This window comes from Triticum urartu, chromosome 5A, assembly GCF_056163025.1.
Source record: "Triticum urartu cultivar PI428250 chromosome 5A, HENAU_Tu73, whole genome shotgun sequence".
NCBI lineage: Eukaryota > Viridiplantae > Streptophyta > Magnoliopsida > Poales > Poaceae > Triticum > Triticum urartu.
Genome location: NC_141877.1, coordinates 307853174 through 307925262, shown reverse-complemented (window position 1 = coordinate 307925262; position 72089 = coordinate 307853174). Strand labels below are relative to the sequence as shown.

At 44.4% G+C, this 72089-nt stretch overlaps 1 protein-coding gene across 1 annotated transcript; it reads right to left on the bottom strand.

The window, feature by feature from the left end:
• Positions 1-64284: 64284 nt before the first annotated feature.
• On the bottom strand, positions 64285-67463 carry LOC125508663 (scarecrow-like protein 9). The gene is made up of 3 exons (XM_048673427.2): positions 67079-67463; positions 64625-66885; positions 64285-64447 (listed from the first exon to the last, which is right to left on the bottom strand). Exons 1-2 carry the CDS (start codon positions 67215-67217, stop codon positions 64694-64696), a joined length of 2331 nt encoding a protein of 776 aa, XP_048529384.1. The 5' UTR covers positions 67218-67463; the 3' UTR covers positions 64285-64447; positions 64625-64693.
• Positions 67464-72089: the final 4626 nt, after the last annotated feature.

Here is a 72089-nt window from a genome sequence, read left to right as displayed (position 1 = left end):
GCCGAACAAACGACGAAAAACAAACGGCGGAAGAAAACAACTCGGTTCTAGCAAGTTGAAACTAGGTCAAATTTTACTGTAGCAAAAGCTTGTTCAAGTTGATTAGACGGAACGGCGGTTTCGAGATGAAACTCCAGGCGCTTGAATCACCTGATTCCGATAAACGAGCGAGAAGATAAACTAGAACGAAGATCGGATCTGAGATCGCGATCGCGGAATAAATCCGACGAGAAGAAAAAGAAGAACGGTTATACGAACGGACGTCGTTAACTGGGAATAATCGGTGATCACGTTCGTTGAGACGAACAGTCCGAAAGAAGAACGAAAACCGATCTAGAAAACCGGAACGGTTTGGCGAAGAATCGGAGAGAAAACGAATCGGTGGAGAAGAAAAGAATCGGAACGGTTTATAAGAAAAACCGAACCGAGGGAAAGAAGAGACGCGGCGCGGTACCTCCGGCGAACGGCGGCGACGGCGGCGTTGACGCAGGGCGGCGGCGGTGCACAAGGCGGCGGCGGCGGTGACGCAGGGCGGCGGCGGCGCGGCAAGGTGCGGCGGTGGCGGTGACGCAGGGCGGCGGCGGCGCGGCAAGGTGGGGCGGTGGCGGTGACGCAGGGCGGCGGTGGCGCGGCAAGGTGCGGCGGCGGCGGTGACGCAGGACGGCGGAGGCTTGGGGCTTTTGGGTTTGATGATTTAGAGGGGGGTGTGGGAGTATTTATATTGGAGAGGGGTGAGGAGACTTGGGGTTGGGGACAAGAAATAAGAATAAGAGTAGGAAAGATCTAGAAAAATAAACGGAAGTAGGACAAAAGTCCTACTAGGATTTCCTAAAAGAAAGAGGCGGCGGCTCCCTGGCGCCTGGCGCTTGCGCACGAGGAGGCTGGGGCGCTAGCGATGGCCTTGGCCTCGGCCGGCTGGTGGCTTGGGCCTTTGGCCCAAAGCGCTGCAGTTTTTTTTTAAACGGTTCCGCGCTCGGAGAAATACAGAAAAACAAAATCTACCGAACTCCAAAACTAATAAAGTAAATTTTTCCCCACTTCTAAAAATGAGCCGAACAAAATGAACTTTTCTCCGGACTTAAAATAAAATTTTTCAAAAACGCGCATTTTTCCCTATCCAAATAAAATGCAAATAAACTCCGGAAAAACAAAATTGATCTATTTATTAAATCTTCATTTTTCCTATATTTTGGGAAAGTCATATTATTCCCTCTCTTATATTTTTTTACGTCGGAAAAATAATTGAAGATGAAATAAATAAATCAAATGACCCTCTTTTCAAATTCGAGAAAACTCTCAAATATGAAAATAACGAAATCTCCAACTCTCTCCGAAGGTCCTTGAGTTGCGTGAAATTTCTAGGATCGCCCAAAAGCAAGAAAATAAGATATGCATGATGATCTAATATTCCAAATTGAAAATAAAATAAATTCAAAGAACTTTGAATTTAATTCTTTGAAACTCCCAACTCATATTTCATATAATTTGAAGAAGTCATTTTATCTTCTCTCGTGAAAATCATTGAGTCGCATAAAGTTTCAGAATTGGAATATTTTCAAATGAAATTCAAATATTTTCAACACCCCTTGTCATTTAAATAAATGGAAGAAGTCATGTCATCTTCTCTCCGGGGTTTTGTGTTGAAAAGAATTTGAATTTACGAAGATCAGAAAACCAATATGAAAGTTTGGGAAAGTCCTTTTATTCCCTCTCATTTAACTTTCAAAAAGAATTCGAATTTCACTCAATTCACGCAATCAATCAAACAATCAATCAATCTATCTATGTGTTCATAACATTCCAAAATTTAGAATTTTGGGATGTTACAAACCTACCACCCTTAAAAGGAATCTCGTCCTCGAGATTCGGAGAGGCTAGCAAGAAAAGGTTAGGGTTTGGGGGTCTCCTCAAATCCATCGATCATCACACGGGGTCTGGGGTGCTACCACCCTTAGAAGCATGGTTACGGTTCCATCAAAACTCATATACTTCATCCATATTCTTGACAGCGTCGGTCTTCTTAGATCTTTAGGATAATTCCTTATCTGGGCTCTTCCGGTAGTGGCATAACCTTACCACAAGTCTTTTGTCCTTTCCTCTTGGTCAGGTTATTTCGAGATTAGGTCTTCTTAGCTGACGGGTCTAGCGCCAAAACTACACATCTATCGATATCTCATGGTGGTCAACAATTTATGGTTTCTCCTGCAGGAAATGGGTCTGGGTTGATCCTCACCGTATAACCTACGGTTGGCAAAAAGCTGCCGTGTACAAGGGAAAAATTCTTATACCATTCTAAGGTTTAACAAGGTTTAATATCGTCGTATCTCTACTATAGGCAAGTCACTCAGATTTACCATCCCATATAGCAAGGCGAATAATAAGAGTAAGTCGGTATGGTGATCAATCCATCCCGCACCCAAATCATTACCATGTATACAGTTTAGCGAATCTCGCATTCTAACACTCGGTCATCCTCACAAGCATTGCATAATTTCTCTTGTCGACGAACTAAGTTCGGATAATCCATGGATTCTGCAAGCCAGACAAACATCTATCGTTCCTTCACAACTCTCAGGTTTGCGTTACTCCTATAAAATCGTCTATCGACAAAGGTATGGGTCCTTCCTTCAGCAAGAATGTGCTTGCTTCTTGGCAGGTCCTGGGGCCTGTGGGTTATGGCCCATCTCATCACTTGTAGTCCTTGAACTTATCATCGGGCAACTATTCATTATTCCAACTTCCAACTTCCTAGTATTCTTAAATCCATCCAATTGTACTGTCTTCCTTCCTTCTATTGGCACCAAACTAGGACATGTTTACTCAGACTCATCATGGAGTTTTCCATTGATCCATATTTCCAACATCATACCTCCTTTATATCCATTAGTAATTTATTTCTTCATCCTCATGGAATATCCCTCATACCGAGATAAAAACTTATACTTATGAAGTCCATACTCTACTTCATGGAACATCATTATCCTTTCTGCGGTCAAGCGTCCTTACAAGGGAATATTGGCCATCTCTGCATGGCAATTCTTCAACTGGGAACCGTGAAACACATCTTGAACTCCTGACAGTCCTTCGGGTAACTCAACTTGTAGGCCACTTCTCTCATACGCTCCAAAACTCGGTATGGTCCTACAAATCTCGGGGCTAACTGTCCCTTAACTCCCATCCGTTTAACTCCTCGCAGAGGGGTCACACGAAGACATGCTCTATCTCCAATTTCATAGACTACCTCCTTGAGTTTGTGAGTCTACATAACTCTTCTACCTGGACTGAGCTACCTTCAGTCGATTTCGAATAAACTTAACATTCTCTTTTGACTCCTTGATCACAGTTGGTCCAAACAACTGACGGTCTCCAACTTCATCCCACATACTCTTGGGGCATCACACATATCGAGACAAAACTCATATTCATTTTGTCCGAAATCCACTCGGTGGAGTATCCTTATCTTTTCCAGGGGTCAAGGGTTCTTACAGGGTACTACCACCCTTAAAATGCACAAATCTTCCATAGACCATATTTCTCTTATCCTCAAAAATGGTCAAAATCCTCCTTCATAGAGTAGCAACTCATAAAATCCATATCAGTACCAACGATGCTACTTTACTCCTTCTCAAATGATTACAATCTCTCGTTTCTCCATTACATGTCTCAACTCAATACCTCAATATAAAAGAAAAAATGTTCTCACTTCTACTACTCCATTTCTTTTGTTGCAAACTCAACTATCTAGCACAAGTTTCCTTCTCCTTGGGGCATTCTCTAGCAAAGTGCCCTGCTCCTTTACAACTAAAACATATTACTTCTGACAAGTTTCGAGGTTTCCTTGACTGCGTAGCCTACGTGGGTCCTTGGCTTCCTTTTTGGGCAATTGCTGAGGTAGTGCCCTGACTCCTTGTACTTATAACAAGTGACATGACTCAGATCCTTCCTGGAATCCAATCTACTTCTTTTTCTGGACTTTTCCATTCCCATCAGAGCTTCTATTTCCTGTGGGTCATATTCTACTTCCTCTGTCGGGAATTCTACTAGATCCCCATTCATACAATTTTGGGAGATGTGTCCTTCTTCTCCACATGAATAGCAAGACTTGGTGCAGGGTTTACTTCGGCCCTCCTTAGGTGTGTTCTCCATCACAGCTTCTTCTAAAATTTCCATGAGGGCTCCTTTCATTTCTTCTTTCTTCTGCTGGATGGTTCTTTGTACCAAGGGGTAAATGTGACACTGAGCAGGGTAGTGGGTAGTCCCTTCACACAAGAAACAAGTGATCTGCCTAGCTGGGCATTCTTCAACTGGGTGACTTCCTCCACAATTAGGGCATTCATCCTTGTGTTCTTTATGGGTGTGTCCTATTTCTCCACAAATCTTGCATGCACAAGGTTTCTTCATGTCCTTTCCATAAGGCTTCAACTTCTGGGACACAAACTGAGACTTTAGCAAAGTCAACTTAAATTCTTTCCAAGTGGTTACTCCTTGCCATCCATTCGTGGTTTGGTACATCCTCCACCAAGTAGCGGCACCTCTTTCAAAGCACTGAAGAGCATGCTGGGTCATATCCTTTCCAACTATAGGGTTGTTCTCCATATGATCCTCCATGTTCTGAATCCATCGGTCTGTCTCCAATTGACTCATCGGTCCAGAAAATACAAACTCATCTCCATTTATCATCTATTGGGTCCATGGGTTTGGGGTGAGATAAGAGAGATCAAGAGAGAGGGATACACACAATACAAACAAAAGTTTTGAAAAGACAGATTTTATTTGTGGCCGTCGGGAAAAACATCAAACAAATGACAGCTCACAAACGTCGCATCTAACGTAGGTATATAACAGGGGTTTGGTCTTCTAAAGGTCAACGTCGCCAAACTCTTCAAGTCTTTTTCATGCCTCCAATGGCTTCTTCCGATCATGCTTGTCTTTCTCAAGTTCTTTTGCCAGATCATCTCTGTTGACGCGAAGTCTCTCGTGACATCCTTGAATATTCTGGAATTGCATTCCAAACTTCTAGGTTTCAACATCCTTCACATGAACCATGGTATATTGTTCTTCAGTTCTTGACAATTCTCCGGTATCTCGAGGTTGTAGCTCTTCCAGCTTGGCTACTCTCATCTTCAGGATCCTGAGTTCCTCACGAAATGCTCCTTGTCAAAATACGGCTTCTTGTCGCTCCACCTTAAACTTCTTGATGTACTACTCCAGATCTTGGTGTTACACCAGCTAAGGTTAAAACTTCATCTTATGATAGGTGCTCCGTCAGCCTTCTTCCATCAAATCCATTCTGAAGACTTGCATCCTTAACTCAGCAAGGTGACAATAGCATTAGCGGGTGATGACATCACGGATAACCGTGTTTCTGCCCTTGTCATTGCCATGAGCTATCTTCCATAGTTGATATCCCCTGCCTTAGGATTTTCTTTGACAAAACTTCGAGTTCTCATACTCCTTGTTTCAGTCTTTCTCCGATACACCTTGATCTCGGGTATTGACAACTTCCATAATCTGCCAAGTTCCATAAGGATAGCCTTCCTAGGTCATACAAATCTGGGAATTCTTCAGAGCCTTCAAATTCTACTTGTCTTCGGTCTTCAACCATTGTAGTTTCCATTATCATAATGCATGGTAAAATCTCCTTCATTCCATAGTGGTCTCAGTTGTCCGATATCTTGTACTTCTTGGAGTGGTCTCATCCGTCGAATCTTCGAATGGTCAAAAGGGGAAAGGGGTATGGTCTCACTAAAGAGAATTTTTTGAATAAGCTCAGAAGAGAAGAGAGGTAAAAGATCTTTTTGAAAGGGAAAGTTGTAGAGAAAAATCTTTGCTATGGGCTTGCCAGTTTCTAGGGTCACGTCCTACAGTCAACATGTGCTCTGATACCATCTTGTAGCGACCCGACCCGAATGGATCAAGTCTCTGTGCTTATGTGTCATCCCTGGATCAGTATGCTGACACACACAGTACTCGAAGGATTTATAACAGAGGTAAATCACATGTATAAAGTAACGTAAATACTATTACCTTAATCCAAATTCGCGGAAGCAACAAGGTTGTGGTTACCCATCAACACCAACGGCAAAGTTGAGTGTAGAAATCGTAACCCTAACGTATCACTTACTCGTCGTAAGATAATCCTGCAACATGAGACGTTGCAGCCCGAAACGGGTCAGTACATTGAATGTACTGGCAAATTCACACCATAGAGAATGATGAACAATGACTATCACTACATGCATATTTGGCTGGTGGAAAAGCTCTATGGTTATAAGGTTTTTGCGTAAAGCCAATTTTTCCCTACTACAAAGGAATAAATTTATTTAACTATCATGGTGGTTGTGAAACATTGAGAATGGTTGACAGCATTCTCAATCCCAATTAAAAGTAATTAAAACCCAACAACATTAATTAGAAGTAACATGTTGAGATTCACTCAATATTCAAGTACTAGATACTCAAGTTGTCCATAACCGGGGACACGGCTAATCATGATTAGTTTGTTACTCTGCAGAGGTTTGCGCACTTTTCCCCACATGACTCGATCGCCTCCGTTTGGTTTCTCGCACTACAGGGTGTTTGAGAAGACGGATGACCGAGACATAGTCTTTCAGAAGCACTAGCACCTTACATGTGGGGTAGACCGGTACACCTACATCCCCTACATCTGCTAGTCCACCCCGTAAGAGTTCGCACAACTTAGTCAACTATGCCAGAGCCCATAGTAGCATGTGGCTGCACACGGAAGTATTTAGCATGAATTATCTTATGATCCCTTTGAGCCTGGGTGGCGGTCCGAAAAAAAACAGGCAAGTCCTGATAGACATCAGGTGCCTCAATCCACCCAGATGTGTGTTTAAGTTGCCACCTTAGATAAACCATTAAAAATTATCAATCTCACATCTGTCATGGATATCACTCACCCAATCCACGTCTACTAGCATAGCATGGCATAATAAGCAAACGTAGAAGTAACTTCCAAGGTTTCATAGTAATACAGGTATTAGGTACTACCTCATCTACTTCCCATCCCACAATTTAATTAGATCCTAATCATGCAATGTGTGAGGATTGATCTAATGCAATAAAACTGGGTTGTAGAAAAGGTATGATCAAAGTGTGAACTTGCCTGCAATGTAGATGAAGATGATTCGCACTTAAAACTCTTGATAGATCTACTCGTCACACTCCGGTCAATCTATCGTAAGCAAACAATAGTAACCACACAATAAGTACTCATCTAATGCACAAGTAAAACTCGAACGAGAGAACGAACCAGAAAGTTCAACTTAAGAACTCCGGTTGCAAAGAAAGAACGAGCCGAACAAACGACGAAAAACAAACGGCGGAAGAAAACAACTCGGTTCTAGCAAGTTGAAACTAGGTCAAATTTTACTGTAGCAAAAGCTTGTTCAAGTTGATTAGACGGAACGGCGGTTTCGAGATGAAACTCCAGGCGCTTGAATCACCTGATTCCGATAAACGAGCGAGAAGATAAACTAGAACGAAGATCGGATCTGAGATCGCGATCGCGGAATAAATCCGACGAGAAGAAAAAGAAGAACGGTTATACGAACGGACTTCGTTAACCGGGAATAATCGGTGATCACGTTCGTTGAGACGAACAGTCCGAAAGAAGAACGAAAACCGATCTAGAAAACCGGAACGGTTTGGCGAAGAATCGGAGAGAAAACGAATCGGTGGAGAAGAAAAGAATCGGAACGGTTTATAAGAAAAACCGAACCGAGGGAAAGAAGAGACGCGGCGCGGTACCTCCGGCGAACGGCGGCGACGGCGGCGTTGACGCAGGGCGGCGGCGGTGCACAAGGCGGCGGCGGCGGTGACGCAGGGCGGCGGCGGCGCGGCAAGGTGCGGCGGTGGCGGTGACGCAGGGCGGCGGCGGCGCGGCAAGGTGGGGCGGTGGCGGTGACGCAGGGCGGCGGCGGCGCGGCAAGGTGCGGCGGTGGCGGTGACGCAGGGCGGCGGCGGCGCGGCAAGGTGGGGCGGTGGCGGTGACGCAGGGCGGCGGTGGCGCGGCAAGGTGCGGCGGCGGCGGTGACGCAGGACGGCGGAGGCTTGGGGCTTTTGGGTTTGATGATTTAGAGGGGGGTGTGGGAGTATTTATATTGGGGAGGGGTGAGGAGACTTGGGGTTGGGGACAAGAAATAAGAATAAGAGTAGGAAAGATCTAGAAAAATAAACGGAAGTAGGACAAAAGTCCTACTAGGATTTCCTAAAAGAAAGAGGCGGCGGCTCCCTGGCGCCTGGCGATGGCCTTGGCCTCGGCCGGCTGGTGGCTTGGGCCTTTGGCCCAAGGCGCTGCAGTTTTTTTTTAAACGGTTCCGCGCTCGGAGAAATACAGAAAAAAAAAATCTACCGAACTCCAAAACTAATAAAGTAAATTTTCCCCGACTCCTAAAAATGAGCCGAACAAAATGATCTTTTCTCCGGACTTAAAATAAAAATTTTCAAAAACGCGCATTTTTCCCTATCCAAATAAAATGCAAATAAACTCCGGAAAAACAAAATTGATCTATTTATTAAATCTTCATTTTTCCTATATTTTGGGAAAGTCATATTATTCCCTCTCTTATATTTTTTTACGTCGGAAAAATAATTGAAGATGAAATAAATAAATCAAATGACCCTCTTTTCAAATTCGAGAAAACTCTCAAATATGAAAATAACGAAATCTCCAACTCTCTCCGAAGGTCCTTGAGTTGCGTGAAATTTCTAGGATCGCCCAAAAGCAAGAAAATAAGATATGCATGATGATCTAATATTCCAAATTGAAAATAAAATAAATTCAAAGAACTTTGAATTTAATTCTTTGAAACTCCCAACTCATATTTCATATAATTTGAAGAAGTCATTTTATCTTCTCTCGTGAAAATCATTGAGTCGCATAAAGTTTCAGAATCAGAATATTTTCAAATGAAATTCAAATATTTTCAACACCCCTTGTCATTTAAATAAATGGAAGAAGTCATGTCATCTTCTCTCCGGGGTTTTGTGTTGAAAAGAATTTGAATTTACGAAGATCAGAAAACCAATATGAAAGTTTGGGAAAGTCCTTTTATTCCCTCTCATTTAACTTTCAAAAAGAATTCGAATTTCACTCAATTCACGCAATCAATCAAACAATCAATCAATCTATCTATGTGTTCATAACATTCCAAAATTTAGAATTTTGGGATGTTACACCTTCACATGTAAGCATTTCTTGCAGGAAACAACAAGAGCTCGCAACTATTCACTAGACTAGGAAGAAATGCATACATAAAAAGGAAGCTATTGCAAGTGCACAGATGAGGATGAGACAGAGAAGTAGCCAAGCATGAGACAGATCGTCATCATACTTTATCTTCTTGTATTTCAGGTGGCACTTAGGTGTGGGGGAATGGACATGGTGATTGCTAGGAAGGGAGTTGAGTGGGAGCAAGACATAGAACTTTGTGAACGAATTTAAATTCTGAAGGGAAAGGCATTTTGCAATACAGGGCCGGAAAACTTCACTCTAGGTTGTATATAAACAATCTAGCAACTAATATGCACTTAGTTTATTTTTTACATGTCTCTTTATGGTTCAAATTATGTTTAGTGGGCAAGCATATATCGACCAAATTATGTTCAGTTCTTATATTATTATCAGATTTTAGAACGACTTTGTCCATCTTTTAGTTTTCATCTTCCCAACTCAGTATTCTTTTGCTTCACTCCCTTTGATGAGTGAGTTACCACAATAAATTCAGGTTTGGAAAATACATGAACCTCTCGTTTGAATGGTCTGGTTAATCAAAAATATGAACTTTCATAGAAACATACACCAAGACATGAGCATTAGCTATCCGTACAAAAAGCAAATGACACACATCGGACACGCTAACATATCATGCCATATTGGAGTTTTCTGGAGTGAAGTAGAGTGACGACACTGAAGCTAGAGCAAAGGATTGGTTTGAGATAAAACAGGTTGAAGAAGGAGCAACATTTGTCTTGTTGATAGGGTATGGTGTCCCGTGGCAACGCACGGGCAGTCAGCTAGTTGACTATAAAAAGGCTCAGTTCAAGAAGCACATGGCCCAACTCAGTGTGACAGACATCCAAAACTTCAAGCAAATGATGCATGAGCTCAAGGAGGCGTTTCACAAGAAACATGACGAAGCTAAAGGTTCTCGAGAGCACATGAAACACCTGACTGGAAAATGTGTTCAAGCCTACAATGAAGCTGAAAAGCGCAAGGCTATGGGGCGTCGTGGCATTGACCCCAGAATGGCTGCAAAGAAGAAGAAGAAGCCTGTTGTGGCCCAAGCTGAAGCATCAAGGCAGGAAGAACCTCACATTGTCTTCCCTGCCAGTATGACAGGCTCGATGCCTAAGGTCCCCACAGCAGCTTCAGAACAGAAGAAGACAAGGGTAGCTGAAGCTGAAGCCCGAAAACGCAAGACCAAGGCCACCACTGATGATGCTCCACCAACCAAGAAGAGAAAAACCAAGAAGAAAGACCGGGCTGCTCCCACAGAGCCCCTTGTCGTCGAGCCAATCTCAGTGGCTCGTTCTACGTCTGAACACCGTGAGCGCCAGTTGATAGTTCATGAGCCTGCTACCACAGAGGCTCCTGAAGCTGAAGAAGATCCAGTTGTTGACCCCACCGCAGCTGAAGACATTGGTCCCCAAGACAGTGTTGAAGATGATGATGTCCTTCCTCAGATCGAGCACAACATGGTATCATCGCCTGTTCTGACGAACAACGAACTCATCAGCATTGGTCGTCCTTTGACGCCAATTGCTCAGGATGATTCATGGGCTGATCACCCTCAAGACTCTCCCCATCAAGAATCACCAAGTACTCCCCACCTCAAGCCACCACTCCGGTGCTTGAAGATGACAACTTTGTGGCCCAGCCGACTCCCTCTCCAAAGGCGTCGCCAGCGTTTCGCAGGCTTTGCAAAGGTCCAAGGCCACAAGTCACTCTTTCGAGTGTTCCAGAAGGAGAAGAGCACCACCACTCAGTATCATGCCAAGTGTTTCCTAAAGCCACTCCGACTGCTAACATCTCAGAGTCTGAAGCCAAAGCTGCTGAAGACATCCCGGCTGCATCAGCCAATGAACAAGAAGAACCAAGTCCAGAAGAAGAACGTGTTGCTACACCCCCGTCCAACCAAGAAGTTGTTCTCGAGGAGAACGTGTCCGACCCTCCAGCTACTCAAGTGGAGGTTGAAAATACTGAGGCGGCCACAAACACCAATACTGAAGCCAATGACGTTGTCATGGCCGAAGCAAATGTGGCGCCTGAAGCTAATGTGGCGCCAGAAGTGAATGCACCTGAAGCCAATGCTGCACCTGAAGCAAATCCACAGCTCGAAGACAATGCCTCTGCTCCTGTACCACCTCCCAGGCCACACACCATTGAGCAAGCATTCTATCAAGGTCAACTTACCACCGTCCGGTGGCCCATTCTGGTTCCTCCACCTGCTGCCGGTCCGCAATTTGACTACCATGTGGAGCGCAGGCCTCAGGTCCAGAAGCCAAAGCCAAGGCTGCCAAGGTTTCCAAGTACTGCAACTTCACCAGGATCGTTTAATGTGAATGGCTTCATAGCACACAACACCTTCTTTGATAGTGCCAAGAACCCATATTCCAAGCCAAGAATATCATCTGATAGGTTCTGGAGTTATCAGCAGCGTAGTTACTATTCATGCATCTTATACAATCAGGGGCGCATTTTCCCTCATATGCGTCTAGACTGCGAAGCCATGGCTGGCCTGGCTTGCCTAGAAGAAGCCCTTGACTGCTTCAGAGATGCTGGCCTTTTACAGTTTGTGACTGCCAAAGAACATTGGAATGAAGAGCTTCTGCTACAATTTTATGCTACCCTCCACATTCGCGGCTACAACAGGGATCCGAAGACTTGGATCCTTGAGTGGATGACAGGCGATGTACACCATGAAGCTAAAACCCAAGACATCATTGAGCTTACTGCCCTGCCCACTCCTGGCGAACATTATGAACCAGGTTGTCAGCAACACCAGAATGCTTTGGAGAGCATCTTCTAGAAGCCAGAGCCTAACATGAGCCAAATGCTGAGCATGATGAAGCCACAACTCCATGACGCTGACTATCCCAAGGAGTTCTTTGTTCAAGACCTAGAGTATCTGCCCCGCACTATTTACCATATCATCAGGCGAACTCTATGGCCTATCAAAGGACATTCTCATGCAGCGAAACTTGAAGGAGCAATGAAGACATTGGTTTTCTATATCTACAATGGCATCAGCTTCAATGCTCAAGACTTCTTCATCAGACAATTGGCTACATCTGGCTCCGATATCTTTGGTCTGAAGTTCTATTCTCTATGGGTAATGCGCCTTGAAAGTGCTAGTGATCGACTAGAGGGGGGTGAATAGGCGATTTTTATGAAAGTCTTCAAAACATGGAAGTTCCGAAGACAAACGATAGAAATAAACCTATTACCATGCAGCAGAAGGTAGACTACACTAGGCAAACCATAGTCAAGTATTCAATGGAGTGAAAGCACAATGACTAATAGCAGCTAGGCAGTAAAGATCAGGTAGGAAGATATTGTGAAGCCAATCAGAACAAGCAGTCACTCGGTGAAGACAAAGGATAAAGCAATCATACAATGACTTCACAAGGACCAACAGTAAGTAAAGGGGGGGAAGGATGAAACCAGTGACTCGTTGAAGACAATGATTTGTTGGACCAGTTCCAGTTGCTGTGACAACTGTATGTCTGGTTAGGGAGGCTGAGATTCAACTCAGAAGACCTCGTCTTCACCTTATTCCCCTTGAGCTAAGGACACCCAGTCCTCGCCCAATCACTCTGGTAAGTCTTCAAGGTAGACTTCCAAACCTTCACAGACTTCGTTCACCGGCGATCCACAATGACTCTTGGATGCTCAGAACGCGACGCCTAACCGGCTGGAGGATTCACAGTCCTCAAGTGTAATAAGTCTTCAGATCACACAGACGGGAAGACTTAAGTGATGCCTAACACTCTTTGGCTCTGGGTGTTTAGGGCTTTATCCTCGCAAGGAATTCTCTCTCAAAGGCTTCGAGGTGGGTTTCTCTCAAACGACAAAAGCCGTGCACTAACTCTGAGCAGCCAACCGTTTATGGTTGTAGGGGGTGGGCTATTTATAGCCACTAGGCAACCCGACCTAATTTGTCCGAAATGACCCTTGGTCACTAAGGAACTGACACGTGTTCCAACGGTCAGATTTCAAACACACACGGCAACTTTACTTGAGCTACAAGCAAAGCTGACTTATCCAACTCTGGACAAGATTTGCTCTCATAGTCTTCACTCGAAGACATAGGATTTTGGTTAAGCATCACTTCAGTCATTCTGACTGGTTCACTTGGACCCCACTTAACAGTACGATGGTTCCTATGACTCAACAAAGAAGAAAAAGAACGACGAAAGAACTAAGTCTTCGCGCTCCATAGTCTTCATGCGATGTCTTCTCTTGTCGTAGTCTTCAATGTGAATGTCTTCACATACCACCTTTGACTTCAATGTCTTCTTACATTTTTAGGAGTCATCTCTGATAGGAAAACAAAATCAATGAGGGACTTCTACCTGTGTTATCCTGCAATTCTCACAAACACATTAGTCCCTCAACTAGGTTTGTCGTCAATACTCCAAAACCAACTAGGGGTGGCACTAGATGCACTTACAATCTCCCCCTTTTTGGTGATTGATGACAAACTAGTTGAAGTTTTCAACGGGGAATAAAATATGTGAAATTGTAAAGGATAGGGTATTGTCATCATAAGTGGCAAAGGCTCCCCCTGAAGATGTGCATATAAGTAATTTGCTTTTGGTATGCAAATGCACGTGGCAAGTTGTACTTGTGGAGATCCTCTTCAACTTATGATGAAAATTCATCATGCAAGAAAAGTATGTGAAGATAATGACATGCATAATGAAAAATGGACGCCTGCAAAATGATCTAAGTGCAGAATTTATCGTCGCACATGCGGAATTTATCATCGCATCACAGAATAGCAAATAAGTAGCAGACGACCATCGAGTTTAAGTGTTACAACTCAAAGAACCAAATGTATCGAAAACGAGAGTTGTAAGCACTTGGCAAAAGTAGCAAAAAGTAAAGCAACCACCCATATGGACCCGCTTGAAGACTATCAACTCGTATGCTTCTCCCCCTTTTGTCAGTGAGGACCAAAAAGGTTTGAAGACATAGAGCGCCTACTCGTTCCCATGAGGTGCAGGCGAGGCAGCAGGGTCATCGGTGAGATCCGGTGGTGCAGAGGAACTTGGTGCAGTGTCGTCACGCACTGAAGTTGGAGGAGGTGAAGTTGCATCATCTTGGTCATCGATGATTCTGGCATTTACGGTCGCAGCTGAGGACGAGTATTCAGAGTCTTCAAGTGAGGGAGTCCGATGCAAGTGAGCATTTCTGGGAGGAGTTGAGTCAAACTTGAAGCGTTCGGTGAAGCCATCGTCGTGTAGATCAGCTTCAGCACTCAGTAGGGTCAAGCTCTTCCACGACCTCCGACAGGTTTCATGAGTGACAAAGGCATTCTTGGTGGCAAGATTGCGAATGTTGTTGACATCCACAAAGAGGCTTTGCATCTGACGCTTAAGCCAATCGTGATGTTTGTCCTATTTCTGATGCAGCACGACGAGAAGCTCTCGGTCATTGAGGACACGAGATCGTCTTTGAGGCCTTTGCGCAATGGTGCTACCAGTGGCATCAGTTTGAGCACGAGGGGCACGTGTGTTTCCAGCAAGGGGATAAACACGAGACACTGCTGGAATTCCTTCAATGGGCTGGGTGAAGCTTTGGTGATCAGCATTGTGAAGATAAATGGGATCCTTAGCAGGCTCTGGGTAAATGGCTTCAACTGACAGATCAACCTCGGGCAAGAATATAAGATGATTGCGCGCAGACGGCTGATAGTTGTAGGCTGAGTGATGCTTGATCAGACGCATTACTCATGGAGCATAGAATTTCAACCCAAAGATGTCGGAGCCAGACGCAGCCAACTGCCTGATGAAGAAGTCTTGAGCATTGAAGCTGATGCCATTGAAGATATAGAAAACCAAAGTCTTCATTGCTCCTTCAAGCTTCGCTGCAGATGAGTGTCCTTTGACAGGCCATAGAGTCTTCCTGATGATGTGGTAAATGGTGCGAGGCAGGTACTCTAGGTCTTCAACAAAGAACTCAGATGGGTATTCAGCATCGTGAGGCAGAGGCTTCATCATGCTTAGCATTTGACTCATGTTGGGTTCTGGCTTCTGAAAGATGCTTTCCAAGGCATTTTGATGTTGTTGACAACCTGGTTCATAGTATTCACCATGAGTGTGCAGGCCTGTGAGCTCAATGATATCAAGAGCTTTAGCTTCATGATGGACATTGCATGTCATCCACTCAAGGACCCAAGTCTTCGGATCCCTGTTGTAGCCTCGAATATGAAGAGTGGCATAGAATTGAAGCAGCAATTCTTCATTCCAGTGCTCCTTGTCAGTGATGAACTGCAACAGACTAGCATCTCTGAAACAGTCCAATGCCTCTTCGAGGCAGGGCAGACCAGCTATAGCTTCAGAGTCGAGGCGCATATGTGGAAATATGCTCCCTTGATTGTATAGGACACAGGAATAGTAGCTGCGCTGCTGATAGCTCCAGAACCGATCTGAGGAAATGCGTGGTCTGGTATAAGGGTTCTTGGAGCTGTTGAAGAAGGTATTATGTGCCACGAAGCCATTCGCATTGAAGACCCCAGGTGAAGTGGCAGTGCCTGGGAAACGTGGAAGTCTTGGCTTGGGCTTTTGGACTTGAGGCCTGTGCTCGACGTGGTACTCAAATTGTGGACCAGCAGCAGGCGGAGGAGTCAGAATGGGCCATCGAACCATAACTGGCTGACCACGATCAAATGCCAGCTCCATTGTGTGAGGTCTTGGAGGGGGAACGGGGGCATTGGCATTGTCTTCATGGGCTTCAGGGGCCACATGTGCTTCAGGTACTTGGACCTCAGGTGCTGCAGCATTGACTTCAGGTGTTGCAGCATTGACTTCTGGTGCCTCATTGGCTTCCGGCGCCATATTGGCGTCAACCATGACAACGTCATTGGCGTCAGCAGTGATGTTGGTGGTTACTTCAGGGTTGTTAACCTCCACTTCAGAAGCTGGAGGGTTGGTCACGTTCTCCTCGAGAACATCTTGGTGAGACGGGGGTGTAGCAACTCTTGTGTCTCTTGGGGCTTCTTCTTCATCTTCTTCTTCATCGGCTGATGCAGCCGGAATGTCTTCAACCATTTTGGCTTCGGGTTCAGACACATGCATTGTGGGAGTGACTTGGGGCCTTGGTCCTTTGCGAAGCCTGCGTGATGCGGGCGACGCTTGTGGATATGGAGCGTGCGGGGCCTCAAAGTCATTATCATCTTGCACTGTTGGGGTAGCTTACGGTTGGGGAGAGCTTGGAGTGTCTTGTCTCTGTGGGTGATCAGCCCACGATGCATCCTGAGTAGTTGGCGTCAGAGGACGACCAATGCTGATGAGTTCGCTGTGCGTAAGCACAGGCGATGATACCAATTGGTGCTCGATCTGAGGAAGGACTTCATCATCTTCAACATTGTCATGGTGACCAATGTCTTCAGCAGCGGTGGGGTCAACTGCTGGAATGTCTTCAGCTTCAGGAGCCTCTGTGGAAGCAGGCTCATGAATTACCATCCGTCGTTCTTGATGCGCAGAGGCAGGACGAGCAACCGAGATGGGCTCAACAATAAGGGGCTCTGTGGGAGCAGCCTGGTCTTTCTTGGTTTTGCGCTTCTTCTTGGAGGGAGCGACATCAGAAGCTTCGGGATGTTTCCTCTTTCTGGCTTCAGCCTCGGCAGCCCTTGTCTTCTTTAATTCTGAAGCCACTGTGGGGACCTTAGGCTTCGAGCCTGTCATACTGGCTGGGAAGACAATGGGATGTGCTTGCTGCCTTGTTGCTTCGGGTTCGGCCACAGCTGGCTTCTTCTTCTTTGCAGCCATCCTGGGATCGATGCCAGGACGCCCAAGAGCCTTGCACTTTTCAGCTTCATTGTAGGCTTGCACGCACTTGTCAGCCAGACTCTTCATGCTCTCATGAGAACCTTTAGCTTCTTCGCGTTTCTTGAGAAAGGCCTCCTTGAGCTCGTGCAGCATAGTCTTGAAGTTCTTAACATCTTGCACGCTGAGCTTTGCCATGTGCTGCTTGAACTGAGCTTTCTCATAGTGGATCTTTTGCTTCAGTTCAACGATGCGCTGAGCTAGAGCTAGCTCAGAAGCAATGGCACCAGTGAAAGCGACGCTGAGGCCAATTGGAAGTTGCAGATCATCAAAGCTGAGATTGGGGGTTTCAAACCACTCATCAATGAAGTTGTGGATGATTGCCACGTCAAAGAAAGGCAAATCATTGAAGATTTCTGCTTCTTCCTTGCTCTTAATCAGCTGCTCAAGAGCGTCATCTGCAAGATCTTCATCGTTGGACAGATCAATGGCGTCATTGCACAGAATAGCAGCAGCAGTCAGTGCCTGATCAGTATTCTTTCTCATCTCAGTCTTCTTGGAGATACGTGATAGATCTTCAGACTGCACACTGTTCTCAGGAGGTGCAGTAGCCAGTGGCTTCGCCCGTAAGATTTTTGGTGCTGAGGCAGACTTTGAAGCTTTAGGCTTCTTCAACTTCGTTGGCTTCGGTGGTGCAGGTGCTTCGTCAGATTCAGCATCATCTGCAGGTTGATCCACGACTGCCCCTTGAACCATAATATGAGTGATGAGGCCTTCTAGATTGTAGAAGGGCCCAACCAGATTGGGTTCAGCTTCTCGTGTGCCATCAACACGTGGCGTAGAGGGGCCTGGGTTGAAGTCTAATCCCAATGACTTCTTGTTTTCCTTGGCAGAGTTCTATGCAAACTGATAGTTGCGCTTGAAGAGATTGTCTTCGTGACACCATAACGGAGAGGATGGGTCGGCATTAGCAGGCTGAGGTCCACGAAGCATGCAGGGGTAAAAGCCTTGAGCAATAGCTTCAGACTGTGATTTGGGCTGAAGACCTTTGTATATGATATCTCCCCATGGGCCCTTGATGGCACTCTTCTCAGCATATTCGTCGGTGATGAATCTGTACTTGAACCATTCCTCTGCCCAATGTCTTCGAATCCATTGGATTCGGTTCTTGCGTTCTCCATAGGTTTCTTCTGGATCTGACTTGTATAGCTCATAGAGATCCGGTGGCAGGTCCTTAGCAGTGTTTCCACGGCGATGTCTGCCTCCCTTCCTTGTAGATTTCTCTGTAGCCATGAACTTCAAACTGAATGGCTTCAACACGTTCAAAGGTTTCAAAGGCTTCCGCCTGCGGGTCAAACAGGAACTGGCTTCGGGAGAATTTATATGATGCTGTAAGAATTCTGCAAATGAATGCAGACTATGAGAACCAAGGGATTCTCCCATGGAGATGTACCTATGACAGCATTAAGGTGCGAGGGAATGGGAAGAGGTCATATGCATTCTCAGAAGATTTTGAAGATAAATCAGTTTAGAAGACATTGACCTCATAGTGCGAAGACATTCACTCATAGATAGAGAGTTGGTTCCAGATTTGTACGAATCCACAGATCAGTACAAGTGAGGAATCTAACTACTTTGTGAAGCATAAGTGAACGTACTAGGCATATTATGAGATGCAGTATGAAATAGATCCAACTTGTGTGAATAGAAACTTTTTGTGGTAGAAAGTGATGAATCTATAGGATCAAAGGGGCCGTAAAAAAGGAAGCTTTATTTACCACACGAAGAACTGCTAGATGTAGTGGGAGAGGAGGCCGAGCAGTTCGATCGTCCGTGCCCTAACTTGGCGACGGAGGACACCTACGGCAACGGCGGAGAAGACGATGTCCGCGGCCGGCGTGAAGACGGCGTCGGTGAGGTCGCGACAGCTAAGCGCTTCGTCGTCGGCGTCGTCGAGGGCTAGCGGTGGCTCTAGGGTTTGTGCGAGAGTGGAATAAAGGATAATGACTGTGGTGAGGCGTGTATTTATAGGGACAGGGACGGCACAGTGTTATTACACAGGTGCCCCTGGCGATTCACATCTGAAGGACACGTGGCCATCATGCAACATATCGGAGGTTGTTCCACGTTCCCACGCACGCCTGGATTGTCGGGTGGTCGTTCCCACTTCTCCAGGTTTCAGGTGAAGGAATTAGCATTGAAAACGGACTTAATGTTTGTCTCTGTATCTTCTGCTGACTAGGACGCAGAGAAGACATTCGACAGTTTCAATAGAATGCATATAATTTGGACAGATAGAGTTTGAGATAGAAAGCATAGAGAGATTAGGGTCCGATCACATTCACTTAGTTCAAAAGATTCAACAAGGAAGACGTAGCTATAAGTGAATGTTGTAGAGGACAGAACACTAGTATGTATATATCAGAAGACAATCAAGTCAACATAGTGAAGATAATCATGAAGACAAACAAAATGTGAAGACATAGCACATGTAATGCCATGGGTAAAACACTTCAAACATAAGAATTTGGTGGTGGCATTACCCACCGTATAGGAAGTATTAGACCCAGACACGGCGCACAATTATCGTGGCGCTCCGAAGTCAAATTCCATGTTAATGTATTGAACTCAGAGTGTCAGTCTTCATTGATTGAAGATATACTTTACTTCGTGTGTTGCACATCTAAGTCATCAACATGCATAAGTGTTAGGATGTGTGCCTGATCACAGGACATTTGAGGATTCCAAGATATTTAGCTCACACCGTAACTTGCAAAACCTCTTCTCATCCAAGGGCTTGGTGAAGATATCTGCCAATTGCTCTTCAGTGTTGAAGTGTATGATATCAATATCTTCCTTCACAACATGATCTCTGAGAAAGTGATGACGAATTTCAATGTGCTTTGTCTTCGAGTGTTGAACTGGGTTGTTGGCAATCTTGATGGCGCTTTCGTTGTCGCAGTAGAGTGGTACTTGCTTAAGGTGAATGCCATAGTCTTTGAGTGTTTGCTTCATCCATAGAAGCTGAGCGCAGCAAGATCCAGTAGCAATGTATTCAGATTCAGTAGTGGAGAGAGATACACAGTTCTGCTTCTTTGAAGACCAACATACAAGTGATCGTCCCAGAAAATGACATGTGCCTGATGTAGACTTGCGATCCACCTTGTCACCAGCATAATCAGCATCCGAGAATCCAACTAGATCAAACTCTGAGCCCTTTGGATACCATAATCCTAGTGTTGGGGTGTGAGCCAAATATCTGAGAATTCGCTTCACAGCTAAGTGATGCGATTCCTTTGGTGCCACTTGGAACCGGGCACACATGCAAACACTAAGCATGATACCTGGCCTAGATGCACATAAATAAAGTAAGGAACCAATCATGGAGCGGTATACCTTTTGATCGAAGTCTTTACCATTGTCGTCGGGACCCAGATGATGTTTGGCTGGCATTGGCGTCGTGTAGCCTTTGCAATCTTGCATTCCAAATTTCTTCAGGCAATCTTTGAGGTATTTCTCTTGAGATATAAAGATGCCGTTGCGTTGCTGACGTATTTGAAGACCAAGGAAGAACTTTAGCTCACCCATCATGGACATCTGATATTGCTCTTGCATCATATATCCAAACTCGTCAGTGTATTTCTGATTGGTGCAGCCGAAGATAATGTCATCCACATATATTTGGCACACAAACAGTTCACCATCATATGTCTTCGTGAAGAGAGTGGGGTCGAGGGAACCAGGTTTGAAGCCTTTGCTCTTCAGGAAGTCTTTGAGTGTGTCATACCAAGCCCTAGGGGCTTGTTTGAGGCCATACAGTGCCTTGTTGAGCTTGTACACCATATCAGGATGTTTTGGATCTTCAAAGCCAGGCGGTTGTGCAACATACACTTCTTCGTCAATCTTGCCATTGAGAAAAGCGCTCTTCACATCCATTTGATGCAGAAGAATGTTATGATGATTTGCATAGGCCAGCAGTATGCGTATGGCTTCAAGTCTAGCCACATGAGCAAATGTCTCGTCGAAGTCAATCCCTTCAACTTGAGTATATCCTTGAGCAACAAGACAAGCTTTGTTTCTGACAAATTGACCATGCTCATCTTGCTTGTTGCGATATATCCATTTGGTGCCTATTATATTGTGCTTGCGAGGATCAGGACGCTTAACCAGTTCCCATACATTATTCAGCTCAAACTGTTGAAGCTCTTCTTGCATAGCTTGAATCCATTCAGGTTCCATGAAGGCTTCATCAAGTTTCTTGGGTTTAGATATTGAGACAAATGCGAAGTGCCCATAGAAATTTGCTAGCTGTGTTGCCCTTGAACGAGTGAGTGGACCTGGTGCATTGATGCTATCAATTATTCTCTCAATCTGTACTTCATTTGCAACACGAGGATGTACAGGACGAAGATTTCGCTCTTGCTGATCATTGTCATCGTTAGAAGGATTGTCTTCAGGCTGAGCATTGTCTTCAGGTTGATCAGGTGCAGAGATGATAAGTTCCTCTTCAGGCTGAGCTTCAGAAGGTATGATTTCTCCAGTTCCCATAAGTTTGATTGATTCACTGGATGGAACTTCATCTAGCACATTTGGCAGGTGCTCTCTTTGCGAGCCGTTGGTCTCATCGAACCGCACATCCACAGTTTCAACCACTTTATAATGAAAGAGGTTGAAGACTCTGTAGGAGTGTGAATCCTTTCCATATCCAAGCAGAAAACCTTCATGTGCTTTTGGTGCAAATTTTGAAGTGTGATGTGGATCCTTGATCCAGCACCTGGCACCAAATACTCTGAAGTAACTGACATTTGGCTTCTTGCCAGTAAGGAGCTCATAGGATGTCTTGTTCAGAAGCTTGTGAAGATAAAAACGATTGATGATATGGCATGCAGTATCAATGGCTTCAGGCCAGAATTTTCTTGGAGTCTTGTATTCATCAAGCATCATCCGAGCCATCTCAATAAGTGTTCTGTTCTTGCGTTCGACGACGCCATTCTGCTGTGGCGTGTACGGAGCTGAGAATTCATGTGTGATGCCCAAAGTATCAAGATATGTATCTAGGCCAGTGTTCTTGAATTCAATGCCATTGTCACTTCTGATGTGCTTTATCTTGACGCCATAGTTGTTCATTGCTCGATTGGCGAAGCGTCTGAAGACATCCTGCACTTCAGTCTTGTAGAGGATTATATGCACCCAAGTATATCTTGAATAATCATCAACAATGACAAAGCCATAGAGACAAGCAGTAGTAGTAAGAGTTGAGTAATGAGTGGGACCGAAAAGATCCATGTGGAGCAGTTCGAAGGGTTGAGTCGTTGTCATGATTGTCTTCGAGAGATGCTTGGCCCTCGTCATCTTTCCTACTTCACAGGCACCGCATAAGTGATCCTTCTTGAACTTGACGCCCTTGATGCCTATGACATGCTTCTTTCTTGCAAGAGTGTGCAAGTTCCTCATGCCAGCATGCCCTAGCCTCCGATGCCAGAGCCAGCATTCTGAGGCTTTTTTCTAGAAGACATACGGCAAGCTATGGTCCTGCTGAGAAATCTACCACGTACAAATCATCTTTCCTATACCCTTCAAACACTAGAGACTTGTCAGATTCCATTAGAACAAGGCAACGATATTTTCCAAACATCACAATAATGTTTAAATCGCAAAGCATTGAGACAGACATTAAGTTGAAACCAAGGGATTCAACAAGCATGACTTTATCCATGTGTTGATCCTTTGAGATTGCAACTCTACCTAGACCCAATACCTTACTTTTACCAGTGTCAGCAAATGTGATGTGACTTTTGTCAGATGGGCGTAAGGTTGAGTCCATAAGAAGACTTCGCTTGCCAGTCATGTGATTAGTACACCCACTATCAATAATCCATTCTGAAGCAGCTGGTGTCGTACCCTACAGTGCAGTTAGGGGGATAGGCTTCACGAAGAGAATTGTGAAGCAAAAACATTTGACGAGCCAGTGGATTATGAAAGCTTAGATCGAGATTAGGACTGATAGGGCAAGTAGCAAGCGACTCAGTAACAAAGTACATAATAAAACCATTTGGGCATTTGATCTTGCGCCCTACAAGATGTTTAAGGTCCCCAGCAATAGCTTCAGACGATTTTGGTTTTCGGCTGGAGACCTTTCCTTGCAAAAGAGAGTTAAGCTTTCTTAGCCACCCACATCTTCAAGGGTGGCTTCGAAGCAATGAGTCTAAGTGCAGCATCTGAGAACTTTGGCTTTGGAGCCCTAGCAAAAAGTCTTGCAGGTGGATAATAGTACTCATAATAATAAGCATAATAGTTCTTGGTCTTATGAACATGGCGGTTTGATGAAACGCGCTCATATTCACAGGCCTGAGTATGGCTTCCCTGCAAAACATTTGCGTTAGTGCGACTCAGGTGAGTCCTCTCTCTATATGAAGCCTTTGGACCGTATGAAGCCTGTGGTCTGGGGTTTGTCTTCTTCACCTGTGGTGTCATGATGACATTCACAGGAAGATTCTCCAAACACCTTTTCGGCACCCAGACCTTCTTCATAGGCGGTCCATTCCTGTAGTTAGTACCAATATACCTGGCAAACACTTCACCCTTCTGATTCTTAAACAGTTTATAGTTTGCATCAAAGGATTCATCAATAACAATGGGATTAGCACAAGTGAAGCCAGATAGGGTGGATGGATCTACTAAAGGTCCCTTTGCAGCAACCCATGTGGTTTTGGGGTACTGCTCAGGTTTCCAGTAAGAGCCATCAGCATTCATTTTCCTTTCGAACCCAACACCCTCTTTCCTAGGGTTTCGGTTCAGGATTTGCCTTTTGAGGACATCACATAGTGTCTGATGCCCTTTGAGACTTTTGAACATCCCTGTTTCAAGCAATGTCTTCAACCTAGCATTCTTATCAGCAATAGTAGTGGCATCCTCAGCAGAGGGGTTAGTTATCACATCAACAGTTGAAGATATTGCAACAGTAGCAGCAGTAGAACATTCAGCAACAGAAGTAGCGTTATCACGCTCAATGCATTTAAGACATGGTGGTTCAAAACCTTCCTGAGCGGAACTGATCTGTTTGGCGTGAAGTGACTCGTTTTCCTTTTGAAGATCTTCATGAGCCGCTCTAAATTTTTCAAGGTCTTCCTTCCTTTGAATATAATCATAGGAAAGCTTTTCATGAGATGTTGAGAGTGTTTCATGACGACTTTCAAGTTCCTCATACTTAACATGAAGATTTTTTATGTCTTCAATTAAGGACTAAGATCGAGTCATTTCAGCGTCCAACAGGTCATCGCTTTTGTCTAATAGTTTTTGAATATGTTCCATAGCTTTCTATTGTTCAGTTGCAATTTTAGCAAGTGTTTTGTAGCTGGGTTTGGAACCACAATCAGAGTCATCTTCACTTGATGTTTGATAGTGAGTGGCGCGTGAGTTTACCTTGGCACCGCGTGCCATGAAGCAGTAGGTGGGAGTGGAGTTGTCCTTGTCATTAGCATCGGCGTTGGTGACATTGTCTTCAGTGTTGAAGATGTACTTGGCAACATAGGCTGTAGCCAGACTTGCCACACTAGAATCGGACTCCTCCTCAGACTCCACCTCCACCTCCTCAGAAGCAGACTCCTCCTTCGAATCCATTTCCTTGCCAATAAATGCACGAGCCTTGCCAGATGAGCTCTTCTTGTGTGATGAAGACTTTGAGGAAGACTTGGAAGAAGACTTTGAGTATTTCTTCTTCTTCTTGTCGTCAGAATCATACTCCTTGCTCTTCTTTTTCTTCTTGTTCTCATTGTCCCACTGTGGACACTCAGAGATGTAGTGGCCAGGTTTCTTGCACTTGTGGCATGTTCTCTTCTTGTAGTCATGAGCAGAAGCTTCATCATTCCTTGAGCTTGATCTTGAGGACTTTCTGAAGCCTTTCTTCTTGGTGAATTTTTGGAACTTCTTCACAAGCATAGCAAGCTCCTTTCCAATGTCTTCAGGATCATCAGAACTGCTGTCAGATTCTTCTTCAGATGAGGAGACAGCTTTTGCCTTCAAGGCACGAGTTCGCCCATAGTTGGGACCGTAGATATCTCTTTTCTCAGAAAGCTTAAACTCATGTGTGTTGAGCCTCTCAAGTATGTCAGCCGGATCGAGTGTCTTGAAGTCAGGACATTCTTGAATCATCAGGGCTAGGGTGTCAAATGAGCTGTCAAGTGATCTCAGGAGTGTCTTGACGACTTCATGCTTGGTGATCTCAGTAGCGCCGAGGGCTTGAAGCTCATTTGTGATGTCAGTGAGTCGATCAAACGTGAGATGGACATTCTCATTGTCATTTCTCTTAAAGCGGTTGAAGAGGTTGCTAAGGACACCGATTCTCTGATCTCTCTGGGTTGAGACGCCTTCGTTGACCTTGGAGAGCCAGTCCCAGACTAGCTTAGATGTTTCCAAAGCACTCACGCGGCCATACTGTCCTTTGGTCAGATGACCACAGATGATGTTCTTGGTAGTGGAGTCCAGTTGAACGAACTTCTTGACATCAGCAGCGGTGACACCTTCACCAGCCTTGGGAACGCCATTCTTGACGACATACCATAAGTCGACATTAATGGCTACAAGATGCATGCGCATCTTATTCTTCCAGTAGGGATATTCAGTTCCATCGAAGACGGGGCACGCAGCGGAGACTTTAATTATCCCTGCAGTCGACATAGCTAAAACTCCAGGTGGTTAAACCGAATCACACAGAACAAGGGAGTACCTTGCTCTGATACCAATTGAAAGTGCTAGTGATCGACTAGAGGGGGGGTGAATAGGCGATTTTTATGAAAGTCTTCAAAACATGGAAGTTTCGAAGACAAACGATAGAAATAAACCTATTACCATGAAGCGGAAGGTAGACTACACTGGGCAAACCATAGTCAAGTATTCAATGGAGTGAAAGCATAATGACTAATAGCAGCTAGGCAGTAAAGATCAGGTAGGAAGATATTGTGAAGCCAATCAGAACAAGCAGTCACTCCGTGAAGACAAAGGATAAAGCAATCATACAATGACTTCACAAGGACCAACAGTAAGTAAATGGAAGGGAAGGATGAAACCAGTGACTCGTTGAAGATAATGATTTGTTGGACCAGTTTCAGTTGTTGTGACAACTGTACGTCTGGTTAGGGAGGCTGAGATTCAACTCAGAAGACCTCGTCTTCACCTTATTCCCCTTGAGCTAAGGACACCCAGTCCTCGCCCAATCACTCTGGTAAGTCTTCAAGGTAGACTTCCAAACCTTCACAGACTTCGTTCATCGACGATCCACAATGACTCTTGGATGCTCAGAACGCGACGCCTAACCAGCTGGAGGATTCACAGTCCTCAAGTGTAATAAGTCTTCAGATCACACAGACAGGAAGACTTAAGTGATGCCTAACACTCTTTGGCTCTGGGTGTTTAGGGCTTTATGCTCGCAAGGAATTCTCTCTCAAAGGTTTCGAGGTGGGTTGCTCTCAAACGACAAAAGTCGTGCACTAACTCTGAGCAGCCAACCGTTTATGGTTGTAGGGGGTGGGCTACTTATAGCCACTAGGCAACCCGACCTGATTTGTCTGAAATGACCCTTGGTCACTAAGGAACTGACACGTGTTCCAACGGTCAGATTTCAAACACACACGGCAACTTTACTTGAGCTACAAGCAAAGCTGACTTATCCAACTCTGGACAAGATTTGCTCTCATAGTCTTCACTCGAAGACATAGGATTTTGGTTAAGCATCACTTCAGTCATTCTGACTGGTTCACTTGGACCCCACTTAACAGTACGGTGGTTCCTATGACTCAACAAAGAAGAAAAAGAACGACGAAAAAACTAAGTCTTCGCGCTCCATAGTCTTCATGCGATGTCTTCTCTTGTCATAGTCTTCAATGTGAATGTCTTCACATACCACCTTTGACTTCAATATCTTCTTACATTTTTAGGGGTCATCTCTGGTAGGAAAACCGAATCAATGAGGGACTTCTACCTGTGTTATCCTGCAATTGTCACAAACACATTAGTCCCTCAACTAGGTTTGTCATCAATACTCCAAAACCAACTAGGGGTGGCACTAGATGCACTTACACGCCTCATCAAGCTTCACTCTGCAATCAACTATCAGCCTTCTGCACGCAATCATCTCATATTCTTGCCAGAGGTTGACCTGTTTGTCAAAGCCATCTACCTAGAGCCTTCCAAAGAGCCTGTTTATCTTAACAATGTCGATCGCCAAAGCTTCACCCAACCCATTGAAGGAGTTCAGGCCGTCACTCGTGTTTATCCTTTGGTTGGCAACACACGTGCCCCTCGTACCCTAACTAAAGCCACTAAAAGCACAATTTCCCAAAGGCCTCGGAAGCGATCTCATGTTCTCAATGACCGAGAGCTTCTAGTCACCCTGCATCAGAAACATGATAAGCATCATGACTGGCTCAAGCGTCAGATGCAAAGCCTCTTGGTGGATGTCAATCGCATTCACAACCTTGCCACCAAGAATGCCTTTGTCACTCATGAGACCTTTCGGAGGTCGTGGAAGAGTTTGACATTACTCAGTGCTGAAGCTAATCTTCAAGACGATGGCTTCACGGAGAGATTCAAGTTTGATTCAACTCCTGTCCGGAACGCTCACTTGCGTCGGACTCCATCACTCGAAGACTTTGAATATTCTTCCTTAGCTGCAACAGTTAATGCTAGAGTCATTGATGAACAAGATGATGCTACTTCAACACCTCCAACTTCGGCACGTATCGACATTGCACCAAGTTCTTCTGCACCACCAAACCTCAACGACGACCCTGCTGCTTCGCCTACTCCTCATGGGAACGAGTAGAAAGCTCTATGTCTTCAAACCTTTTTGGTCATTACTGACAAAAGGGGGAGAAGCATATGAGTTGATAGTCTTCAAGAGGGTCCATATGGGTGGTTGCTATACTTTTGCTACATTTGCCAAGTGCTTACAACTCTCGCTTTTGATACATTTGGTTCTTTTGAGTTGTAACACTTAAACTTGACGGTCGTCTGCTACCTTTTCGTCAACTATGTGATGCGATGATAAATTCCGCATGTGCGACGATAAATTCCGCACGAAGTCATCTTGCAGATGCCCATTTTTCATTATGCATGTCATTATCTTTGATATATCCCTTCATGCATGATGAATTGTCTTCATAAGTAGAAGAGGATCTCCGCAAGTACAACCTGCCATGTGCATTTGCATTCAAAAGCAAAATACTTATATGCACATCTTCAGGGGGAGCCTTTTTGCTACTTACGAAGACAATACCTCAATCCTTTACAATTTCACATACTTTTATCCCCGTTGAAAACTTCAACCAGTTTGTCATCAATCACCAAAAAGGGGGAGATTGTAAGTGCATCTAGTGCCACCCCTAGTTGGTTTTGGAGTATTGACGACAAACCTGGTTGAGGGACTAATGTGTTTGTGAGAATTGCAGGATAACACAGGTAGTAGTCCCTCATTGATTCGGTTTACCTACCAGAGATGACCCCTAAAAATGTGTGAAGACATTGAAGACTATGGTGGTAAGTGAAGATATTCACATTGAAGACTATGACATGAGAAGACATCGCATGAAGACTATGGAGCGCGAAGACATAGTTGTTTCGTAGTTTCATCTTCTTCTTTGTTGAGTCATAGGAACCACCGTACTGTTAAGTGGGGTCCAAGTGAACATAGTCAGAATGACTAAAGTGATGCTCAACCAAATCCTAAGTCTTCGAGCGAAGACAATGAGAGCAAATCTTATCCAGAGCTGGATAAGTCAGCTTTACTTGTAGCCCAAGTTAAGTTGTCGCGTGTGTTTGAAATCTGACCGTTGGAACACGTGTCAGTTCCTTAGTGACCCAGGGTCATTTCGGACAAATCAGGTCAAGTTGCCTAGTGGCTATAAATAGCCCACCCCCACACCATAAATTGGTGGCTGCTCAGAGTTAGTGCACGGCTTTTGTCGTTTGAGAGCAACCCACCTCGAAGCCTTTGAGAGAGAAATCCTTGCGAGCACAAAGCCCTAAACACCCAGAGCCAAAGAGTGTTAGGCATCACTGAAGTCTTCCTGTTGATGTGATCTGAAGACTTGTTACACTTGAGGACTGTGAATCCTCCAGCCGGTTAGGCGTCGCGTTCTGAGCATCCAAGAGTCATTGTGGATCGCCGGTGAACGAAGTCTGTGAAGGTTTGGAAGTCTACCTTGAAGACTTACCTGAGTGATTGGGTGAGGACTGGGTGTCCTTAGCTCAAGGGGAATAAGGTGAAGATGCGGTCTTCTGAGTTGAATCTCAGCCTCCCTAACTAGACGTACAGTTGCCACAGCAACTGGAACTGGTCCAACAAATCCCTTGTCTTCACCAAGCAATTGGTTCTATCCTTTCCTTCTCTTTATTTACAGTTGGTCCTTGTGAAGTCATTGCCTACTTGCATTATCTGTTTGTCTTCACTTTGTGATTGTTTGTTCTGATTGGCTTCATACTATCTTCCATCCTGATCCATACTGCCTAGCTGCTATTAGTCTTCGTGCTTTCACTTTAGTGTATACTTGACTATGGCTTGCCTAGTGTAGTCTACCTTCCGCTGCATGTTAATAGGTTCATTTCTATCATTTTTCTTTGGAACTTCCATGTTTTGAAGACTTCCATAAAATCGCCTATTCACCCCCCTCTAGTCGATAACTAGCACTTTCAACCATCAACACTTAATGCTCCTTCTTGATTTCTACCTCCGCAGCCTTTAGCATTGCGAAGAGCTCAGGAATTGTCTTTTCCATCCCTTGCATATTATTGTTCATCACGAAACCTTTATAGCTTGGTGGCAGTGATTGAAGAACTCTGTCAATGACACTATCATCAGGAAGATTAACTCCCAGCTGAGTCAAGTGGTTGTGGTACCCAGACATTCTGAGTATGTGTTCACCGACAGAACTATTCTCCTCCATTTTGCAGCTATAGAACTTGTTGGAGATTTCATATCTCTCAACTCGGGCATTTGCTTGAAATATTAACTTCAACTCTTGGAATATCTCATATCCTCCATGACGTTCAAAACGTCTTTGAAGTCCCGATTCTAAGCCGTAAAGCATGGCACACTGAACTATCGAGTAGTCATCAGCATTGCGCTGCCAGACGTTCATAATGTCCGGAGTTTCTCCTGCAGTGGGTCTTGCACCTAGCGGTGCTTCCATGACGTAATTCTTCTATGCAGCAATGATGATAATCCTCAAGTTACGTACCCAGTCCGTGTAGTTGCTACCATCATCTTTCAACTTAGCTTTCTCTAGGAATGCATTAAAATTCAAAGGAACGGTAGCACGGGCCATTGATCTACAACAACATAGACATGCAAATGCTATCAGGTACTAAGTTCATGATAAATAAAATTTCAATTAACCATATTACTTAAGAACTCCCACTTAGATAGACATCCCTCTAGTCATCTAAATGATCACGTGATCCATATCAACTAAACCATGTCCGATCATCACGTGAGATGGAGTAGTTTTCAATGGTGAACATCACTATGTTGACCATATCTACTATATGATTCACGTTCGACCTTTCGGTATCAGTGTTCCGAGGCCATATCTGCATGTGCTAGGCTCGTCAAGTTTAACACGAGTATTCTGCACATGCAAAACTGGCTTGCACCCGTTGTATGTGAACGTAGAGCTTATCACACCCGATCATCACGTGTTGTCTCGGCACGACGAACTGTAGCAATGGTGCATACTCCGGGAGAACACTTGTACCTTGAAATTTAGAGAGGGGTCATCTTATAATGCTACCACTGTACTAAGCAAAATAAGATGCATAAAGGATAAACATCACATGCAATCAAAATATGTGACATGATATGGCCATCATCATCTTGTGCCTTTGTTCTCTATCTCCAAAGCACTGTCATGATCTCCATCGTCATCGGCTTGACACCTTGATCTCCATCGTAGCGTCGTTGTCGGCTCACCAATTATTGCTTCTAGGAGTATCGCTACCGCTTAGTGATAAAGTAAAGCAATTACATGGCGATTGCATTTCATACAATAAAGCGACAACCATAAGGCTCTTGCTAGTTGCCGATAACTTATACAAAACATGATCATCTCATACAACAATTTATATCTCATCACATCTTGACCATATCACATCACAACATGCCCTGCAAAAACAAGTTAGCTAGACGTCCTCTACTTTGTTGTTGCAAGTTTTATGTGGCTGCTACGGGCTTCTAGCAAGAACCGTTCTTACCTATGCATCAAAAACCACAACTATTTTTCATCAAGTGTGTTGTTTTAACCTTCAACAAGGACCGGCTATAGTCAAACTCGATTCAACTAAAGTTGGAGAAACAGACACCCGCCAGCCACCTGTGTGCGAAGCACATCGGTAGAACCAGTCTCATGAACGCGGTCATGTAATGTTGGTACGGGCTGCTTCATCCAACAATACCGCCGAATCAAAGTAAGACGTTGGTGGTAAGCAGTATGACTATTTTCGTCCACAACTCTTTGTGTTCTACTCATGCATATAACATCTACACATAGACCTGGCTCGGATGCCATTCTTGGAGAATGCAGTATTTTCAAATTTTCCTACGATCACACAAGATCTATCTAGCATAGCAACGTGACAGGGAGAGTGTGTCCACGTACCCTCGTAGACCGAAAGTGGAAGCATTTAGTAACGCGGTTGATGTAGTCGAACGTCTTCACGATCCAATCGATCCAGCACCGAACGGATGGGTCTTGTACATCACATCATTCTCTAATGATGTGATCCTGTTCATCAAATGATAACACATGTCTAGGCTCAAGAAACTTAACCATCTTTGATTAAGGAGCTAGTCAAGTAGAGGCATACTACGGACACTCTGTTTGTCTATGTATTCACACATGTACTAAGTTTCCGGTTAATACAATTCTAGCATGAATAATAAATACTTATCATGATATAAGGAAATATAAATAACAACTTTATTATTGCCTCTAGGGCATATTTCCTTCAGTCTCGCACTTGCACTAGAGTATCTAGATTACATAGTAATGATTCTAACACCCATGGAGTCTTGGTGCTGATCATGTTTTGCTCGTGAAAGACGCTTAGTCAACGGGTCTACAACATTCAGATCCATATGTATCCTGCAAATTTCTATGTCTCCCTCCTTGACTTGATCGCGGATGGAATTGAAGCGTCTCTTGATGTGTTTGGTTCTCTTGTGAAATCTGGATTCCTTCGCCAAGGAAATTGCTCTAGTATTGTCACAAGATATTTTCATTGGACCCGATGCACTAGGTATTATACCCAGATTGGATATGAACTCCTTCATTCAGACTCCTTCATTTGCTGCTTCCGAAGCAGCTATGTACCCCGCTTCACACGTAGATCCCGCCATGACGCTCTGCTTGGAATTGCACCAACTTACAGCTCCACCAATCAATATAAATACGTATCCGGTTTGTGACTTAGAGTCATCCGGATCAGTGTCAAATCTTCCATCGAAGTAACCATTTACGATGAGCTCTTTGTCACCTCCATAAACGAGAAACATATCCTTAGTCCTTCTCAGGTATTTCAGGATGTTCTTAACTGCTGTCCAGTGATCCACTCTTGGATTACTTTGGTACCTCCCTGCTAAGCAAGGCACACATCAGGTCTGGTACACATCTTGCATACATGATAGAACATATGGCTGAGGCATAGGGAATGACTTTCATTTTCTCTCTATCTTCTGCAGTGGTCGGACATTGAGTCTCACTCAACTTCACACCTTGTAACACAGCCAAGAACCCTTTCTTTGACTGATCCATTTTGAATTTCTTCAAAACTTTATCAAGGTATGTGCTTTGTGAAAGTCCAATTAAGCGTCTTGATCTATCTCTATAGATCTTGATGACCAATATATAAGCAGCTTCACCGAGGTCTTTCATTGAAAAATTCTTATTCAAGTATCATTTTATGCTATCCAGAAATTCTGTATTATTTCCAATCAACAATATGTCACCCACATATAATATTAGAAATGCTACAGAGCTCCTACTCACTTTCTTGTAAATACAGGCTTCTCCAAAAGTCTGTATAAAATCATATGCTTTGATCACACTATAAAAGCGTACATTTGATAACCCACAAGTATAGGGGATCGCAACAGTTTTCATGGGTAGAGCATTCAACCCAAATTTATAGATTCGACACAAGGGGAGCCAAAGAATATTTGAAGGTATTAGCAGCTGAGTTGTCAATTCAACCACACCTGGAGATTAATTATCTACAGCAAGTAATCAGTAGCACGGTAATATGATAGTTTTGATAGTAGTGACAGCAGCAATAGTAACAGTAACAGTGGTAGCAGTAATTTTGTAGCAAGTGTAACAATGATGATAGCAGTAGTAACTTAGCAGAAACAATATAGAAAAGTTTGTAGGCATTGGATCGGTGACTTGTTGGATGATATTCATCATGTGACAGTTATAACCTAGGGCTATTCGGTTCTAGCTCCAGTTCATCGATATAATGTAGGCATGTATTCCATAAATAGTCATACATGCTTATTAAAAGACTTGCATGACATCTTTTGTCCTACCCTCCCATGGCAGCGGGGTCCATATTGGAAACTACGGGATATTAAGGCCTCCTTATAATAGAGAACCGGAACAAAGCATTAACACATAGTGAATACATGAACTCCTCAAACTACGGTAATCACCGAAAGAAGTCCCGATTATTGTCACTCCGGGGTTACCGGATCATAACATGTAGTAGGTGACTATAACTTGCAAGATCAGATCTAGAACATGGATATAATGGTGATAGCATAAACGGTTCAGATCTCAAATCATGGCACCCGGGCCCAAAGTGACAAGCATTAAGCATGGCAAAGTCATAGCAACATCAATCTAAGAACATAGTGGATACTAGGGATCAAGCTCTAACAAAACTAACTCGATTACATGATGAATATCATCCAACTCCTCACCGACCAGCGAGCCTACAAAGGAATTACTCACTCCCGGTGGGGAGCATCATGGAATTGGTGATGGAGAAGGGTTGGGGATGACGAAGAACGAAGATCCCCCTCTTCGGAGCCCCAAACGGACTCCAGATATGCCCTCCAGAGGAAGAACAGGGCTTGGCGGCGGCTCCATCTCGAGGATCGTGATAATTCCTTTTCCCTGATTTTTTTCTCTGAAAATAGGAATTTATAGCGTTGGTTTCAAGGTCTGTGGGGCCACCAGGTGGGGACAACCCACCTGGGCGCGCCAGGAGAGGGGGCGCGCCCTGGTAGGTTGTGCCCACCAAGGGGCCCCTCTCAGGTAGGTCTTGGCTCCAGAAATTCTTATATATTATATAAAAATTTCTCGCAAAGTTTCGTTCCATTCCGAGGACTTTTATTTCTGCACAAAAATAACACCATGGTAGTTCTACTGAAAACAGCATCAGTCTGGGGTTAGTTTCATTCAAACCATGCAAATTAGAGTCCAAAACAAGAGGAAAAGCGTTAGGAAAAGTAGATACATTGGAGACGTATCAACTCCCCCAAGCTTAAACCTTTGCTTGTCCTCAAGCAATTCAGTTGATAAACTGAAAGTGAAAAAGAGAAACTTTTACAAACTCTTTTGTTCTTGCTTGCATAAATAAGCTTAAACAACACCCATGTTTTCAGCCAACATTATAACTAACCATGTCGACAATAACTCTTAAACATAATAATGACTCATATCAATGACATAATCAGCTAGCGAGCAATAATAAGATATCTCAAACGGCAACACGTTGTCAAAACAACAATGATATAATATGACAATAGCGGTATCTCGCTAGCCCTTTCTGAGACTGCAAAACATAAATGCAAAGCACCTCCAAAGTTCAAGCAGCGACTAAACATTGTAATTCATGGTAGAAAAGATCCAGTCATGATGCACCCAACATTAGCTATACACAATGCATAAATCATGACAATTGTGCTCTTCTCAGTTTCTGGCGCTTGTTTTAGACAGTGATGACACAACATAAAAGTAAATAGATAGTCCCTTCGCAGAGGGAAGCAGCGATTTGCGGAGGTGCCAGAGCTCAAGTTTTTAAAACAGAGATAAATGATATTTTGGGACATGCACCCTTCTCATTTACTTCACGACCATCAGTTATCAATATCTCCCATGCTAAATAGGCTAGTGGCGGTTCCCAAGCAATAAAAGTAAAGGTTTTGACTCCATTGGGAGTTTTGTTTGATTATTCGAGCGATTAACTCTTTTTGTATTTTGCAGTTTGGGACTAGGCATCCCTATTACCGCCCTTTTCTCGTGCGATGGCGAGTGAATAAACACTCGACTTGAGAATAACCCGCTTAGCATGGAAGATACTGACCAACTCCTGTCGTTCCATGAACGATCCAGGCACACAAAACGGATAATTTTTTAGAACTTTTTAGAGGTGGCACATGCAAATTTACTTAGGACGGCAGGGTAATACCGTATATAGGTAGGTATGGTGGACTCTTCTGGAATAACTTTGGGTTCATGGTTTTTGATGTACAAGCAGAATCCCCACTTAGTATAGGCGAAGGCCAGCAATTAGATTGAGAAGCGGCCAGCTAGAGAGCAATAACGATCATAACCATGCATTATGCATAAGTAACATTGGACACTAGCATGAGTAGGATATGAACACCATGAACATAAATATCATAGAGGCTGTGTTGGTTTTGATTCAACTACATGCATGAACATGTACCAAGTCAAGCCACTTGAACATTCAGAGGAGGATACCATATCATCATACCACATCACAATCATTTTAACGCTATGTTGATATCCAAGATAAATCATTATCAACTCCCAGCTACTTATGCATGGCATGAGAAACTATAATCTCTAATTGTCATTGCAAACATGTTTAACCATAACGGGGTGAATCATGGACACTAGGATAAACATATTTACACAGACAGAACGAGTTGAGTTCATACCAGTTTCTCTCTGCCACGGCCAGTTCATCGAATGTCGTCATTATGGCCTTTCACTTGCACGACTGAATGATATGAAAATAATAACAGTGCAAGAATGCCATGGACTAAGCTGGAATCTGCAAACAATTTATTCAACAGGAGAAGACAAGGTAAAATGTGCTCCTTATTAGTTCAACAATTATTCAAATGAGAGCCACTCAACATTTTCATCGTGGTCTTCTCCTTGGTACAACTCGAATAAAAAGAAAAGAAATTCAAAGAAACACACTGAAATATTTTTGGAGTTTTTGGTTTTCTTCAACAAGCAAATAAGGGAAAAGAAAAAACAAGAATAACTATTTACACGGGAAAGCTCCCAACAAGCAAAAGAAGAACAATGAAATCTTTTTGGGTTTTCTTTTTAATACTCCAGCTAAGCATGCATAGAAAGTAAACTAGCTATAACTATTTTTTTGGTTTTTTTTTCTAACGTTTTTCAAACACACAAGAAGAAAGAAAGAAAATAAATCTAAGCATGGATGATATAACGAAAAATTGTGGACACCGACAAATGGAATAAATGAACATGAATGTAAAGATGGTGGAAACACGTACTCCCCCAAGCTTAGGCTTTTGGCCCAACTTGGTTGTCGATCAGTAGCCTGGAGGGTAGTAGTCAGCGTGGTAGCTCACGAAGGCTCTTGGTGTGGATGCCTCGGCCTGCCGTGCTGCCTGTACTACTGTGTTGTGATCTCGGGCCTCGCTCTCAAGAACAAAATATCTTCCCTTGCCGTGATAATCAAAAAGAGCAGGCACAGGAAAATATGTTTGCATGGGAGATGTTTGGTTAAACAAAAGACTATAAGTGAAGTTATCAGCCTTTCCCTTGAGAATCTTATGCTCTTTTAAGGTGTTAAAATCTAAATACTGCGTGGGTAGGACAAGATCAAAGGGCAAAGGTGAAACACCAAGCCCTCGAGCTAAATGTGTGGCATAAATTCCACCATAGAACCAGCCACTTTTAGCGTTATGCTGAAGGCTGCGTGCAACAATTGCACCAAGGTTATAATTCTTTCACCGGTGAGAGCAGTGTGGATGAGGCTCAAGTCTGGAGCATAGAGTGTACTACAATCTTGCTTGCCTACTATACATTTCCCATTAAATAATGCAAAGTACTGAATTACGGGAAAATGAATGCTCTTTATTCTACCTTGAGTCACTCCCTCCTTTCACCGTAACAAAGGTTCATCAAGAATGTTTCGAACTCAGCCTTTGGTGGTTCGTCAAGCGAACCCCAAAATGGAAGCTTACAGTGATAAGCAAAATTCTCTAGTGAGATGGTAAATGGACTACCATAAAGCATAAACGACACTCTAGACTCACGTGGAAAATATTTCAATCCTTTGACAAATGATTCAGTGAGAATTTTTTGTTGTTCACACTTATCTGAAAGGTAGGGACCGAGACCAGCATTGTGAATATATTACTCAAATTCCTCCTTAATGCCCACACACACCATATACTCATCGCAAGGCCATAAGCATGTTTGGGTGGCGGCATTCCACGTGGAACTTTCACTTAGTTCAACATAAGACCGACGAGCAGAACTGTCACTAGAAGATGCCCCGAGGATTGTCTCCTCGATGAAATCCTTCAAATAGGTTCATCATGTCCGCGTACAATTTTCTAAAAATAAAAATTTTGGGGTGACAAAAATTTGTTAACAGAACTTTATAAAATTGATTGCAACTACTCATAGGGATACATAGAAGCCATAGCAAGCATTTAAACTACTTAGAACACTAAGAATTTAACTTGCAAGCACATCTACAGCAGCACCAAGAGTAGCTAATTATTCAAAACATAAACCACTAAAACAAAAACTAATTGGACAAATGGTGGAGTCACATACCAAGCAACAATCCCCTGAACCAGTTTCGGAAACGGAGCTTCGAGCAAAGAGATTGAAATCCGCGGGTTTGAGCTCAAGAACACGGGACAAAGAGCAATGGAGAATTTTTTTTCTGGAGGTAAGTGATGATGTGGGATGAAGAGGTAAGTGAGGGGGCCCACGTGGGGACCACAACCCACCAGGGCGTGCCTGGGGGTGCCGGCGTGCCCAGGTGGGTTGTGCCCACATGGTGCACCTCCCTCTGGTATTATTTGCACCAAAAATTCTTAAATATTCAGAAAAAATCGTATAAAATTTTCAGGGCATTCTGAGAACTTTTATTTTTGGGTCATTTTTTTATTGTACGAGAAATTCAGAAAACATTCAAAACATGGCATTTTATTTTATTTAACTAATAAAAACAGATGGTAAAAGTAGGGATAGAAAGTAGTGCTTACTAAATTCATCAACTTCATACCGTTCAAAAATGATCCATTAATAAGGTTGATCAGGTCTTATTAACAACCTCTTTCGATTAGCATGAAGCCGAAGAATTTTTGTAAATCACTAAGTTACCTCAATGGGGATATGCATTTCCCCAACAATAAGTATTTCATATTTCTTTTTGACAGTAGGTAGAGGTATTTGAAAACTTCCAATAGTGATTGTCGGAGATTTTTCAATAACACTAATACCATTCACTTGGAATTGTTTCTTTGGAAAGTACGCCGTATGCTCATTACCATTAATATGAAAAGTGACCTTACTTTTATTGCAATCAATAACAGCCCCTGCAGTATTCAAGAAGGGTCTACCAAGTATAATCGACATGTTGTCGTCCTTGGGCATCTCAAGTATAACAAAGTCAGTCAAAATAGTAACATTAGCAACAACAATGGGCACATCCTCACAGATACCGATAGGTATGGCAGTTGATTTGTCAGCCATTTGCAAAGATATTTCAGTAGGTGTGAGTTTACTCAAGTCAAGTCTTTTATATAAAGAGAAAGGAATAACACTAACACCAGCTCCTAAGTCACACAAAGCAGTTTTCACATAATTCTTTTTAATAGAGCAAGGTATAGTTGGTATTCCCGGATCTCTAAGTTTTTTAGGTACTCCATCTTTAAAAGTGTAATTAGCAAGCATAGTGGAGATTTCAGCTTCCGGAATTTTTCTCTTATTTGTGATGATGTGTTTCATATACTTTACATAAGGAGGCATTTTCAAGATATCAGTCAAGCGAGTACGCAAAAAGACTGGCCTCAGCATCTCAGCAAAGCGTTCAAATTCTTCATCATCTTTCTTTTTAGTTGACTTAGGTGGAAAAGGCATAGGTTTTTGAACCCACGGTTCTCTTTCTTTACCATGTTTTCTAGCAACAAAGTCCCTTTTGTCATATCTTTTATTTTTAGGTTGTGGGTTATGAAGATCAACAGGTGGTTCTATCTCAACATCATTGTCTGGTTCTTTATCATTGGTTGGTTGAGAGTCTTCATGAACCTCATCATTATCTTTTTCATTATCACTAGGTGAGTGTTCATTACCAGATTGAGTTTCAGCATCAGAGATAGAAACTTAATTATCATTGTCAGGAGGTTTTTCTATTTCAGGTTCACTAGAAGCATGCAAAGTCCTATCATTTTTCTTTTTCTTTTTCTTTCTAGAAGAACTAGGTGCACTAGTGTTAGCTTTTGTGAATCTTGTTCAATTCTTTTTGGGTGTCCCTCATGATAAAGTGGTTCCTTAGTCATTTTACCTCCTCTAGTTGCAACTCTAACAGCAAAGTCATGCATATTATTATTCATTTCATCAAGCAATTCTCTTTGAGATTTAGCAACTTGTTCTAACCGAGTTTGAACCATAGAAGCATGTTTTCCAACACCTCTAACATCATTTGATATTCTAAATAACAAGTCACTCAAGCGAGCAATCATATCATAATTATATTTCAATTGTTTCATAACATTTCCATTAAAGTGATCTTGTTTTCTCATATAGTTTTCAAACTCATAAAGGCATTGACTAGGATGCATATTGTGAGGATTATCACTATCATTGAACTTCATAAGAGAATTTACCTCTACCACCTTAGGCAGTGGTGGTGTATTAAGCCCATGTATTTCTTCAATAGGAGGTAAATTTTTAACACCCTCAACTTTAATACCTTTTTCCATCATAGATTTCTTTGCCTCTTGCATATCTTCAGGACTGAGATATAATATCCCCTCTTCTTCGGAGTGGGTTTATCCGGTTGTTCAGGAAGAGTACAATCATCATGGTTTTTCAATATGTTATTCAATAATTCTTCAGCTTGTCCAATAGTTCATTCCCTGAAAACACAACCAGCACAACTATCTAGGAAGTCCCTAGAAGCATCGGTTAGTAGATTATAGAAGATATCAAGTATTTCATTTTTTCTTAAGAGGATGATCAGACAAAGCATTAAGTAACTGGCAAAGCCTCCCCCAAGCTTGTTTTATACTCTCTTCTTTAGTTTGAGCAAACTTAAATATTTCCTGTAACACAACTTGTTTCTTATGAGCAGGAAAATATTTTCCAGAGAAGTAGTAAATCATATCCTGGGGACTACGCACACAACCAGGAGCAAGAGTATTGTACCAAGCTTTAGCATCACCCTTTAATGAGAAAGGAAATAATTTGAGAATAAAGTAATAGCGAGATTTATCATCATGAGTAAAAAGGGTGGCTATATCATTCAACTTAGTAAGATGTGCCACAACAGTTTCAGTTTCATAACCATGGAAAGGATCAGAATCAACCAAAGTAATTAACTCTGGGTCGATAGAGAATTCATAATCCTTATCATCAATAAAGATAGGTGAAGTAGCAAACTTAGGATCACATTTCATTCTAGCATTCAGAGATTTTTCTTTATACTTGCATAGTAATTTCTCTAGATCATCTCTATCATTGCAAGAAAGAATATCTCCAATTGTTTCTTCACTCATAACATAACCTTCCCTCGTCTTAGGCAATTCATATCTAGGAGGGCTAGTTCTAGTAGGAGCTTCAGGAGTTTCAGTTTCAAGCTCATCATCAGATTCAACAACATCATGTTGTATAACTTTAGCAATTTGTTTATCAAGAAAATCACCAAGTGGCACATCATCATTATCAAGAAAGGTACTAGCATCATCATAAGCATCATTCATAGTAGAAGTAGCATCATCAATAACTTGCGACATATCAGAATTAATAGTATGTGGTGGTGTTGCAAGTTTACTCATAACAGAAAGGTGAATCTAAAGCAGAACTGGATGGCAGTTCCTTACCTCCCCTCGTCTTGAGGGAAATATCTTAGTCTTAGCATCCTTCAGATTCTTCATAGTGATAATATGATAATAATCCCAAGTGACTCAACAAATATAGCTATGCTCCCCAGGAACGGCGCCAGAAAAAGGTCTTGATAACCCACAAGTATAGGGGATCTCAACAGTTTTTGATGGTAGAGTATTCAACCCAAATTTATAGATTCGACACAAGGGGAGCCAAAGAATATTTGAAGGTAGTAGCAGCTGAGTTGTCAATTCAACCACACCTGGAGATTAATTATCTGTAGCAAGTAATCAGTAGCACAATAATATGATAGTTTTGATAGTAGTGACAGCATCAATAGTAACAGTAACTATTGGGGATATGATTACTGGAGGTAAACCGGCTAGGAGTGGCCGGGTTAGCTCCATGAAGATAGAAGCCCATGAAGACATGAGGATGGTGGCGCTTTACGAAGGCCCAAGGCCCATAGGCGGGTTAAGGCCTGTAGATGTAAACCGATTCTTTCATGTAACTTGTATTGTAAGTTAAAGGAATAGAGACCGAGCCGTGCACGTTTATGATCCGGCCTCGAGACTCTGTAAACCGGCGGGCGTCAACCTATGTATATAAAGGGACGACCCGGCCGTGGTTTAGGGACAACAGACAACTACTCGAGAGCCAGGCAAAGTGGATTCGTTCCCTGGTCATCGAAACCCTAGAAATACCAATCACAACTAGACGTAGGCTTTTACCTTCAACGAAGGGGCCGAACTAGTATAAAATCCCTTGTGTCCCCTTGTCCGGTTTAACCCCTTTAAGCTAACCCGTAGCGATGGCTCCACGACTAAGTCCTTTCACGAGGACATCTGCCGTGACAAACCCACGACAGTTGGTTCCCACCGTGGGGCTATCGCACGATGGTTTCGAGTTCTTGAAGGGCAGCTTTGATGGACTCAGGGGATACGCTGTGGGCCAGATGACAAAGAGTCGTCGCAGCAAGCTCTACATCGACGGCGTAGGATGGGGTCCCGAGGCCGGTTCAATCGAATACGGGTACCGAGTCCCCTTTGGTGGGATTCACGTCTTCATCGGCAAGATCGGCGAACCGGGCCCTGAGCCGTACATCTGCACCGACATCATCGAGACGGCTCAGCGTGCAAGCCCTTCCCCGGTTCAGCCCGCAGCAAGGCGGGTTTTCGTAGGTGTCATCCATGGAGTGGAATATGAGGATGGACCGGCATCTGATGGAGAAACCGTTATTTGTTCTGATGACGAGTCTTCAACTGGAGAGACTGAATCGCTGTATCAATTGCAGGACGGCCGGATTAGCGGAGGCTCCGATGGCAACAGTATTCCGGACCCCCTTGATCTGCCAAACCAGGTCACAATCTTCATGGCCGGTACACAATCAGCGCACCACTCGTCAATCGTCGCGGCGATGCTCTCCGGTTCAGCGACAGCTATGCCAGCGGGAGCAGGGGGCTCTGTGCCGCCTCCGGCTCAAGTTCTATCTGATTTGTTCGACGCTTTGGCAGCATTGATGGCCGCAGAGGTGGACGCAGCAGCCCGGGATCAGCACAATGCGGAGATTGCAAAGGTAAAAGATCAGATAACTCAGGCTAAAGCGGACCTAGCGGCAGAGAACGCTAGGATGGCTACAGAACGAGCCGAGTTGGAAGCTCGAGCCTACCGGCTTAGGCTGGATCAGAATGCCTCAGATGAAGTCATGAGAAGAAGATACCGGTCGCACCTCCCGCCGGGTTACGAGCCAAGAAATCTCTTCAACATGCCGGGAGCAGGAACCAGCAACCAGCAAGTGTTAAACCGGACGGAGGCGCCGGGAACAGGGGCACCAGTTCAGCCGCGTGCGATGGACCCGCCTCGTGAAAACAACATTGTGCCGCAGTATGTTCCGGCGCCCCCGGGGCATTACTCCAACCCGTTGGACAACATTGTGGCCGCCGCTTCACGATTGGCAGCCCTCCCAACCGACGGCGAGTCACCAGTTGCGATTGAGGCACGACGGGCCAGAGAGCTCCTTCAAACAGCTTTAAACCACCAGCAGGTTTATTCGCATAGTCGCGAGAGGATTCATTCCACCCCCCGCCCGAGCCGGAGCTACAACAGGCACGTTGAGGATGAACCGGCCGTATCAAGCAGTGCGCGTCGCCGTAACTCGCTGCGAGGGCACAACCCAGCAGGTGGAGGTGCTAATGCGCAAGATGAGGTGGATCATGGTCGTGCGCGTCGAGAGGCTGAGTTAGCAGCTCTGCATGCAGCTCGTCAACCTACTCTGGTTCACCTTACCGCTTTAGTGGAGCCAGGTGTGGTCTTCAGTTCCTTAGGGGTGACGTGTCTCACCCCCGCTTTACGTAATGTGTGACTGCCCAAGGATTTTAAAGGCCCTCGTAAGGTGCCCAATTACACCGCTGATTTGCAACTAGAGTCATGGGTTGGAAGTTATGAGATGGCAATGGAGATGTTGGATGTGGATGAAGCGGTGTGTGCTAAATACTTCACCATGATGTTGGAGGGGACGGCTCGTACTTGGTTAAAGAGTTTACCAGTTAACTCCGCCGGATCATGGGCCGAGTTAAAGCACCGGTTTATCCAGAATTTTAAGGATAATTGTAAGCAGCCTATGTCGATTGTGGACCTGGCCGCTTGTGTCCAAGAGGATGCAGAGTCTACAACCCATTGGGTGAAGCGGGTCTCAGCTATTCTACATTCGTCGGATCGCATCAATGCGGACACAGCAGTGTTAACGTTGGAGGGAAATTGCCAGTTTCTACTGCTAAAACAAAAGTTAGGAAGGCTCAAACGTCACTGCAATGATATGGCAACGCTTATGGCCGCTTTGGTTAAATATGCCGATTCAGATAATACCAAAGACCCTGAGTCAGAGGAGGACAAACCGGGGAAAGGGAAGAAGAACGACAACACCAAGGGATAGCAGCATAACCCGGCAGGTCATGGGAACAATGGTAAGCGCAAGGCAGACAATAGTTTGGACTTTGTGGCTAACACCAATGCTCAGGATAACGGTCAGCGTCGTAAGGGTAAACAGCCCCAGAGGGGCGGAGGTTCAGGCCCCAATCTGGAGCGCCTGTTAAATCAACCTTGTCCAAAGCATGGATCAAAGGAGAGGCCGGCTTCACATCTTTGGAAGGATTGTTATATCATGCGAGAATTCAAGAACTCCAATATGTTTCAGTATGACAATGGCCCTCCCGGTGGTTCAGGAGGTGGTTTTCATGGGTCGGGTTATGGAGGCGGCAGCTCCGGTTTAGGATTTCAGGGCAATCAAACCGGACATAGCAATCAAGGGAACCAGGGCAACCAGGGAGGTTATAACCATTAGGGGAATCAGCAACAGCAGCAGTCAGGTTATCAGAGCAATCCGAAGCAGTTAAATAGTGGGCAGTATCATGTCTTCACCACTAGCTTGTGCAAGCGTGATCAGAAGCTTCACAAGAGGGCCGTGAACTCTGTCGAACCGGCTGTGCCTCAATATTTGCGCTGGTCTGAGCAACCCATTTTGTGGAGTAGAGAGGATCACCCACCCAGGTTGACAATCCGGGTCATCTGGCCTTAGTGGTGGCACCTCAAGTTGGGGGGTATAAGTTCACCAAGGTGCTCATGGATGGGGGAAGCTGTATCAATATTCTATATTATGATACCTTCCGCCGCATGGGGTTGACAGATAAGAATCTTAAACCGTCGAACACCGTTTTTCATGGTGTGGTGCCCGGTAAATCTGCATATCCAGTGGGCAAGATAGCCCTAGAAGTGGCCTTTGGAGATGATCATTTATTCAAGGTCAGAAACATTGACTTTTGAGGTGGTGAAAATCAAGAGTCTGTATCACGCTCTGTTTGGGCGACCGGCTTATGCCAAGTTCATGGCGAGGCCGTGTTATGTTTATCTGCAGTTTAAGATGCCAGGTCATAAGGGGACCATCACAGTACATGGGAGCAGGAAAATTGCTTTGGAATGTGAGGAAGGTGATGCGTCTTACGCTGAGTCGGTTTATGCCACGGAAGAGCTGAAGTTTTACAAAGACAAGGTTGATCCGACAGACATGACTTCTTTGAAAAAGCCAACTATGGAGCACGATCCGGCGTTGAAGTTTAAATCAGCCACAGACACTAAGACGGTTGATTTTGTTCCTCGCGATTCATCCAAGCATTTCAGCATCAGCGCTAACCTGGATCCCAAATAGGAAAGCGCGCTCATCGAGTTCATCCGTGAGAACCGGGACATCTTTGCATGGAAGCCTTCTGACATGCCAGGTGAACCGAGGGAACTCGTTGAGCACACACTTAATATTGATCCTAAGTTTAAACTGGTCAGACAGTTTCCCCGCTGCTTCAACGAAGAAAGGTGCAAGGCTATTGGTGAAGAGGTAGCTCGGTTGTTGGCCGCAGGGTTTATCGTGGAGGTCTTTCACCCGGAGTGGTTGGCTAATCCGGTGCTGGTTCTCAAGAAAACGGCACTTGGTGTATGTGTGTGGACTACACGGACTTGAATAAGGCTTGCCCAGCGGATCCCTTTGCCCTCCCTCGTATTGATCAGATTATTGATGCTACGGTGGGTTGTGACCGCTTGTGTTTTCTCGATGCTTATTCCGGTTATCATCAGATCAAAATGGCAGTTAAGGACCAGGAGAAGACATCTTTTATAACTCCCTTTGGAGCCTTCTGCTATGTCTCCATGCCCTTTGGGCTCAAGAGTGCCCAGGCGACTTATCAACATTGTGTTCAGAATTGTCTTCATAAGCAGATTGGGCGCAATGTTCATGCATATGTGGATGATATTGTGATAAAGTCCAGCAAAGAGGAAACGTTGATAGATGACTTGAGGGAAACCTTTGACAACCTCCGGGTTTACAAGATGATGCTCAATCCGGACAAATGTTTCTTTGGTGTCCCGACGGGCAAACTCTTGGGCTTTCTGGTATCAAACAGGGGCATTGAGGCTAATCCGGAAAAAAATTCAGCAATCACGTCTTTGGCTAAACCGGCGTGTATCAATGACGTTCAACGTTTGGCCGGCCAGATTGCGGCTTTGAGCCGGTTTATCAGTCGTCTCAGAGAGAAAGCTATCCCTTTATACCAGATGTTAAAGAAAACAGATGACTTTATCTGGAGCGATGCAGCCGATAAAGCGTTTGAGGATCTGAAGAGGCAGTTAGCTGAACCGCCTATGCTTGCGGCTCCGATCGATAAAGAGCCTTTACTGCTATATGTGGCTGCTAATGCCAGGGCTGTTAGTGTGGCCATTGTTGTGGAGCGCAAGGAGGTTGGAAAGGAATATCCGGTTCAACGGCCGGTTTATTATATCAGTGAGGTGCTTATCGAATCAAAGCAGAGGTATCCACATTGGTAGAAGCTGGTGTATGGGGTGTTTATGGCAAGCCGGAAGCTCAAACATTATTTTCAGGGTCATCCTATCACAGTGGTCAGTTCCGCCCCTCTGGGAGATATCATTCAAAACAGAGAAGCAACTGGCCGGATTGCCAAGTGGGCTATTGAGCTTGGACCTCACGGGCTCAAATATACACCTCGCAAAGCAATCAAATCTCAAGCACTTGTGGACTTCATCAATGATTGGACAGAGTTGCAGGCACCAGAGGAAAAGCCAGATAACACGTATTGGACTATTCATTTTGATGGGTCCAAGCAATTGGAGGGCTCGGGAGCTGGAGTTATATTAACTTCCCCATAAGGTGACAAGTTTTGTTATGTTCTTCGCTTAATATTCCCTTGTACTAACAATGCAGCTGAGTACGAGGCCTTACTCCATGGTCTTCAGATGGCTAAGGAGATGAACTTAAGACGGGTTAAGTGCTTAGGTGACTCGGACCTGGTGGCTCAACAGGTATCTGGCACCTGGGATTCTAAGGACCCACTCATGGCTGCATATCGACGAGAGGTGGACATAGTGGCTGGTCCATTCAAGGGTTATCAAGTTGACCATATAGACCGGCGAAAGAATGAGGCGGCGGACGCTTTAAGTCGCCTTGGCTCTCAGCGTAAACTGGTCCCACCTAATGTTTTCCTTGACGTCCTACACAATCCGTTGGTTAAGATACCAATAGAGGAGGAGTTGGCTATTCCTGACCCGGAGGCCCAGTTGGTGGCAGCTTTGCATGTTATACCGCATTGGATAGTACCGTACTTGGTTTACATGAACCGGGGCGAGTTACCTGAGGATGAAACCTTGGCCCGGCAGATAATCCGGTGTTCCAAGTCAATGACCATAATCAATGGGGAGTTACATCGTTACAGCATCACAGGGGCAATTTAGCGTTGTGTATCTCCTCAAGAGGGTTGTGAGATTTTGCGAGAAATCCACGAAGGAGATTGTGGTCACCATGCCGGTTCAAAATCCTTGGTGGCTAAGGCTGTTCGTCACGGTTTCTATTGGTTGACAGCCCATGCTGATGCTGAGGATTTAGTCAAAAGGTGTGACGGTTGTCAAAACTTTGCACGTCGCGCTCATGTTCCAGCTCAAGAGTTGAGGATGATTCCAATAACTTGGCCATTTGCAACTTGGGGGATTGATATGGTTGGACCCTTTAAGAGATCCAAAGACAAAAAGACCCACCTATTAGTGGCAGTGGATAAGTTCACCAAGTGGGTGGAAGCAGAGCCAATCAGTAAGTGTGATGCAGCCACGGCGGTTCAATTCATCAAAAAGGTGATATTCCGGTTTGGTTTCCCACACAACATTATAACTAACAATGGTACTAATCTGTCAAAGGGTGAGATGGAGGAATTTTGCCAACGAGAGCACATCCGGCTTGATGTAGCATTAGTGGCTCACCCCCAGTCTAATGGTCAAGCAGAGAGGGCAAATCAAGAAATTTTGAGAGGTATTAAACCTCGGCTTATGGTTCCTTTAAAGTAGACACCGGGTTGTTGGGTGGAGGAGTTACCTTCTGTGTTATGGAGCATCAACACCACACCTAACAGATCTACGGGTTACACGCCTTTCTTCATGGTTTATGGAGAAGAGGCGGTTCTTCGTAGTGACATCCGTCACGACTCGCCCCGTGTGGCGGCTTATGTTGAAGCTGACAATGAGAAGGCACGTCAGGACTCACTGGACCTGCTAGATGAGGAGCGTGATCTTGCAGCAGCATGTTTGGCGATTTATCAACAAGATCTCCAATGTTATCACAACCGCCGGGTTAAGACCAAAACTTTTCAAGAAGGTGATCTGGTGCTCCGGCTCATCCAGGATCAGACTGATATGCACAAGTTATCCCCACCTTGGGAAGGACCTTTTGTGGTCAGCAAAAATCTGCACAACGGGTCATACTACCTCATCATAACACGTAGTAGGTGACTATAACTTGCAAGATCGGATCTAGAACATGGATATAATGGTGATAACATAAACGGTTCGGATCTGGAATCATGGCACCCGGGCCCAAAGTGACAAGCATTAAGCATGGCAAAGTCATAGCAACATCAATCTAAGAACATAGTGGATACTAGGGATCAAGCCCTAACAAAACTAACTCGATTACATGATGAATCTCATCCAACTCCTCACTGACCAGCGAGTCTACGAAGGAATTACCCGGTGGGGAGCATCTTGGAATTGGCGATGGAGAAGGGTTGGTGATGATGAAGAACGAAGATCCCCCTCTCCAGAGCCGCAAACGGACTCTAGATCTGCCCTCCCGAGGAAGAACAGGGCTTGGTGGCGGCTCCATCTCGTGGATCGTGATAATTCTTTTTCCCTAATTTTTTTCTCCGAAAATAGGAATTTATACCGTTGGTTTCAGGGTCTGCGGGGCTACCAGGTGGGGACAACCCACCTGGGCACGCCAGGAGAGGGGGCGCGCCCTGGTGGGTTGTGCCCACCCAGGGGCCCCTTTCCGGTAGGTCTTGGCTCCAGAAATACTTATATATTATGTAAAAATTCCTTGCAAAGTTTCGTTCCATTCCGAGAACTATTATTTCTGCACAAAAACAACACCATGGTAGTTCTGTTGAAAACAGCGTTAGTCTAGGGTTAGTTTCATTCAAATCATGCAAATTAGAGTCCAAAACAAGAGGAAAAGCATTAGGAAAAGTAGATACGTTGGAGACGTATCAATATTCCAACTCTGAGAGGCTTGCACCAGTCCATAAATGGATCGCTGCAGCTTGCACACTTTGTTAGCACCTTTAGGATCGACAAAGCCATCTGGTTGCATCATATACAACTCTTCTTTAAGATATCCATTAAGGAATGCAGTTTTGACATCCATTTGCCAAATTTCATAATCATAAAATGCGGCAATTGCTAACATGATTCGGACAGACTTAAGCATCGCTACGGGTGAGAAGGTCTCATCGTAGTCAACTCCTTGAACTTGTCGAATACCTTTCGCAACAAGTCGAGCTTTGTAGACAGTAACATTACCGTCAGCGTTAGTCTTCTTCTTGAAGAACCATTTATTCTCTATTGCTTGCCGATCATCGGGCAAGTCAACCAAAGTCCACACTTTGTTCTCATACATGGATCCCATCTCAGATTTCATGGCCTCAAGCCATTTCGCAGAATCTGGGCTCATCATCGCTTCCTCATAGTTCGTAGGTTCATCATGGTCAAGTAACATGACCTCCAGAACAGGATTACCGTACCACTCTGGTGCAGATTGTAATCTGGTTGACCTACGAGGTTTGGTAGCAACTTGATCTGAAGTTTCATGATCATCATCATTAGCTTCCTCACTAATTGGTGTAGGAATCACTGGAACTGATTTCTGTGATGAACTACTTTCCAATTCAGGAGAAGGTACAATTACCTCATCAAGTTCTACTTTCCTCCCACTCACTTCTTTCGAGAGAAACTCCTTCTCTAGAAAGGATCCATTCTTAGCAACGAATATCTTGCCTTCGGATCTATGATAGAAGGTGTACCCAACAGTCTCTTTTGGGTATCCTATGAAGACACATTTCTTTGATTTGGGTTTGAGCTTATCAGGTTGAACCTTTTCCACATAAGCATTGCAGCCCCAAACTTTAAGAAACGACATCTTAGGTTTCTTGCCAAACCACAATTCATATGGTATCGTCTCAATGGATTTAGATGGTGCCCTATTTAATGTCAACGCAGCTATCTCTAAAGGATAACCCCAAAACGATAGCAGCAAATCAGTAAGAGATATCATAGATCGCACCATATCTAATAAAGTACGGTTATGACGTTCGGACACACTATTACACTGTGGTGTTCCAGGTGGCGAGAGTTGCGAAACTATTCCACATTGTTTCAAATGAAGACCGAACTCACAACTCAAATATTCACCTCCACGATCAGATGGTAGAAACTTTATTTTCTTGTTACGATGATTTTCCACTTCACTCTGAAATTCTTTGAACTTTTCAAATGTTTCAGACTTATGTTTCATCAAGTAGATATACCCATATCTGCTCAAATTAATCTGTGAAGGTCAGAAAATAACGATACCCGCCGCGAGCCTCAACACTCATCGGACTGCATACATCAGTATGTATTATTTCCAATAAGTCAGTTGCTCGCTCCATTGTTCCGGAGAACGGAGTTCTAGTCATCTTGCCCATGAGGCATTGTTCACAAGCATTAAGTAATTCAAAATCAAGTGATTCCAAAAGCCCATCGGCATGGAGTTTCTTCATGCACTTTACACCAATATGACATAAACGCCAGTGCCACAAATAAGTTGCACTATCATTATTAACTTTTCATCTTTTGGCTTATGAATATGTGTATCACTACAATCGAGATTCAACAAAAATAGACCACTCTTTAAGGGTGCATGACCATAAAAGATATTACTCATATAAATAGAACAACCATTATTCTTTGATTTAAATGAATAACCTTCTCGCAACAAACAAGATCCAGATATAATGTTCATGCTCAACGCTGGCACCAAATAACAATTATTTAGGTCTAAAACTTATCCCGATGGTAGATGTAGAGGTAGTGTGCCGACGGCGATCACATCGACTTTGGAACCATTTCCCACGCACATCGTCACCTCGTCGTTAGCCAATCTTCGTTTAATCCGTAGCCCCTGTTTCGAGATGCAAATATGAGCAACAGAACCAGTATCAAATACCCAGGCGCTACTACGAGCATTAGTAAGGTACACATCAATAACATGTATATCAAATAGCTTTCACTTTGCCATCCTTCTTATCCGTCAAATACTTGGGGCAGTTCCGCTTCCAGTGACCAGTCCCTTTGCACTAGAAGCACTCAGTCTCAGGCTTAGGTCCAGACTTGGGCTTCTTCACTTGAGCAGCAACTTGCTTGCCGTTCTTCTTGAAGTTCCCCTTCTTCCCTTTGCCCTTTTTCTTGAAACTAGTGGTCTTGTTAACCATCAACACTTGATGCTCCTTCTTGATTTCTACCTCCGCAGCCTTTAGCATTGCGAAGAGCTCGGGAATTATCTTATCCATCCCTTGCATATTACAGTTCATCACGAAGATTTTGTATCTTGGTGGTAGTGATTGAAGAACTCTGTCAATGACACTATCATCAGGAAGATTAACTCCCAGTTGAGTCAAGTGATTGTGGTACGCAGACATTCTGAGTATATGTTCACTGACAGAACTATTCTCCTCCATTTTGCAGCTATAGAACTTATTGGAGACTTCATATCTCTCAATTCGGGCATTTGCTTGAAATATTAACTTCAACTCCCGGAACATCTCATATGCTCCATGACGTTCAAAATGTCTTTGAAGTCCCGATTCTAAGCCGTAAAGCATGGCACACTGAACTATCGAGTAGTCATCATCTTTGCTCTGCCAGACGTTCACAACATCCGGAGTTGCTCCTGCAGCGGGCCTTGCACCTAGCGGTGCATCCAGGATGTAATTCTTCTATGCAGCAATGAGGATAATCCTCAAGTTACAGACCCAGTCCGTGTAGTTGCTACCATCATCTTTCAACTTAACTTTCTCTAGGAACGCATTAAAATTCAAGGGAACGGTAGCACGGGCCATTGATCTACAACAACATAGACATGCAAATACTATCAGGTACTAAGTTCATGATAAATTAAAGTTCAATTAATCATATTACTTAAGAACTCCCACTTAGATAGACATCCCTCTAGCCATCTAAATGATCACGTGATCCATATCAACTAAACCATGTCCGGTCATCACGTGAGATGGAGTAGTTTTCAATGGTGAACATCACTATGTTGATCATATCTACTATATGATTCACGTTCGACCTTTCGGTCTTAGTGTTCCGAGGCCATATCTGCATATGCTAGGCTCGTCAAGTTTAACCCGAGTATTATGCACGTCCAAAACTGGCTTGCACCCGTTGTATGTGAACGTAGAGCTTATCACACCCGATCATCATGTGGTGTCTTGGCACGACGAACTGCAGCAGCGGTGCATACTCAGGGAGAACACTTGTACCTTGAAATTTAGTGAGAGATCATCTTATAATGCTACCATCGTACTAAGAAAAATAAGATGCATAAAGGATAAACATCACATGCAATCAAAATATGTGACAAGATATGGCCATCATCATCTTGTACCGTTGATCTCCATCTCCAAAGCATCGGCATGATCTCCATCATCACCGTCTTGACACCTTGATCTCCATCGTAGCATCGTTGTCATCTTGCCAACTATTGCTTCTACGACTATCGCTACCACTTAGTGATAAAGTAAAGCAATTACATGGTGATTGCATTTCATACAATAAAGCGACAACCATAAGGCTCCTTCCAGTTGTCGATAACTTTTACAAAACATGATCATCTCATACAACAATTTATATCTCATCACGTGTTGGCCATATCACATCACAACATGCCGTGCAAAAACAAGTTAGACGTCCTCTACTTTGTTGTTGCAAGTTTTACGTGGCTACTACGGGCTTCTAGCAAGAACCGTTCTTACCTACGCATCAAAACCACAACAATTTTTTGTCAAGTGTGTTGTTTTAACCTTCAACAAGGACCGGCCGTAGTCAAACTCGATTCAACTAAAGTTGGAGAAACAGACACCCGCCAGCCACCTGTGTGCGAAGCATGTCGGTAGAACCAGTCTCATGAACACGGTCATGTAATGTCGCTCCGGGCTGCTTCATCCAACAATACCGCCGAATCAAAGTAAGACGTTGGTGGTAAGTAGTATGACAATTATTGCCCACAACTCTTTGTGTTCTACTCGTGCATATAACATCTACGCATAGACCTAGCTCAGATGCCACTGTTGGGGAACACAATATTTCAAAAAACAATTACCTACGATCACGCAAGATCTATCTAGGAGATGAATAGAAACGAAATGGGAGAGTGTGTCCACATACCCTCATAGACTGAAAGCGGAAGCGTTTAGTAACGCGGTTGATGTAGTCGAACGTCTTCACGATCCAACCGATCCAAGTACTGAACGTACGGCACCTCCGTGTTCTGCACACGTTCAGCATGATGACGTCCCTCAAGCTCTTGATCCAGTTGAGGACGAGGGAGAGTTTCATCAGCATGATGGCGTGGCGACGGTGATGATGAAGCTACCGGCGCAGGGCTTCGCCTAAGCACTACGATGATATGACCGAGGTGGTAAACTGTGGAGGGGGGCACCGCACATGGCTAAGAGATGTCTGTTGTGCCTTTGGGGTGCCCCTGCCTCCATATATAAAAGGGGGAGGAGGAGGTGGTCGGCCTAAGGGGGCGCGCCATAAGGGGGGAGTCCTATTTGGACTCCTAGTCCAAGTAGGATTCCCCCCCCCCTCCTTCCACCGGAGAGGGAAAAGGGGAAGGGAGAGAGAGGGAGAAGGAAAGAGGGGGGCTGGCCCCTTCCCCTAGTCCAACTAGAAGAATGCCCGTGCGTTGCAACGGGGCCACATTAACTTTAAAAGTTCAATTTCAATTATGTTAATATTCTCAAACATATTAAATGACATTGATGACCTTTTTTACCATCAAATTCTCTCACACACACACCCTCTCCCTCCCTCTTCCTCACTCTCTCTCCCCCTCTCCCTCACTCAGGAGGTGGGACGAAAATAAACCCGGAATGGAGACTACCACCTAAGACATTAGGAGTAGAGATCATTTAGTTGATAAGAATAAATAGAAAACGGTGTTAAAAAGGAGAAACAGATTAGAATACATTGAAAAACCAAAAGGACGATGTAAAAGGGGATTCGGCCTGCCCCCCGGGCCTTGCCACCGAACCGGCTCAGCGGTCCAGTCCCCGTGCGGTCATCTTCTCCTGTTCCCCGAGCCATGTCGCTACAGAGCCGGGCTCCCGCCTGACCACCTCGCTGGCATCGAAGGGGAATGGATAAGGGTGACGCCCTTCCTTCCTTGCCCCCATGGCCTCACTCCTCCTCGACGCCCCCTCCCAAATCTACTTCTCCTCCTTGCTCGCTCGATCCCGTCGATCTGGATGAAGTCAGACGCCACGGCCACCATGACCGACCCCGTCCACATGGCCACTGCCCTCCCTGCGGGCTAGGAGCTTGTCGAGGAGCTTCGAACGCCTTCGCTACTTCGTCTGTGCATGAGATCAAGTCCAACACCCCCGCATCGACGCCGCTGCCGTCTTCCTCAACCTTGGGCCACCGTGACATTGCCGTTCGATTCGCGCCGCCCTGATCTCCCATGTCTTCCCCTAGGGCGCCATTGACACCGCCATGATCTCCTCTTGCCTTTCCCCTGTTTCCCCTCTCGTTTGCTCTCGTTAGGTATTTCGCCGTGGCCGAGAACCGCTGTCCACCATGGCCATTGCAAGGGTAGCCACCGAGCTCCTCGGATTGACCCCATGGCACATGTCCACTCCTATGCACGCCCATGCCCGAGCCTGCCGCTCTTCTTCCGCGCCCGTGGGGCCACTCCCTCTCCATGCCCACGCCCATGCTACACCGCGTCGGTCGCGCCCGCCGCTGCCTTCGCGCTCGCCGCAGCCACCGCACCACTGTGCCCCGCGCGACACACACCCTGGCCGCGCGCCACACTCCTGCTAGCTGCGCTCGCCCCGTCTGCTGCCGCCTATCCCTTCGCTCGCCCCACTGTCGCGCCCCTGCCTCGCGCCGCCTCCAGTCGTGGTCATCTTCTGCCGGCCGCCCCCTCAGCCACGCCGGTCGCATCTCTGCCCTCCACCGTCGGCAGCTCGCCTCGCCTGCTGCGTGTTGCTTCCTGCTGCTATGCGCTGCTCTACCACTGGTACGCTGCTGCGCCATGCCCTCGACACTGCCGTGGACAAAAGTGGCGGAGGGATTGTTAATGGAGCACGAGAAGGAGGTGGCGGAGAAGGTGTGGAGAGGCAGGAGGTCTGGGGCGGTGTCACCTGGCTGTGGTGGAGGTGTTTATGCGAGAAGGAGCCGGAGTGGAAGGAGAGGTCACAATTGGAAAGAATCGCAAAAAAAATCATAACCCGGAGATCTTAGTTCAAAAAAATGCTAATATCGATGGAGGGGTGATTTCCTTCAATAGGTGGAAAACATAGGAAATATTGGTTGTTATCAAGGAAAGGTAAAAATTTAGGAAAGTTAGGATTTTTGAACTGATTTCTATGCAAATGGGGTTTTATTGTTTGGTAACGTGATATCAGTACATGCTCGTTTGTGACGTGTCTGATTAGGAAAGTTTGCAAATGTTAAGAAACTATTTATTGGGAGGAAAGTTGTGACGTATCTGTTATTTGTTTCCTAAAACAAATTTCACTAATAAGAGAAATGGGTTGATTTAGATAAGTTAGGAAAGTTATATTAAAATGTATTATTTGTTTCCTGAAAATCTGTTATTTGTTTCCTAAGACAAATTAAACCAATAAAAGGAATCGATTGATTTGCATAATTTAAGGAAGTTAGATTAAAATGTATTATTTATTTCCTGAAAATCTGTTATTTGTTTCCTAAGACAAATTGAACCAATAAAAGGAATTGATTGATTTGCATAATTTAAGGAAGTTAGATTAAAATGTATTATTTGTTTTCTGAAAATTTGTTATTTGTTTCCTAAGACAAATTGAACCAATAAAAGGAATCGATTGATTTGTATAATTTAAGGAAGTTAGATCCGTGATTTTGTTATACGTTAGGAAAGTTCTGGTTGTAATAAAGAGTGGAGAGAAAAATAAACCGATGGACCAGGGTGGGAGGGTGGTGGGAGGAGAGACGGGAAAAAACCCAGCGAAAATAAACCGCAGACCAGGGTGGGAGGGGTGGTGGGAGGAGAGACAAAAAAACCAGCAAAAATAAACCACGGAGACGATTCACCAACTCGTCCATTAGGAGTAGAGATTCGGTTTGGGCAAGGGGGGGACGCCCCCTCTCACATGGCCTTTCTCCTCTCCTCCAATAAGGCCCAATAGGCCCAATACTTCTGTCAGGGGGTTCCGATAACCTCCCGGTACTCCGAAAAAATGCCCGAACCATTCGGAACCATTCCGATGTCCAAATTCAACCTTCCAATATATGAATCTTTACCGCTCAACCATTTGGAGACTCCTCGTCATGTCCGTGATCTCATCCGGGACTTTGAACAAACTTCGGTCATCAAATCACATAACTCATGATACAAATCGTCATCAAACGTTAAGCGTGCGGACCCTACGGGTTCGAGAACTATGTAGACATGACCGAGACACATCTCCGGTCAATAACCAATAGCGGAACCTGGATGCTCATATTGGTTCCTACATATTCTACTAAGACTTTGTCGGTCAAACCGCCTAACAACATATGTCATTCCCTTTGTCATGGGTATGTTACTTTCCTGAGATTCGATCGTCGGTATCCTCATACCTAGTTCAATCTCATTGCAGGCAAGTCTCTTTACTCGTTTTGTAATGCATCATCCCGTTACTAACTCATTAGTCACATTGCTTGCAAGGCTTATAGTGATGTGCATTACCGAGAGGGCCCAGAGATACCTCTCTGATACCCGGAGTGACAAATCCTCATCTTGATCTATGCCAACTCAACAAACACCATAGGAGACACCTGTAGAGCATCTTTATAATCACCCAGTTACGTTGTGACGTTTGATAGCACACAAAGTGTTCCTCCGGTATTCGGGGGTTGCATAATCTCATAGTCAGAGGAATATGTATAAGTCATGAAGAAAGCAATAGCAATAAAACTAAACGATCATTATGCTAAGCTAACTGATGGGTCTTGTCTATCACATCATTCTCTAATGATGTGATCCCGTTCATCAAATGACAACACATGTCTACGGTCAGGAAACTTAACCATCTTTGGTAAACGGGCTAGTCAAGTAGAGGCATACTAGGGACACTCTGTTTATGTATGTATTCACACATGTACTAAGTTTTCGGTTTATACAATTCTAGCATGAATAATAAACATTTATCATGATATAAGGAAATATAAACAACAACTTTATTATTGCCTCTAGGGCATATTTCCTTCACCACGGGCCATCTACCTGCGGCCTAGGAAGTGACCCGGCCCAAACGCAAGAGCCGGCTCAGTCGTGGGCACTGCGAAGCAAGTCACCTCATGAGGGCCCCCGCCATGAGGCAGGACTCTACTGAAGGCAACATCAAGCGTCAAGCGGCCTCCCGAGGCTCCTCCCTCGCGAGGCGCCCTCCCGCTCAAGGGCCCACATGGCGCGCGTCACGCGACCACGTGCCCATCACATGGATGATGTCACCTCGGCAGGTGACGACAGCGGGGCCGTGCCAGCAGGCAAGGCCAGGACGGTTTCCTCTTCGGTGCTAAGGGAACAACGGCGTCTGTCTCCCCCAAAGCAAGTCCCAGAGCTTTCCGCTTTGGTGAAAGAAGGCTAGGACAGAGTGGCGCGCCAGGATGCAGGCCATCGTGGAGCCCCCTACGCGTCATAGATGATGACTTTAACAGACGAAGTCCACCTTTTGTTAGGATAAGCCTGGGTGTCTGTCCCCTTTCAAATTGCCGCCATGTGGTAGCCCTTCTTGCCAATGTTTTCGGGGAAGAGGACCGATGCGCCTATAAATGGGGCAGCGCCACCACCGTAGAGGGGGGCTCATGCATTTGGTCTTTGCAAGCTTCACCTTGTAGTTCTCGAGCGTTGTCTCCACAAGCAATCCCACCAAGCAGGAGTAGGGATTTACACGCACGGTGGCCCGAACCTAGGTAGCTCGCCGTGTCCCCATTGTGTCTTGCGTCCTTCCATCGTGCTATCTTGTTGCATCCCCGCCAAGCTCATCGTCTAGTTGCTAGGTCGCTAACTAGAGCCCCAGAGTTTGAACAAGGGTTTTGGTGGATTTCCGTAGCTCAGAATCAATCCCCGGACATTTGGTGCAGGTAGGGTTCTTGGTTTTGCGTCTTCAACCTCGACATCGACATGACCGACGCGCGATGTGAGCGCGCCCTGCGTACGGCCACCCGGGTCCAGACGGAGCCCATCGTCGGCAACCGTCGCCGCCGAGCTCGCTCGGCCACCGAGGGCGCGACACCTGAGGCGGAGGCTTCCTCTGACCACCCGTCGGCCCGGGCACACCAGCAGTCGCAGAAGGATCCACCTGCTCACACCGCCACCGCATCTTCGCTCGCCCGCCGCGATCTGCCGGCTTCTCAAGATGCGCTACTCATGGCGCAAGAGGTAATGGGCTAACACCCCATCGTGGCTGGCTATGACGCTTGGCTCGTGTGCATCACTGAGCTCGTCAGCACCGCGAGTGACGCCCCAGCGCCTTCCCGCCCCCTGCCGCCTCCGTCGTCGCATGGCGCATGGGCAGGGCGCGACACGCCTCCTCCACCTCCTTCAGCAAACGGCGACGCATGGCGCCACTGTAGTGCGCGCGCGACGCATATGCCAATGGGGGCGGACAAGGTAGCTCATGCGCTAGCACATGTTGCTGATGGGAGTGCCAACAGGGCCATCTGGATCCTTATGCACCACCTCTTATATTTGAGCTTCACCTAAAGGACTATATACCTTATTATTGATTATTAATGAAAGTAGGTTAACACTACATAGGTCGAGCTCGAGCGTGTTTTCTTTAAGGGTAAAACCAAACTTTATTCATCAAAATCCACAGTCTATGAGATACACGTTTGGTCATGGGGTTGAATTAGCCACACATGATGCCTCTGATCAAAAGAAAGAGCAAAATTTGCTAAGCTATGGGCTTCACTGTTGGCCACTCAACATAAAAAACAAGTAAAGTCTTCTGCCCTAGAGCTTGAGCCATTCTTAAAAAATCTCGTGAAGCTTTTATTTAACTCGTGACAGTGTCCTAGAGCTTGAGCCTGATGCATCATGCTCAGTGATCAGGAATTTCAAGCCCATCGAGATGATACAGGCCGCAAGGATTCATGGCGGAGCGCGGCTATACCTTGCTTCTAGCGAGATCGATGGAAGACTCGCCTCAAGGGAGGCGCCAGATGGGCTGGCCCAGGCGCGTGGGTGGCCACAACCTCCTTTTTTTTACTTTTTTACTTTTGTCTTTTGCTTTCTTTTTTTCTTTTGTTTATACTTCCAAATATTATAAATAAATATATTAAAAACACTTTATGTAAAAAAATTTGAGAAAAAATTAACCAATCATTTGAAAAATGTTAAATGCATATAGAAAAAATGTTTCTCACGTATAAAAAATGTATACAGAAAAAACAAATGTCTATAAAAAGAGTTGATCATGTATTTAAAAAAATGTTAATCAAATCATTTGAAAAAATAATGCTAATCTTGTATTTGAAAATTGTTAAATCAAGTATTTTAAAATTATTAAATGTGTAAAGGAAAATTGTTGACTTGTATGCAAAAAATGTTAATCATGCATTTAAAAAATGTTAAATGTGTATAAAAAATAGTTACCATGCATTGAAAAAATATTAAACTTGTATTTGAAAATTTTGAATTAAGCATTTGGAAAACATATTCAATGTGTATACAAAAAACATTGACCATGTATTGAATAAATTTTAATCTTGTATTTAAAAATTATTAAATATGTATTAGATAATATATCAAATATATGAAAAAACAATGAAACACCGAGAAAAAAAAGGAAACCAATGAAAAATGAGAAAATAAACAAACAAAGCCAAAGTAAATAAAAAAGAAACAAACTAAAAAATCTAGTGAAAAATGAAAAAGAAACAAAGAAAACCAAACAAAAAGAAAGCAAATAATAAGAAAAGAAAACTAGTAAAAATGAGAAAAGAAACGAAGAAAAAAAAGGTGAAAAGCAAGAAAAGACAAAAACAGAAAAAACCCGAAACACAATTAGAAGACCGGCTCTTTTCCTTCAACTAGGTTGCGACATAACTACTTGAACCGTACTATAGGATCCATTCCCGCGCGGTCGAGTCTTCCATCGGACTCGCTATAGGCGAGGTATAGCCTTTGCGTGACGCAGCTGCGAGCCAGAAGCAACGCAGAACCTGCTGTTGGGCTTGGGCCTGATCGTGGAGATTTGCTCGTGCTGACAACTGTATTAAATCTTTTTTGCCCACTAAAAAAACGGAAATAAATCTTTCGAAAGCACCTGTCACACGCATCATCATCCTCTGCTAGCACAAGGAAAAACATGCATCATCCAAGCTATAATTCCTTCTCTCAAAAGATAAAAAACATGCATCATCCAAGTTATAATTCCTTGGCATTTGCGATTTTCCATCTTTTTGTTGCCCACCACCCTCCCTGTGCTCATCATAAATCGACCCACGAGCACTACATCCCCATAGTACTTTTACCTTCCTAATAACATTGTTGTCTGCGCATCAACTGAAGAAGGGTTCCTAAGAAGGTCTACGTCCTATTTGATTCGTAGAAAGTTCACGTAAATTTTACAGGGCGGACTTAAACTTTGAACAAAGGAAGCTTTTATCATGTCTCAGTTAAGGCAAAAAAAAAAAAACGGTTTTTACCGTCTATTTTTACACTGAGATTTTTTTTGTAAATTTTCCTTTTTTGTTTTATTGATTTATGTTATGTTTTAAATTTATTTTTCAGGCACAACTATATTTGCCCACTCACCAATCGCGCACAACTACAATTACACATCCATCAAACACATGTGATTACATCTACGTGTTTTCCAGAAAAGATGCAATAGAAAAGGTGGGGAAAGAGAAACAGAAAAGTAAGTGAAAAAAAATACAAATCTCACTTGGCTGAGATCTAGCCGCATCCATCAATTAATCATTGGCATTTGGAGTGTGCATTTGTCGATGTAGATGACTGAGAGACTCACCTTACAACACCCATAAGAATTAAGCAGATGAATAAACATTATGCAATGGGGAGGAGAGAAAATAAATCCATGGACCTCTCACGCCTGCTTCCCCTTTTACACCAAGGAATCTAGACGGGGATAACAGCAGAACAAGGAGATTGCACGAAGCACTAACTATTATTGCTGATTTAGCACAGAACATCTACTCTACGGGTTTGTTGCATAAAACACCACATATAATCCTTCACAGCTAGGTATGTTAATTTGATATTTTTATAGGTGGATCCCACTTATAAATGCACGCATGACAAAGAAAACCGGCCATCAATCGACCAGATTAGCACAGGAATGTTTAGTTAGCCCCTTTTCTGTTTTATGAAATTCATCATTTTCAAAAAAAGTAAATAAAAGCATGATATACCATACTCAATACTAATCCGGGGAAATTTCAGCACAATTGGATGAAAGGTTTACGGACCTTCGGCTCGTTCCAGTGCTTGTAGTCATTACTAGATGGTCTACGGATCTGGATATAATTTTTATTATTTCTTCTGTTCCGTTGTATTGCCATGATTGAAGATAAACAGGTCAAAAAATTCCTCACTTAGTTGGCCTGCTGATGTGGCCGATATTTTGTCACCCGTGCACTTACAACCAGATATACTCATCAGAAATCATGTAAAACCTAAATGCCAGATTAGACTTAGCTGCAACAGATTACACCAATATGTGATGTTTTGTGCAACAAACCCGTAAGATAGGTGTTCTCTGCAAAATCAACAACAATAGTTGATGGTTTGTGCAATTTCCTCCGGCAGAACACCACTAGTGAAGTCAATCTCAAGGACAAGAGAGGCGTCACCCCATCATCATTATGGTAGTGAGCTTCTTTTCATTGAGCGCACACAGGAAACCTCGGCGGTTGGTTCCATGTCCACATCAGCTTTATCTTCTCTCCCCCGGTTCACATGCGCCGCCCATCCCATGCCGCCACCAATTCGTTCATCGCCCATCATCATTTTGAAGAATGATACCGTGAACGTGAAGAACAAGTATGTGAGACAATATTTGAAGTCACGGAAAAGATCCAACGACATAAAGATTCGGCGAGGTTGTTCGTTTCCAACCCACCAATAATCACTAGAAGATGTCACTTCAGCTCATTTAGACTTTATAATTATTTGCCACCCATTTTTTTTGATTTTTTTATCAAGTATATTCTAGTTTCCACTAGATTCGACTTGAGAAGCGTTATTATGGGGGCAACAATGTACAGGAGTAAGTAGCAGTGACCCTATACTTATTTTCTTTACCAAATTCTACTTAACTTTTGCCAGAGTAGAGATTCAATTCAATCCAGTCCGCGATGGCTAAAAAAGAAACAAAGAAAAATACGCATATCAACAGTTGAGCTGAAAACAGCAGGGCAACTGACCAACAAAGTCAGCTTGTGAGTTGCAAGCGCAACTAAAAAGAGGTCGGCATTGGCAGCCAAAGAAAGCCAATAAATATTCAATGCAGAGATGGCGACAGCGATTGCATGCCCGCATCAACCATTATCCACCGATATCTTATCCTTATATTAGCACCGTCAACTGGTTTTTTAGACAGAAAATCAAGTGGTGCCATGGAAAGTTGTAGCACTGCATGTTTTCTCAAATGCTCCAAACAAGTCCCCCACTGAAGCCCAAGGACCGCCGTTTCTCGACAGCATGCAACGCACACTGCGGAAGTAACCAAATGAAATGTGGATACTGGATCATATTTGATTTGACAATGCATATGCTGATGCTGAATCCAACTCATGCTTGCTAACATAGTGGATCCAGGAAAGTCAAGAGTACAAACATTTAAGGTCCTAGGTGGTTGGCTAAACAATTAACTAGTAGTAGTAGAGAAGGCGGCTACTGCACAGACGCAATTGACACTCAGTTCTTACACAGGCACCCCCGCATCTTGATCTGGTGCAGTGCAACAACAATCTTGTTCACTCCTCAGGTTATTTTCTGGAAAGAGAAAGAGAAGAACATTTCATGACATTTTCAAATAACTGCTCCAAGAACATCCTGTGTTTCTAAAAGGATCGACATCCCTGAGAAAGAACATGCCAACGGTCTGACATTACCAAAGAATACATATCCATTTACGCCATCAATTATAGTTGCCAAACAACATGTAATTTCCAGTGGCATCAGACAAGTGATGATGAAAGATCAATGTTCTTTTTTGAGTTTTTCCATCAGGAAACGTTGGTATTTATTTACCATTTTCCCTATGGTACAACCAGACTAGCACAAATTAGTTTCCATACATAAAATACAATAACCATGGAACACAATCTACATAGCACATATGGATGTCAGCACCCCTATTTTTCAGCTTTCTAGAAACACGATGACGTGAGTTTCGGAAGTTTCTGACTGGGTAAACTAATAGAACCCTAGAGAGATTAAGTACAGGTATCAAAGCCCTTGAGTTGTGACAACACATAATCTTAAAATAAATTAGCGGCATGAAACTGTGAATCCCGAAGTGTGTGAAACAGGATCATGCCAATTTAGTTGACAAGCTCATGAGCCTTATTAACTTACCTACTTAACTATTAGTCATGAAAATTCACAAGTAATCTCATGTCTTGCTTAATTATTTCATACAACAATGCAATTGGGTGCTTCAGTTAGTTGTCTGATCAGATTACAACAATGGGCATCAAACAACAAGAACCAGACATGGCTCTGACCTTTGTTAGGCTCATGATGATAAAATGACTGCTACAAAAAACATATATACCCATTGAATTGATGATGCTGAACCCAAACTCGTTCTTATTAGCATAGATATCATACACTCAAGGAAGTCAAAAGTAGAAACCTTATGATACTGGGCACTTGATTAATTGATTAACTAATATAGAAGCTGTGATTTGGTTACTACTAATTAGGATGGTCATAGAAGTAACTAGAATGAAGAAAAGTAGGAATTAAATAAAGTAACAGTACCATGGCCAAGGGAGAGCTCAACCACTGCTCCTTTCCTCTAGCTTATCTTAGTACTGCCTAGTGGCTACATAGTCATAGATGCAACTACACTGAATTCGTATACAAGCACCCACATTAATCCGGTGCAGTGTGACAAGAGTCCTGTCATTCTTCAAGCCAATTCCTGGAGAAAAAATATTTTACGACATTGTCAAATTTCTGCTCCAAGAATCTATTGCACGTTCTTGAAAACCACAGTGCCAAAGATACATAGAGTTACACCATCAATTATTACAAATATTGTTGCACCTAAACAACCACTTACTAATACTATTGTACTTAAGAATAGCCCAGTGCATACCTTGGAATACTGGTGACTTGGCCAAGCTCTGCCTTCAACAATGGTGTAAGAGACATGCAGACGAAGAACCTAACTGTTATTATGCTTCCATGTAGTTATAGCATAAATTATCCTTCCTTTCCACCCTTGGAGGAGCCATCCACTGTCTTCGTCTATGACAAAATCTTTGTGATATATATCTTTCACTTTGTCTTTGGCTTTTATCACAATGTCCTGGTTTAACGGAGACTGAACAAATCCAGCCCTCAGGTTCCTGACTTGCCACTGTTTATATGTCTCTGGTCTCTCGACTCTGTCTGAGCCCTCACATGCAATCACATTGAGTGCCTCTCGGCCAAAGAGATCCCTCTCTATGAGCCTACGCTGGTCATCATCCCGCGGCACAGTTGCCTCAAGCATGTCAAACAATGCAGAGAAATGGAACAATGCCTCACGGAAACGTGTGATGAAGAAAGGAACACTGTATGACCCATTCACAATCCCATGGATGAAAATTGCTGGATTCACTTGCCTTATAGTGTTGAGCACCCTATTCCTAGGGCTGTCTACAGCCACTGTTTCGTCAATAAGATTTCTGAAACGGTACAGGCAATTAACAATCACCACTTCGTCTTTGCCAACCTTGAGATCCTCAGCACGGATGGTTTCCCACTTTGATGCTATGCCATGGTACTCAAAAGGCACCTCAAACTTCTTGGCATACTCCGCAAGCCTCTGTCCCGTCTCTTCGATGCGCTCGGTAGGGCGGAAACCAGGCTCGGGTACATCAATTCCCGTGATGCGAAGAATTGGTGGACCACCTTCCCTCTTGGAGAGACGCCTGATGAGGCATGGCCATTGGAGGCCAAAATAAATGCCAAAGTCAATTATGTGCACCTTCTTTGCATTTTTTGTCATGCTCAAGATTGTTTGATTGGAGAGGAAATGTGAGAGCCTCTTGAATGGGCATGCTGCAAAGTAAAGATGGTACGCCTTAAGCATGTCGGACGCGGTTGTCCGCTTTGCTACAAGCCTATGGTACTGCTGGCTCCCTGTACCAGCCAAGCGAGCCTCGAGACCCTGTGCAAAGCAAAACGCCAGCCTCTGGCTGCCATCCCCATTTACCTTAGAATGCTGTTTTATTTGCTTCAGCAACTCATTAGCAGTTCGGCGGTCATCAGCTGCCACTGCCTGTGCACAGTGGATGAGGATGGTCCTAAGGTCCACCACATCATTTTTTGTCGGCTTCCTGCCCCGTGTCTTCACCCCAGTTGTTCCTTTCGTTTGAATGACCTGAGAATTCTTGGAAGCTTCGCTGCGCATCTTTTCTCGCAGAACTGTAGCCTTCTTTTCAGTTTGACGAAACAAATCATCAAACATCTCAACCCAATCATCAGGCTCATCGGAACAGAATGCAGATTGTTTAATGTTTCGTCCTTCTATCAAGTCAAGATCTTCGCTCTGTCTGTTTTTCTTGGCCTTCAAGACCTCTGTCCTGCTGACATTGAAAGGAATGCCTTTCACTGCTTCTTGAGGCTTTGAGACACCAGCAGCTTCTAAATCAATCACTAGCTTATCACCACCAGGGAGAAACTTCTGTGCTTCCTCGACACCTCTCCTGAAATCCCAAGTTGGAAGGCTCTCGAACAAATACTCGGGGATCCTGCCGTTGGTGATCAAAGGATCTCCTAGTGACTCTGCTGCATCAGAAACACCACTTGATGAGGCAACCAGTGGCTGAGAAGATCGGCCACAGAAGCCGCGATAAGCTTCCAGCTGCTCAGAGTGTCCAACATTATGGCACTGGTTGCTATGAACAGCACCACCGATGCTGCCGCTAGTACCCACACTGGACAAGGACTGGGCATGACCGCTGCTGCTGCTCTCACTGGGGCTGTCCAGGGACCAAGTGGTGAGCGTGCGGTCAGGGGACGGCGGGAACTTGTGCCCAAGGATGTCATAGAAGGGCTTTGCGGTGGCACGGAGCGTGGCGGACTCCTCCTGGTACACGCTGACCTTCTCATCAATGTCCTCCTCCATGAGCATCCGGCTGATGTAGTTGAGCGACTCGTCGGAGATGAACTCCCAGTCTTCGGGGTTGTCGGTCTCTGTGTTGGTGGCCCTGGAGAGGGTGGCCACGGGAGCATTGGGACTGGGTTCCGCGGCCGCATGGTGTGGGATCACCGGCTGCGGATCATTGAACATGAAGTACTCCGGTGCTCCGCAGAACTGAATCATTGAGTGGATCAGTGAGCCTGAAATGGTCTGGTGCTCCACAGAACCTGCGAAACATCATGGAATTCTTCAGTCAGAGAGAAGATGTCAAGCGATTGAGTTTGGGGTGAACCATCTATTTGATTTCTGAGCAGAAAATAACAGGAAGGAACACACTGACTAAAGCGCTGCAGTTCACGGACTTGGCAGGCTGGTGGCGATGACAGGCGGATCACGGACTGACGCTGGCACCATGCTCACCTGAAGGTATCGATCCTTGGCGAGGCGGGCGGTGGCGGAGGGACCTCGCGGCCGCGAGGCCGAGGCCGAGGCCGGTGAGGTCCTGCGCGGGCGGGGCGGCGTGCGCGAGATCGCGGGGAGGCTGCGGGGTCGATGTCATCGCCTGCCGCCTCGTCGCCGCCGCAGCCGGGCCTCCGGTAGCCGCGCGGGATCGGCGGGGGAGGAGAGAGGGGGGCGCGGCGAGGGGCAGACAGAGAGAGAGAGGGGGAGAGAGGGGTGATTTGATTGGGGAGGCGGATCAAGTGTGCGCGGCTGGGCAGAGGGATTCCTCCTTTTGCTCAGTTCCCCAGCGGCGAGGTCTCTCGGGAGTTGGACCCGGAGCTGGTAAAAGGAAAAAAGAAATCGCGTCCCGTGATGGTGGCTGGCTAATAAGTAAGTCGAGTAAAAGATAATCGAGGTCTCAGAGATTTCCAGAACCTCGATGATGGTGGCTCCTGCATGTGAGGGTTTTCTTCTTTTCAGCACCGCGAATGCGACGCCCCCTCCGCAGGATTACGCTTTGATTACACCCGCCACGCAAGAGTTGGAGAAACACCCTCCCTCTCGTGAGCAAAATACATTTTGGCACGTGTGCTGATGGGCAGGCACGCACGCACCTACACCGTCGTTCATCTGTGCCGTGATCTGAAAACTCTTGTTTTTCCTAAATGATTAGATATATTATAAAAGTTTATCAAAATGCAGAGAATCTCAAACATAATAGAAAATATATCAAGATTTTAAGACCACCGAACGATGTTAGAACGAGTCATCAACGCGCAGGGCCGGTCCTAAGATTTCGGGGGCCCGGGGCAAAAAACAAAACCGGGGGCCCTTTATGCATCATGATTTTGATATTTTTAAAAAGGGGTTACTCTTAACTTTTTATCGATGGAGTGAAAAAACGGCATGTCGACTTAGTTTTGTAATTTAACCGAATATAATTATATTAATTCTATCTTTCTTTAAATTTTGCCAAGGAAGTTGCACGCAGTGTATATTTCATATATAGTGTGCCACACACAAAAAATAATATTTGAACGGATCCTTATCACGCAGCTAGAATTACTTTATAATTTACAATGCTAAAATTAATTTAGCCACTTAAATAAATTAAATCGATCATGCATTCTCTAATTAATTCATCTCAGCTATTAGTATCACTACTCCATGGATCCTAGTAGTCATTCTCCCCCATTGTGTTTCGTCGACTACCAACACAGCCAGATTCATTAATCAGAAAGCCGGACAACTATACCCTACTCTTCTTCGCTAATTCACCAGCTACTCCTATCTAGCAGAACCTAGATAGCTCTTGGATGATGAATCAAGAAGATGCTTACCTATTCTGTTGTTCAAAACTGGGGTATTGTTGCTCCTGTCCGACCAACATGAAATCACCCGAGCCGCCGTTGAAGGAGGAAGCATCGGTGAGGCCTCAGCGGGAGGATGTTGTGGCGGCGGGAGTTGTGCCTGATGTGTGCTTAAGGGATTTGTTTGCGGCTAGGTCGATCGCTGATGTTGTTGTGTGTGGGCCAGTGGGCCTACACGTGGGAAACGGAAATTCCACTAATTCAGGGAATCGTTGATTTACTTGCCCACTACTGCACCTTCATGTACAAGGCATTTTTTTTAGAATCCTTCACGTACAAGGCATGTTACACCTACATTAGCGCAGGGTCAATTTTTTTTCACGGGACTAATACACAGAGCACACATACGTGGGCCCCCCTACCTTTCGGGGGCCCGGGGCGGCCGGCCCCTGACCCCCCCCCCCCTCATCAGGGCCGGGCCTGTCAACGCGCTGCCCTATCGGAGTCAGTTTGACCTTGTTGATGCGATCCGAAAAGTCTTCATGCACATGCCCCTAAGGACCAGCGCGCTGGAGTCGCAGTCGTCGTCGTTGAACCCTTGTATAGATCTAAAGCACTTAACACCAAATCTGGCCACATGACGAGAAACCCTAACATCACCACCTCAAGGAGGCGTCATGAATCTATGCCAGAGCTCTGTCGACTACGTCCAAATGGACGGACTCAAGAAGAATCGAACCCCGGAAGACAAACTCGAAGAAGAAGCGCCACCATCCGTCCGAGCGCCGCACGTGTGAGGACTAAAAAAAACTAACTTAAACTACTAACTGGAGCGGAGGCACCGAGATTCTCCTTCCCGCCATCGGCTGTCGAAGTGGCACACAGAGGGGAGGAGAATCCACAAACTCGCCGGTGAAGTCTGGATGGGAAAGTTTGCCTTAACCGCTTAGCGTTATGTGAGGAAATGAGAGGAAGTCCCCTTATTGTCTTGTCTTTATCCAAAAACTCCTTTGACGATAAATTGCTTGAAAAATAGATAAAACTAGGAAGTCTATTAATACGAGACAATATACATGACGCTCTTGTCCTAGTGCATGTCGGTGCTAAAACCGTCAGATCTCGGGTAGGGAATCCCGAGTCGGTGAGCTGGGAACGATGGTAACAGGAAGAATAGGGACGCGATATTTACCCAGGTTTGGCCCTCTTTCTATATTGATTGTGGATGGGGTATAAAGTACAGTATGATCTACCTCGAGATAGTATGAACGGGTTCTAACCTCTAAACCTTGAAAAGCTTGCCTCTATAGACTAAACCCCACGGTTTATATAGGCACCAGAGGCATCTAGGGTTTACATATGGTCGGTTACGACATGGGGATAAACATGCCAATTATTCAAACACGCCTTGAAGTGTATGCCAACTCTTCGGAGGTCTCCATCTTGGTTATGCCAGGGGCCAGGGCATGTGGATCTCATTCTTCAATTGTTTGTGGCTTGTCGGCCTCGCCCATGAACAGTAGGCTGAAGCGGTGTGCACCCCCTATTTCAGGACATCGTCAGTAGCCCTGAACTTGTCTCCAAACCGAGGATACGAGCTCCTTCCTCGGGATAGCTTCATTATCTTGGTCTCCGGCTTTGTAGGCGAGTTCGATCATTCACGTCGGCCCTCGAATTCCATATAGCTTCTTTCATTATATCCCACGCAAGCGCTAGTGGCTCATGTTCTTCTTGCTTGAAACTGGTAATCTGAGAACGTAATTGCATAATCTTTGCAGATGAACAAAACTTAGATAATAATTTATTGCAACAATCATCCCAAGAAGTAATACTACCTCTGGGTAGAGCTAGAAGCCATTCCTTAGCTTTTCCTCTCAAAGAAAGGAAATAGACGCAACTTTAGAGCGTTAGGGTCATAATCTTTAATGCGTGTCATGTTGCACAATTTAGTAAAATTATGCAAGTGCATACTGGCATCCTCAGAAGTGTAGCCTCCAAATTGGACCCCTTGAACCATGGAAACTAAGTTTGGTTCGATCTCATACTCAGCGGCTGCAACCTCATGTTGTGTTATAGGTAGATGCATGAAGTTGTTGTTGGGAGTAGCATAACTCCCAAGATTATGAGCCATAGTAATATTTTTGTTTTTTCTCAACTGACAAAACTTGCAACAAAAATAAAAATTAAACTAAAAATAGAAAAGTAAAAACTAAAAAACTAACTTTAACAAAAACACTAAACACAAATACTAGGAATACTAAACTCCTCCCCGGCAACGGCGCCAGAAAAAGTGCTTAATACCTCCTTTTATTGATCCGGTAATGGAACAGAAAAGTGCATCCGCACCTATTTCCGAGAGGTGACCCTGGGTTACCGAACCCACGAGAGGAAGATTCCCTTGAAGCAATGGTCTCTAGTAAGCTTATGTTAAAGTGTCAAATCCAGCTTTTGACCGGATCAAGCAAGCAAATAGTGATTCAAACACTTATAATAAAAATATGTACGGGTATGAGGTCTTAATGCTTACAACCATGTATTTATGTTTGGACCAGATATGATCTTAATTTGTACGCTGGAAGTCACCCATCGAGATGTGCTTGTTACGAATCGAAGTGGGGGAGTGTGTCCAAATAACATCTTGACTGGCACGAGTCCTGCATCAAGAATCATTGTCCTACCGCAGGCCCTATCCGTCGAGTGGGGTGCTACCTCTTGAGCACTGCGTTGGTTTTCCCTTGAAGAGGAAAGGGTGAAGCAGCAAAGTAGCGTAAGTATTTCCCTCAGTTTTTGAGAACCAAGGTATCAATCCAGTAGGAGGCCACGCATGAGTCCCTCGCACCTACACAGACAAATAAAATCCTCGCAACCAATGCAATAAAGGGGTTGTCAATCCCTTCACGGTCACTTACGAAAGTGAGATCTGATAGATATGATAAGATAATATTTTTGGTATTTTTATGATAAAGATGCAAAGTAAATAAAGCAAAATAAAAATGGCGCAGAAATAGCTTGTTAACGGGAGATCAATATGATGGAAAATAGACCCGAGGGCCATAGGTTTCACTAGTGGCTTCTCTTGAGAGCATAAGTATCACAGTGGGTAAACAAATTACTGTTGAGCAATTGACAGAATTGAGCATAGTTATGAGAATATCTAGGTATGATCATGTATGTAGGCTCACGTCCAAGACAAGTAGACCGACTCCTGCCTGCATCTACTACTATTACTCCACACATCGACCGCTATCCAACATGCATCTAGAGTATTAAGTTGAAAAGAACAAAGTAACGCTTTAAGAAAGACGACATGATGTAGAGGGATAAACTCATGCAATATGATATAAACCCCATCTTGTTATCCTCGATGGCAACAATACAATACGTGCCTTGTTGCCCCTACTGTCACTGGGAAAGGACACCGCAAGATTGAACCCAAAGCTAAGCACTTCTCCCATTGCAAGAAAGATCAATCTAGTAGGGCAAACCAAACTGATAATTCGAAGAGACTTGCAAAGATAACCAATCATACATAAAAGAATTCAGAGAAGATTCAAATATTATTCATAGATAAACTTTATCATAAACCCACAATTCTTCGGTCTCAACAAACACACCGCAAAAGAAGATTACATCGAATAGATCTCCACAAGAGAGGGGGAGAACATTGTATTGAGATCCAAAAA

Bases quoted from the DNA above. Each gene is read 5' to 3' on its own strand.
- LOC125508663 (XM_048673427.2), bottom strand. From the start codon at position 67,217: ATGACATCGACCCCGCAGCCTCCCCGCGATCTCGCGCACGCCGCCCCG. The intron at 66,886-67,078 runs GTGAGCATGGTG...GATGTTTCGCAG, and splicing joins CCAAGGATCGATACCTTCAG to GTTCTGTGGAGCACCAGACC.